The 72,089-nt window shown below is 44.3% G+C and overlaps 2 protein-coding genes across 8 annotated transcripts in view; both read left to right on the top strand.

Moving 5' to 3' along the window:
- Positions 1 to 13,195, top strand: part of irak1 (interleukin-1 receptor-associated kinase 1) — a 39,919-nt gene extending 26,724 nt beyond the window's left edge. Inside the window, exons 9-13 of one of the 2 annotated variants that reach the window (XM_064956183.1) lie at positions 1 to 157; positions 2,898 to 2,969; positions 3,146 to 3,451; positions 3,656 to 3,917; positions 12,712 to 13,195. The exon at positions 1 to 157 is cut by the window's left edge and continues 54 nt beyond it. In XM_064956183.1, coding sequence (XP_064812255.1) covers positions 1 to 157; positions 2,898 to 2,969; positions 3,146 to 3,451; positions 3,656 to 3,917; positions 12,712 to 12,830 — 916 coding nt within the window. In that variant the 3' untranslated portion in view covers positions 12,831 to 13,195. Of the gene's footprint in view, positions 158 to 2,897; positions 2,970 to 3,145; positions 3,452 to 3,655; positions 4,074 to 12,711 lie in introns of both variants that reach the window. The other variant, XM_064956182.1, reaches the window with a different exon arrangement.
- A 2,231-nt stretch (positions 13,196 to 15,426) lies between these two features.
- On the top strand, positions 15,427 to 61,863 carry LOC135527684 (host cell factor 1-like). Of its 6 annotated transcripts, none has more exons than XM_064956179.1 (30): positions 15,427 to 15,589; positions 17,140 to 17,330; positions 18,780 to 18,928; positions 19,158 to 19,318; positions 22,775 to 22,971; positions 24,543 to 24,627; positions 25,197 to 25,303; positions 26,215 to 26,394; positions 26,704 to 27,000; positions 27,275 to 27,390; positions 27,949 to 28,125; positions 28,983 to 29,207; positions 29,517 to 29,576; positions 30,461 to 30,571; positions 31,643 to 31,850; positions 33,487 to 33,620; positions 34,438 to 34,576; positions 36,857 to 36,993; positions 39,006 to 40,089; positions 46,237 to 46,388; positions 50,462 to 50,647; positions 50,752 to 50,947; positions 52,162 to 52,319; positions 53,106 to 53,132; positions 53,275 to 53,490; positions 55,243 to 55,380; positions 59,013 to 59,198; positions 59,675 to 59,984; positions 61,414 to 61,477; positions 61,774 to 61,863. In XM_064956179.1, the coding sequence occupies exons 2-30, from the start codon at positions 17,162 to 17,164 to the stop codon at positions 61,811 to 61,813; spliced, it is 5,409 nt and encodes a 1,802-aa protein (XP_064812251.1). In that variant the 5' UTR covers positions 15,427 to 15,589; positions 17,140 to 17,161; the 3' UTR covers positions 61,814 to 61,863. The 6 variants fall into 6 exon arrangements, with proteins under 6 accessions (XP_064812251.1, XP_064812248.1, XP_064812252.1 ...); XM_064956176.1 differs by having other exon boundaries at positions 27,239 to 27,390; XM_064956177.1 differs by lacking the exon at positions 15,427 to 15,589 and adding an exon at positions 16,516 to 16,761 and having other exon boundaries at positions 27,239 to 27,390.
- Positions 61,864 to 72,089: the final 10,226 nt, after the last annotated feature.

Raw genomic sequence — 72,089 nt, 5'->3', positions numbered from 1 at the left:
GGCCCGGTTCTGCTGTAGCCCCAGCAGTAGGTCCGCTGGCAGAACCACCACGGTAGCCTATACCAAGACAGTGAGGGGAACACAGGCGTACTTACCTGACGAATACCTCAAAACAGGCGCGTTGGGAGTAGCCATTGACATCTTCAGCTTTGGAGTGGTAGGAGGAAAGCACACACTGTACTACACTATTATACAGTAGCCTAGTAGTGTATAATATACTATACTACTGTACTGGGCTACATTACTCTATTATATTAATGTACTATTGTACTATACTGCTCTACTGTACTAATTTATTTAACATTTATTTAACTAGGCAAGTCCGTTAAGAACTAATTCTTATTTTCAATGACGGCCCAGGAACAGTGGGTTAACTGCCTGTTCAGGGGCAGAACGACAGATTTGTACCTTGTCAACTCTGGGATTTGATCTTGCAACAAGTCCAACGCTCTAACCACTAGGCTACCAGCCACCCTTTGTACTACTAATGTACTACTTTTCTAGTATAGAACTACTATACTACTATACTAATGTACTATACTACTCTACTATATTACTGTTCTATACTACACTACTATTTTACTGTACTATACTAATGTACTACTGTACAATACTACTGTACTATATTACTATACTGCTCTACTATACTAATGTACTATACTACTCTACTATATTACTGTTCTATACTACACTACTATTTTACTGTATTATACGAATGTACTACTGTACAATACTACTGTACTGCTCTACTATACTAATGTACTATACTACTGTACAATACTACTATACTAATGTACTATACTACTGTACTATATTACTGTATTGCTCTACTATACTAATGTACTATACTACTGTACAATACTACTATACTAATGTACTATACTACTGTACAATACTACTATACTGCTCTACTATACTAATGTACTATACTACTGTACTATATTATTGTACTGCTCTACTATACTAATGTACTATACTACTCTACTATATTACTGTTCTATACTACACTACTATTTTACTGTATTATACTAATGTACTACTTTACAATACTACTATACTGCTCTACTATACTAATGTACTATAGTAATATACTACTGTACTATACTACTCTACTATACTAATGTACTACTGTACTGTGCTAATCTACTATACTAATGTACTATACTACTCTACTATAACACTCTACTATACTACTCTATATTACTGTACTATACTTATGTACTACTCTACTATATTACTGTACTGTACTATACTACTATACTATACCAATGTACTATACTGTTCTATATTACAGTACTATACTGCACTATACTAATGTACTACTGTACTGTACTAATGTACTACTGTACTATACTACGCTACTATTACTGTTCTATACTACTCTACTAGTGTACTACTGTACTATACTATATGAACATATTACTCTATATTACTGTACTGTACTAATGTAATACTGTGCTATACTACACTAATGTACTTCTGTACTATACTACTATATTACTGTACTATACTACTCGATCTTACTGTACTATACTATTATACTGATTTACTACTGTACTATACCACTCTACTATACTATTCTAATGTACTGCTATACTACTCTATTACTGCACTATACTACTATATTTTACTGATGTACTACTGTACTACACTGCTCTACTATACTACTATATTACTGTGCTATACTACTCTATCTTACTGTACTATACTACTATACTAATTTACTGCTGTACTATACTACTCTATTACTGTACTATACTAATGTACTACTGTACTACACTGCTCTACTATACTACTATATTACTGTGCTATACTACTCTATCTTACTGTACTATACTACTATACTAATTTACTGCTGTACTATACTACTCTATTACTGTACTATACTAATGTACTACTGTACTATACTACTCTACTCTATTACTGTACTATACTAATGTACTACTGTACTATACTACTCTACTACTCTACTCTATTACTGTACTATACTACTGTGCTACTGTACTATGTTACTCCATTACTGTACTATACTACTTTAATGTACTATACTACTCTACTTTATTACTGTACTATACTACTACTATACTACTATACTAATGTACTACTGTACTATACTACTATACTAATCTACTATTACTGCACTATACTACTCTACTATACTAATGTACTACTGTACTATACTACTATATTACTGTACTATACTACTCCACGATGCTAATGTACTACTGTATTATACTACTATATTACTGTACTATACTACTCCACGATGCTAATGTACTGTGCTACTCTACTGTATTACTGTACTATACTACTCTACTATATTACTGTACTATACTACTCCACTATACTAATGCACTACTGTACTATACTACTATACTATACTACTCCACTATACTAATGCACTATTGGACTATACTACTATATTACTGTACTATACTAATGTACTACTGTGCTATACTACTCTACTATATTACTGTACTATACTACTCTAATACACTAATGTACTACTCTACTATACTAATGTACTACTGTACTATGCTACTGTACTATACTAATGCACTACTGTACTATACTACCCTATTACTGTACTTTAATACTCTACTATACTAATGTATTACTATGCTAATGTACTACTCTACTATATTACTGTACTGTACTACTATAATATACTAATGTACTACTCTACTATACTACTATAATATACTAATGTACTACTCTGCTATATTACTGTACTATACTACTATACTAATGTACTACTCTACTCTACTATTGTACTACTGTACTATACGATGCTCACAGACCTACAGATACACACAACATAGATGCCCACCAAAACTACTGTTTCAATGACCTGGTAGATGTGATGTCACACAATCACCTTGTCTTCTCTTCCTCAGGTGCTGCTGGAGGCTCTGACTGGCCGTAGAGCTTTAGAAGCAGACCACGGCCAATCCAAAGCTGTCTACCTGGTGAGGGTGACGCAGTTGATACTCTAATCTCTGTTCCTTGCGAGATAAATAAAAGTCCCCGTGAACCACTAGTTACACTGACACGCCGGTCAGATGTTCTGTAACCTGTATAATGTTATAATGTCTGGCAGTTTAACAAAAAAAAAATTAACATCTTGTATAATTTTCCTCTTCAGAAAGACCTGGTGAAGGAGGCTGAAGACGACGGAGGTCATCAGGTCAGAGGGAGGTCAAAGAGGACTCCAGAGAAAGTGACTCAGGAACAGTCTAGTATTCCTCCAGCCGCTACACATATCTGGCAGAAGCACCTGGACCCCAGACTGATGGTGACAGGGATGGGAGGCTCTCTTTCTAGCTCATCCAGGGTTTGTACGGCAGGTCCAGGCCCCTCTTCTCCAGCCCCACACGGCTCCCTGGATCTGACGACTCTGGCCTGTCGCTGTCTGGAAGCCCGAGGGAAGAAAAGGCCCCCCATGACCGAGGTAATACTTGTCACCGTGTGAATTTAAACTAGTGTGGAACGTATTGTGACCAGGCTCAATTAAATTTAAATTCCAGTCAATTCAGAAAGTAAATCCGAATTCCAATTTCCCTCGTTGAAAAGCATTGAAGAAAATCGTAATTTCAGTGTACTTCCTGAGTTGAAATGGACTTGACTCCACCCCTAATTGTGACGTGACTCCTAGGTGTTCCAGGCGCTTCAAGACATCCATACCCGTTTGAAGGCCTCAGAAAAGGCTGTGTCCTCCTCTTCTTCTCCTTCTCACCAGTCCTTCCCCAAACCTCCTCAATCATCCATAGACTCATGTATAGACTGCCTGACAGACGTTCTGTCAAAAGTGGGTCCACTGGAAGACACGTACCACTGCCCTCCACACCCCTACTCAACCTCGCCTCACCTGTCCTCGGTCCTCCCTCCTTCCTCCTCCTCCTCCTTCCTTGGTCCATGTGAGTCAGATGAGAGCCAAGGTTATTCCCAGTACTGTGCTCCTCCCTCTCAGCTCCCCCATAGTGACCACCGATCAGACCCCCAGACCTCCATGCCGTGTGGTTGGTCTTCACCAGCCAGACAGTTACGCTCCAGGTCCCCGTGCTCAGCGTCAGGTAAGAGGAGCCCAGGGGTAGGGTGCACAGCTCAACTCCATGAGGGCTGCAGTCATTGGGGATGTTAGTTTTACTCCGTCAGTGCCCATTAAAACACACCTTTTGGGTCCTGTTCATCAGCAGGGATGGAAAGAGTTCTCAAATGGCCTTCTTCAGTAACAGTCCTGTTCATCAAGATTTTATTTGTTATTTCAGCGATAGTTTATTTCAGTCCTGTTATTTCAGTGATAGTTTACTCTAGTAACAGTACTGTTATTTCAGTGATAGTTTACTTCAGTCCTGTTATTTCAGCGATAGTTTATTTCAGTCCTGTTATTTCAGCGATAGTTTACTTCAGTCCTGTTATTTCAGTGATAGTTTACTTCAGTCCTGTTATTTCAGTGATAGTTTACTCTAGTAACAGTCCTGTTATTTCAGTGATAGTTTACTTCAGTCCTGTTATTTCAGTGATAGTTTACTCTAGTAACAGTCCTGTTATTTCAGTGATAGTTTACTCTAGTAACAGTACTGTTATTTCAGCGATAGTTTACTTCAGTCCTGTTATTTCAGTGATAGTTTACTCTAGTAACAGTACTGTTATTTCAGTGATAGTTTACTTCAGTCCTGTTATTTCAGTGATAGTTTATTTCAGTCCTGTTATTTCAGTGATAGTTTACTCTAGTAACAGTACTGTTATTTCAGTGATAGTTTACTTCAGTCCTGTTATTTCAGTGATAGTTTACTTCAGTCCTGTTATTTCAGTGATAGTTTACTTCAGTCCTGTTATTTCAGTGATAGTTTACTTCAGTACTGTTATTTCAGTGATAGTTTACTCTAGTAACAGTCCTGTTATTTCAGTGATAGTTTACTCTAGTAACAGTCCTGTTATTTCAGTGATAGTTTACTTCAGTCCTGTTATTTCAGTGATAGTTTACTCTAGTAACAGTCCTGTTATTTCAGCGATAGTTTACTTCAGTCCTGTTATTTCAGTGATAGTTTACTCTAGTAACAGTACTGTTATTTCAGTGATAGTTTACTTCAGTACTGTTATTTCAGTGATAGTTTACTCTAGTAACAGTCCTGTTATTTCAGTGATAGTTTACTTCAGTCCTGTTATTTCAGTGATAGTTTACTCTAGTAACAGTACTGTTATTTCAGCGATAGTTTACTTCAGTCCTGTTATTTCAGTGATAGTTTACTCTAGTAACAGTACTGTTATTTCAGTGATAGTTTACTTCAGTACTGTTATTTCAGTGATAGTTTACTCTAGTAACAGTACTGTTATTTCAGTGATAGTTTACTTCAGTACTGTTATTTCAGTGATAGTTTACTCTAGTAACAGTCCTGTTATTTCAGTGATAGTTTACTTCAGTCCTGTTATTTCAGTGATAGTTTACTTCAGTCCTGTTATTTCAGTGATAGTTTACTTCAGTCCTGTTATTTCAGTGATAGTTTACTTCAGTCCTGTTATTTCAGTGATAGTTTACTCTAGTAACAGTCCTGTTATTTCAGTGATAGTTTACTTCAGTACTGTTATTTCAGTGATAGTTTACTCTAGTAACAGTCCTGTTATTTCAGTGATAGTTTACTTCAGTCCTGTTATTTCAGTGATAGTTTACTTCAGTCCTGTTATTTCAGTGATAGTTTACTCTAGTAACAGTACTGTTATTTCAGTGATAGTTTACTTCAGTCCTGTTATTTCAGTGATAGTTTACTTCAGTCCTGTTATTTCAGCGATAGTTTACTTCAGTCCTGTTATTTCAGTGATAGTTTACTCTAGTAACAGTACTGTTATTTCAGTGATAGTTTACTTCAGTCCTGTTATTTCAGTGATAGTTTACTCTAGTAACAGTACTGTTATTTCAGTGATAGTTTACTTCAGTCCTGTTATTTCAGTGATAGTTTACTTCAGTCCTGTTATTTCAGTGATAGTTTACTTCAGTCCTGTTATTTCAGTGATAGTTTACTTCAGTCCTGTTATTTCAGTGATAGTTTACTTCAGTCCTGTTATTTCAGTGATAGTTTACTCTAGTAACAGTCCTGTTATTTCAGTGATAGTTTACTTCAGTACTGTTATTTCAGTGATAGTTTACTCTAGTAACAGTCCTGTTATTTCAGTGATAGTTTACTTCAGTCCTGTTATTTCAGTGATAGTTTACTTCAGTCCTGTTATTTCAGTGATAGTTTACTCTAGTAACAGTACTGTTATTTCAGTGATAGTTTACTTCAGTCCTGTTATTTCAGTGATAGTTTACTTCAGTCCTGTTATTTCAGCGATAGTTTACTTCAGTCCTGTTATTTCAGTGATAGTTTACTCTAGTAACAGTACTGTTATTTCAGTGATAGTTTACTTCAGTCCTGTTATTTCAGTGATAGTTTACTCTAGTAACAGTACTGTTATTTCAGTGATAGTTTACTTCAGTCCTGTTATTTCAGTGATAGTTTACTTCAGTCCTGTTATTTCAGTGATAGTTTACTTCAGTCCTGTTATTTCAGTGATAGTTTACTTCAGTCCTGTTATTTCAGTGATAGTTTACTTCAGTCCTGTTATTTCAGTGATAGTTTACTCTAGTAACAGTCCTGTTATTTCAGTGATAGTTTACTCTAGTAACAGTACTGTTATTTCAGTGATAGTTTACTTCAGTCCTGTTATTTCAGTGATAGTTTACTTCAGTCCTGTTATTTCAGTGATAGTTTACTTCAGTCCTGTTATTTCAGTGATAGTTTACTCTAGTAACAGTACTGTTATTTCAGTGATAGTTTACTTCAGTCCTGTTATTTCAGTGATAGTTTACTTCAGTCCTGTTATTTCAGTGATAGTTTACTCTAGTAACAGTACTGTTATTTCAGTGATAGTTTACTTCAGTCCTGTTATTTCAGTGATAGTTTACTCTAGTAACAGTACTGTTATTTCAGTGATAGTTTACTTCAGTCCTGTTATTTCAGTGATAGTTTACTTCAGTCCTGTTATTTCAGTGATAGTTTACTCTAGTAACAGTCCTGTTATTTCAGTGATAGTTTATTTCAGTCCTGTTATTTCAGTGATAGTTTATTTCAGTCCTGTTATTTCAGTGATAGTTTACTCTAGTAACAGTACTGTTATTTCAGTGATAGTTTACTCTAGTAACAGTACTGTTATTTCAGTGATAGTTTACTCTAGTAACAGTACTGTTATTTCAGTGATAGTTTACTTCAGTCCTGTTATTTCAGTGATAGTTTACTCTAGTAACAGTACTGTTATTTCAGTGATAGTTTACTTCAGTTCTGTTATTTCAGTGATAGTTTACTCTAGTAACAGTACTGTTATTTCAGTGATAGTTTACTTCAGTCCTGTTATTTCAGTGATAGTTTACTCTAGTAACAGTACTGTTATTTCAGTGATAGTTTACTTCAGTCCTGTTATTTCAGTGATAGTTTACTCTAGTAACAGTACTGTTATTTCAGTGATAGTTTACTTCAGTACTGTTATTTCAGTGATAGTTTACTTCAGTACTGTTATTTCAGTGATAGTTTACTCTAGTAACAGTCCTGTTATTTCAGTGATAGTTTACTCTAGTAACAGTCCTGTTATTTCAGTGATAGTTTACTCTAGTAACAGTCCTGTTATTTCAGTGATAGTTTACTTCAGTCCTGTTATTTCAGTGATAGTTTACTCTAGTAACAGTACTGTTATTTCAGTGATAGTTTACCTCAGTAGCAGTACTGTTATTTCAGTGATAGTTTACTCTAGTAACAGTACTGTTATTTCAGTGATAGTTTACTTCAGTCCTGTTATTTTAGTGATAGTTTACTCTAGTAACAGTACTGTTATTTCAGTGATAGTTTACTTCAGTCCTGTTATTTCAGTGATAGTTTACTCTAGTAACAGTACTGTTATTTCAGTGATAGTTTACTTCAGTCCTGTTATTTCAGTGATAGTTTACTTCAGTACTGTTATTTCAGTGATGGTTTATTTCAGTCCTGTTATTTCAGTGATAGTTTATTTCAGTACTGTTATTTCAGTGATAGTTTACTCTAGTAACAGTCCTGTTATTTCAGTGATAGTTTACTTCAGTAGCAGTACTGTTATTTCAGTGATAGTTTACTTCAGTAGCAGTACTGTTATTTCAGTGATAGTTTACTTCAGTACTGTTATTTCAGTGATAGTTTACTTCAGTACTGTTATTTCAGTGATAGTTTACTCTAGTAACAGTACTGTTATTTCAGTGATAGTTTACTCTAGTAACAGTACTGTTATTTCAGTGATAGTTTACTCTAGTAACAGTCCTGTTATTTCAGTGATAGTTTACTCTAGTAACAGTCCTGTTATTTCAGTGATAGTTTACTTCAGTCCTGTTATTTCAGTGATAGTTTACTCTAGTAACAGTACTGTTATTTCAGTGATAGTTTACCTCAGTAGCAGTACTGTTATTTCAGTGATAGTTTACTCTAGTAGCAGTACTGTTATTTCAGTGATAGTTTACTCTAGTAACAGTACTGTTATTTCAGTGATAGTTTACTTCAGTCCTGTTATTTCAGTGATAGTTTACTCTAGTAACAGTACTGTTATTTCAGTGATAGTTTACTTCAGTCCTGTTATTTCAGTGATAGTTTACTTCAGTACTGTTATTTCAGTGATGGTTTATTTCAGTCCTGTTATTTCAGTGATAGTTTATTTCAGTACTGTTATTTCAGTGATAGTTTACTCTAGTAACAGTCCTGTTATTTCAGTGATAGTTTACTTCAGTAGCAGTACTGTTATTTCAGTGATAGTTTACTTCAGTAGCAGTACTGTTATTTCAGTGATAGTTTACTTCAGTACTGTTATTTCAGTGATAGTTTACTTCAGTACTGTTATTTCAGTGATAGTTTACTCTAGTAACAGTACTGTTATTTCAGTGATAGTTTACTCTAGTAACAGTACTGTTATTTCAGTGATAGTTTACTCTAGTAACAGTACTGTTATTTCAGTGATAGTTTACCTCAGTAGCAGTACTGTTATTTCAGTGATAGTTTACTCTAGTAACAGTCCTGTTATTTCAGTGATAGTTTACTTCAGTCCTGTTATTTCAGTGATAGTTTACTCTAGTAACAGTACTGTTATTTCAGTGATAGTTTACCTCAGTAGCAGTACTGTTATTTCAGTGATAGTTTACTCTAGTAACAGTCCTGTTATTTCAGTGATAGTTTACTTCAGTCCTGTTATTTCAGTGATAGTTTACTCTAGTAACAGTACTGTTATTTCAGTGATAGTTTACCTCAGTAGCAGTACTGTTATTTCAGTGATAGTTTACCTCAGTAGCAGTACTGTTATTTCAGTGATAGTTTACTTCAGTCCTGTTATTTCAGTGATAGTTTACTCTAGTAACAGTACTGTTATTTCAGTGATAGTTTACCTCAGTAGCAGTACTGTTATTTCAGTGATAGTTTACTCTAGTAACAGTACTGTTATTTCAGTTATAGTTTACTTCAGTCCTGTTATTTCAGTGATAGTTTACTCTAGTAGCAGTACTGTTATTTCAGTGATAGTTTACTTCAGTACTGTTATTTCAGTGATAGTTTACTCTAGTAACAGTACTGTTATTTCAGTGATAGTTTACTCTAGTAACAGTACTGTTATTTCAGTGATAGTTTACTCTAGTAACAGTCCTGTTATTTCAGTGATAGTTTACCTCAGTAGCAGTACTGTTATTTCAGTGATAGTTTACCTCAGTAGCAGTACTGTTATTTCAGTGATAGTTTACTTCAGTCCTGTTATTTCAGTGATAGTTTACTCTAGTAACAGTACTGTTATTTCAGTGATAGTTTACTTCAGTCCTGTTATTTCAGTGATAGTTTACTCTAGTAACAGTACTGTTATTTCAGTGATAGTTTACTTCAGTCCTGTTATTTCAGTGATAGTTTACTCTAGTAACAGTCCTGTTATTTCAGTGATAGTTTACTCTAGTAACAGTCCTGTTATTTCAGTGATAGTTTACTCTAGTAACAGTCCTGTTATTTCAGTGATAGTTTACTCTAGTAACAGTCCTGTTATTTCAGTGATAGTTTACTCTAGTAACAGTCCTGTTATTTCAGTGATAGTTTACTCTAGTAACAGTCCTGTTATTTCAGTGATAGTTTACTCTAGTAACAGTACTGTTATTTCAGTGATAGTTTACCTCAGTCCTGTTATTTCAGTGATAGTTTACTCTAGTAACAGTACTGTTATTTCAGTGATAGTTTATTTCAGTCCTGTTATTTCAGTGATAGTTTACTTCAGTACTGTTATTTCAGTGATAGTTTACTTCAGTACTGTTATTTCAGTGATAGTTTACTCTAGTAACAGTACTGTTATTTCAGTGATAGTTTACTCTAGTAACAGTACTGTTATTTCAGTGATAGTTTACTCTAGTAACAGTACTGTTATTTCAGTGATAGTTTACCTCAGTAGCAGTACTGTTATTTCAGTGATAGTTTACTCTAGTAACAGTACTGTTATTTCAGTGATAGTTTACTCTAGTAACAGTACTGTTATTTCAGTGATAGTTTACCTCAGTAGCAGTACTGTTATTTCAGTGATAGTTTACTCTAGTAACAGTCCTGTTATTTCAGTGATAGTTTACCTCAGTAGCAGTACTGTTATTTCAGTGATAGTTTACTCTAGTAACAGTCCTGTTATTTCAGTGATAGTTTACTTCAGTAGCAGTACTGTTATTTCAGTGATAGTTTACTTCAGTACTGTTATTTCAGTGATAGTTTACTTCAGTACTGTTATTTCAGTGATAGTTTACTCTAGTAACAGTACTGTTATTTCAGTGATAGTTTACTCTAGTAACAGTACTGTTATTTCAGTGATAGTTTACTCTAGTAACAGTCCTGTTATTTCAGTGATAGTTTACTTCAGTAGCAGTACTGTTATTTCAGTGATAGTTTACTTCAGTACTGTTATTTCAGTGATAGTTTACTTCAGTACTGTTATTTCAGTGATAGTTTACTCTAGTAACAGTACTGTTATTTCAGTGATAGTTTACTCTAGTAACAGTACTGTTATTTCAGTGATAGTTTACTCTAGTAACAGTACTGTTATTTCAGTGATAGTTTACTCTAGTAGCAGTACTGTTATTTCAGTGATAGTTTACTCTAGTAACAGTCCTGTTATTTCAGTGATAGTTTACCTCAGTAGCAGTCCTGTTATTTCAGTGATAGTTTACTCTAGTAACAGTACTGTTATTTCAGTGATAGTTTACTTCAGTCCTGTTATTTCAGTGATAGTTTACTTCAGTCCTGTTATTTCAGTGATAGTTTACTCTAGTAACAGTCCTGTTATTTCAGTGATAGTTTACTTCAGTCCTGTTATTTCAGTGATAGTTTACTTCAGTCCTGTTATTTCAGTGATAGTTTACTTCAGTCCTGTTATTTCAGTGATAGTTTACTCTAGTAACAGTACTGTTATTTCAGTGATAGTTTACCTCAGTCCTGTTATTTCAGTGATAGTTTACTCTAGTAACAGTCCTGTTATTTCAGTGATAGTTTACTTCAGTCCTGTTATTTCAGTGATAGTTTACTCTAGTAACAGTACTGTTATTTCAGTGATAGTTTACTTCAGTCCTGTTATTTCAGTGATAGTTTACTCTAGTAACAGTCCTGTTATTTCAGTGATAGTTTACTTCAGTCCTGTTATTTCAGTGATAGTTTACTCTAGTAACAGTCCTGTTATTTCAGTGATAGTTTACTTCAGTCCTGTTATTTCAGTGATAGTTTACTCTAGTAACAGTACTGTTATTTCAGTGATAGTTTACTTCAGTCCTGTTATTTCAGTGATAGTTTATTTCAGTCCTGTTATTTCAGTGATAGTTTACTCTAGTAACAGTCCTGTTATTTCAGTGATAGTTTACTCTAGTAACAGTCCTGTTATTTCAGTGATAGTTTACTCTAGTAGCAAAACTGTTACATTAATAACATTTTACCTAAAGTAAAATTACTCACTTAGAAAAAAATACCCAGTAACAGTAAGGACAGTGTAATTTGTAATAGCTTATTAGGCACAAAAGGGAAGAAAGTGGAATGAAACAGGGAGAGACTACCTAGACTTGTCCATTTATTTTCTTTTGCAAACCGATGTGTCCTTCTGAAGTAGCACATCCCTGGTTTCCCAGGTCTAAACTAGTCACTGATTTTAAATGGGGCAGCAACTAAAAAACAACACTGACTGCATCCCTCGTGGCCTGGAGTTGTGGACCTCTGCCCTTACCCACCACTGTCTATCTGACCTGTTAGGAAACAGTCTCTCTCTCTCTGCCAGACTAGTTGTAAATACGTGCAAAGAGCGTTTCCTTCACAAGATGGCGCTCTATAACGAAGGCAGAATACAGGCCTTCGTCCTCAGATATTTGTAAGCTGCTCTTTCTTTCCATGATCTAACCCTTTCCTTTACATTTAACTCCCTAACTGTGCTTGTCATGGTGCAAATAGCTTATTTTACTACAAGTCAAAGTATGTATTATTGTCAGTATGCTCACCAGCTGTTGTTTTTCTCTGGTTTATGTGACGACAAAATCACTTTATAAAAAATAAATAAAATACAAATATATATATTTATATATATTGTTTTAATATAAATATTAATAAATACAAATGTTTTTTTATTTTTTATAAATAAAGGTATGTGTGTATATAATATATATATATATTGATCTTTCAGATGCTGAGATGAACCCACAATGCCGAGGACCAGAAGAGAGTGATGAGCTTGATTATCTTTCCAGTGAGGCCCGTGAGAGTCAAGCCAACATGCCCAGACAGACCAACGCTCACAACTAACAACCCAGCCTACCATTACACACTGCAGTACCTAGACAAACAAAGCCATGTGGGTGCCATCTGCGTATCATACATTGGCCAACAGTCAATATTGGCTGTTATGCAAGTTCAGTTTGGGAAGAGCAAAGCAAATGTTAACTTACTCCAATCCTGCTTTTTTTGTATGTTCCATTTTTATTTAAAAAAAACTGAAGCATTGCTGTTTGATATCGTGAAATGTAATCAAATCATTTCTTTCACACATCACTAGTTATGGTTACAATTTGTACAATGTATCTTTTAGATAATTCAGACCAACTGTATGATTTGTATTTGTACAATATGAATGTCAAGGTTTTCATTAAATAAACTTGAACTGGACTGACCACCTGCTCTGATTCTTCGCACCTTAGTACACATGCACTCACCCATACACACTCACCCATACACATACACACACACACACATATATATATACTAATGCCATGTACACATCACAACTGTTGCTTCCAGACTCTTACTCTACTTAGTGTATACACTGCCCTCATCCCGACCTTCCCCAAAAACCTGTAAATATTGGACTAAATTGTGCCTTCCTGTTATACTTCTGCTCAAATGTATTCTTCTATTCTACTGACATTTCCTTTAAGTTTCTATTATTGTATGTGTTATTGTTGCATTGTCAGGAAGGAAACCGCAAACTAAGCATCTCATTGGACGATACATACATTGTGTATCCCGTACATACGACTTATAACTTGAAATATTCCAGTTACAAATAAAATATTTTTACACAATTAGGCCTATCAATCATGATTTAGAAGTCTGCTGAACATGTATTGTCTACTCTCGTAAAGAAAGTAGAATTATTTTGATATTAATGATTTAAGTTTTGGTAGTCGTATGTATGAGAGACACACAGTACACATCATCCAATGACAGGCTTACGTGGAGGTTCCTTCTCGACAATGCAACAACAATGTGAATTATTTAATTATGTGAACAATATGAATTTATATAATTGTCTGGTGTGTTGAGTTTGTTATCAAGAGATGTAATTGGGACATTGTATTTTAATCCAATGTATACAACATGTTCCACAATGTACTTGGGTCATTTCATCAATTCGGTGCCTTTTGAAAAGTGTAACTTGGTCCAATTTTGTATTTTATTTCAGCTCATTTTAACATTGTCATAAAGAATACATGTTGAACTTCATAAAAACATGTTTTTCCATTTCAAGAGGTTAAATAATAAAAATGACAATAGTAAATAACTATCAAACGAAAACACCACCCGTAAACTATATTTTGGTGTTTGTTTCATTAGTCGATTGTTGACATAGTCCCAAAATGTTTTGCTTGTTAGCACTCAAGGTGTCAAGATATGCAACTTTCAAAATACATAAATCAACCCTGTATGATGCAAAACGCAGCATCATATGGGATTAATCTGTGAAGAGCACACTTCGCCAGTGTCCATTGAAGGTGAGTATTTGCCCACTGAAGTCGGTTACGACACTGAACTGCAGTCAAGTCAAGACCCTGGTGAGGATGACGAGCACGCAGATGTGCTTCTGACCGTTTGTGCAGACCCACAGTTCCATCAGCTGTCCAGGTGGCTGGTCTCAAGATGATCCGCAGGTGAAGAAGCCGGATGTGGAGGTCCTGGGTTGTCATGGTCTGGGGTTGGGAGGCCAGTTGGGCGTACTGCCAAATTCTCTAAAACGACAGAGGTGGCTTATGGTAGAGAAATGAACATTAAATTATCTGGCAACAGCTCTGGTGGACATTCCTGCAGTCAGCATGCCAATTGCACACCCCCTAAAAACTTGAGACATCTGTGGCATTGTGTTGTGATGAAACTGCACATTTTAGATTGGCCTTTTAATGTTCCTAGCACAAGGTGCACCTGTGTAATGATCTTGCTGTTCAATCAGCTTCTTGATATGCCACACCTGTCAGGTGGATGGATTATATTGGCAAAGGAGAAATGCTCACTAACAGGGATGTAAACACATGTGCACAACATTTGAGAGGAATAAGCTTTTTGTTCTTATGTACCATTTTGGGATCTTTTATTTCAGCTCATGAAACCAACAGTTTACATTTTTGTTCAGTGTAGATGTTCCTTTAGATTTTTGTTTTTAAAGGAATAGTTTCATATTAAACTTACAGTTCAGTTCACGTAACAGGATTGACCTTAAAATGAGGGACAGATGTAAATGAATCACTAATTACATTAAATAACGATCTTCAGAAATTACTTCTGAAATCAAAGCAACAAAATAACTAGGACTCTACAATGATGGTGAAACTTGGAGAAATGTTTGGATGTCACTGCGCTATGATAAACTGCGTTCATATAGATGATTTCGCTATAGTCTTGGACCGATATTTAGTCAACATTCATAATCTGCTTTCTACTACACTGAAAAAATACAGTGAGTTCTATCAGTGAAGTTCTTTTTTGAACCATTTACATGCAGCCTGGTCTAGGCCAATTGATGCCATGCTGTGCCCTGCAAACCTTTGCCCTGTTGTTGGAGTGGTGAGACAGCCTTCACTGGTTTCAGCAAGCCACTTTGCTCGCCATCTCCACTATGGGCTTCTGGATACTGGTGTTTGTTTGATGCAGATGAGAAAATGGCGGCTTCCTGGGCGGCATGAGAAGTAGCCAAAGACAGTACTAGCTTCTCATTTTAACTGATATTATTATCTGGGTGCAATTTCTTAAATTGAGTCCCGCTCTCGAGACTTTTGATTAGTTACAATTAACGTGTAAGTATAATGTGGTATTGATAATTTCAACTTTTCTTTTTTTTTCTCGTTGCTTTTTGTTGTGACGGTATCTCCGCCATTTTTCTTGAGGGAAGTTGGCTAACTTGCTAGCAAGGCTAATAAGGAAAAGTAAATTATAACTGTTAATGCTTCAATGAAAGATACGTTAATAAAAGAAGTTCAACTTAAAATTTCCCCCCAAATTATTCTACCATGTTAGGTTTGTACTAAGGTTGCTCGTCATTCATAATTAGCTGTACTTGGTCAAGAAGGATATTAACTTTAGCTTCTAAGCCGGAAGCTAACGTTAACGAGAGAGCTAGCTAAGAAGCTAAATAGCTATATGCTAAATGCTATCTGGGTTGTTCTGTTGAAATGCTATGTATAATCTGTCAGTAATGTTATGTTGAATGAATCTTGATTTGCAGTATTAGCTAGCTAGCGGACTATCAAAGATGCTTCACTAGTGTTGGCTAGCTAGCTGTTAGCTAAACCAGCGCCTTTTTGACAGCTAACTAGCTAGCTTTTGTCAGGTACCATCACAGTACAACAAAACAACACAAATGAACATTGCCTGCCTGGAACTTTAGCAACAATTACTAGAGATGACAATTGGAGTGGTACTGTTGGAAACAAGTTACAATTAAATCAACATATCTGAATCTAAATAAAATAAAAAATGTCCTGAATAACGTTAAATATGCATTTCTGCTCATGATAAAAGCATGAAAAAATAAACAGCTGGTGTGGCTACCTTCCCGGGACAATAATATCCAAATATACATTTGGATTGTAAATTATATACGTGGAAGGAAGCTAATTCGTAAATATATATATATAATTATAATAAAAAAATAATTCAGTCGTAACTCGCAAACTGGGTTCAGCGCCTAATTTGTGTCGGCCATTTTGGGTGGTTAGTTTGCGCCAAGATGGCGGCACCCATTGAATCGCACCGTTTTGCTTATGTGGAACTATTAACTGCAAAACACAACAACAAAAAATGTATTGTGTGAATTTTGAAGAGATGCACAAAGTTGACTGCGAGTAACACCATTTTATTTTACATAATTTTTTTTATAAATGGCTGTGCATTGATGGTGTTACGGATTTATGTTGTTTTGACCTGCCGGCTTTTTTTTCTACACATTTTCTGCAAAGCGTCGAGCAAGGTAAAATGGCGGCTCCCATAGATTTTTTTATTTAGCTTCTTCTTGGCTAAATAAGCTTGCTTGCTACTGTTAGCAATTAAGATAGAATCACAGCCGCCTGGACATATTCTCAATACAACTATATACAATTGGACTTGAACTGGGATCAAAACAAACACATCTTGATTTTATATATATATATTTTTTTGTGTGCAGTATTTTAGCAGGACGCGGTTATTAATCCTGTTAGCTTAGCGTTAGCCAACTAGCTGGCTATTCCTGACAGGAGCTAACTAGCGAGCTAGTTCATTTAGCATTGTTATACTTGTAGCTATTTATCTCAATGTTCAACTAATATTGAAAAGCTTTTCAATTTGGATTTTTTTTTTTCACTCAAAGAGGAACTTCATCTCCCGGCACAATGGCATCTGGCTCAGTCCTGCAGCCACGGTGGAAGCGGGTTTTGGGTTGGTCCGGTCCTGTCCCCCGGCCCCGACATGGGCACCGTGCGGTTGCAATCAAAGAATTGATGGTCGTTTTCGGGGGGGGCAATGAAGGAATTGTGGATGAGTTGCATGTTTATAACACAGGTAAGATTTAACGTCCAGTGGTTCATGCATACATTTAGTAGATATGTTTAAATCCTATCGTTAACATTTTTTAGCAATCGGATTCTAACTAGCGCTTCCGCAAAATTGTGCTAGTCAGTTATTATATAGAAATAGAATGTATGGTTGGCTAGCAAACTACCTATACATATTATTTTAACCAAGTACTTAATCCGTTTATGCATTGTCGTTCAACATAGTGAATTAGCAATGCACCCCTGTGTTTGACAGTTTGGTACATGGTTAAAATGTGACTTCTGTATTGCTCATCATTTTGCAAGGTAAGCAAGCGCCAGTGTTGACGTGCTGTGAAATGTAATGGGATCAGTAGTTAGTTATGTGGGTAATGGTTCGCCTTGGGTGCTGATTGGAGAGAAAATCCAGAGAGAAATGGCGGGTTAATAGAAAACAGCAACGTCATAATATCAACAAAGATCAATCATTATTAAACACTAATCCACAATTTATTTTTTTATTTTTTTTATTTTATTTAAGCTTTATTTAACCAGGTAGGCTAGTTGAGAACAAGTTCTCATTTGCAACTGCGATCTGGCCAAGATAAAGCATAGCAGTGTAAACAGACAGCACAGAGTTACACATGGAGTAAACAATTAACAAGTCAATAACACAGTAGAAAAAAGGTGAGTCTATATACATTGTGTGCAAAAGGCATGAGGAGGTAGGCAAATAATTAAAATTTTGCAGATTAACACTGGAGTGATACATGATCAGATGGTCATGTAGAGATATTGGTGTGCAAAAGAGCAGAAAAGTAAATACATAAAAACAGTATGGGGATGAGGTTGGTAAAATTGGGTGGGCTATTTACCGATAGACTATGTACAGCTGCAGTGATTGGTTAGCTGCTCAGATGTTTGAAGTTGGTGAGGGAGATAAAAGTCTCCAACTTCAGCAATTTTTGCAATTCGTTCCAGTCACAGGCAGCAGAGAACTGGAACGAAAGGCGTCCAAATGAGGTGTTGGCTTTAGGGATGATCAGTGAGATACACCTGCTGGAGCGTGTGCTACGGGTGGGTGTTGCCATCGTGACCAATGAGCCGAGATAAGGCGGAGCTAGTTCATTTAGCATTCTACGTTGTGCTATTTTTTTAAGCGTACCTGAGCACTGTCAAAATGGCATGTCAAATAGTTGGCCGCTAAACAAAAATGCCAAAAAAAAACAAACTGCGATGATAAACACAACACATACCATTTACATGCAATAGCACTGTATTTCTATGGTCTGTCAGTGGTGCAGCACCAAGAATGACTTTCCATATTGGCATATTTGTTAGACTATATTTTTAATTGAAATCACTGGAATCCTCAGACTATGGCTTTTGACATTTTGTAGTTAAACAGGTTATTACAACAGTAACATTTGTTGAATAGCAGGGGTTGTCATTAATCTAAGAGTTAATTGTGTTTCAGCGACCAACCAGTGGTTCATTCCTGCAGTCCGTGGTGATATCCCGCCTGGCTGTGCTGCGTATGGGTTCGTGTGCGACGGCACCAGGCTGCTGGTGTTCGGAGGGATGGTGGAGTATGGCAAATACAGCAACGATCTGTATGAACTGCAGGTACACGCTCAGCCCACATAATACACTGATAGTTATTTCGTGAGACATTGGGGCGTAAAACACTAAACAGCACAAACAAAATCTGTATATCAGATGTCTGTCAATTTAAACCAATTTCTCTGTTTTTGCATCAGATGTCAGCATTGGCGAGTTTGAGATCGTAGGGCCACACCCAAGCTTGTTAGTGAGTTATCATCTGCATGATGTTATTTTCTCCGGCTGTCCACAGGCCAGTCGCTGGGAGTGGAAGCGTCTGAAGCCCAAGTCTCCTAAGAACGGCCCTCCTCCCTGTCCCCGCCTGGGACACAGCTTCTCCCTGGTAGGGAACAAATGCTTTCTGTTCGGAGGACTGGCTAACGACAGCGAGGACCCCAAGAACAACATCCCCAGGTATACATCATCCATATATACTGAACAAAATACAATAAGTTACAGTTCATATAAGGAAATCAGTCAATTTAAATGTTCATTAGGCACTCGTCTATGGATTTCACATGACTGGGCATACAGATATGCATCCGTTGGTCACAGATACCTTAAAAAAAAACAGGATTGTGGATCACAAAACCAGTCAGTATCTGTTGTAACCACCATTTGCCTCATGTAGCGTGACACATCTTCACATAGACTTCATCAGGCTGTTGATTGTGGCCTGTGGAATGTTGTCCCACTCCACTTCAATGGCTCTGCGTTGTTGCTGTATATTGGTGGGAACTGGAACACGCTGTCGATCCAGAGCATCCCAAACATGAACAATGGGTGACATGTCTGGTGAGTATGCATATCGTGTTGATACATGAGGTGATGGCGGTGGATGAATGGAACGACAAAGGGACTCGGTACTGTCTGCCATCCCCCTGGTAACAGTTGAAACCGGATTCATCTGTGAAGCGTGCCAGTGGCTGTCGAAGGTGAGCATTTGCACACTGAAGTCGGTGACGATGCTGAAATGCAGTGAGGTCAAGACCCTGGTGAGGACGACGAGCATCGCAGATGAGCTTCACCTGACACCATTTCTGACAGTTTGTGCAGAAAGTCTCCCGTTGTGCAAACCCACAGTTTCTGTCTGTGTGTCTGGTTTCAGACCATCCCTCATTTGAAGAAGCCGGGTGTGGAGGTCCTGGGCTGGCGTGGTTGCTCGTGGTCTGCGGTTGTGAGGCAGGATGTGGAGGTCCTGGGCTGGCGTGGTTGCTCGTGGTCTGCGGTTGTGAGGCCGGGTGTGGAGGTCCTGGGCTGGCGTGGTTGCTCGTGGTCTGCGGTTGTGAGACAGGATGTGGAGGTCCTGGGCTGGCGTGGTTGCTCGTGGTCTGCGGTTGTGAGGCAGGATGTGGAGGTCCTGGGCTGGCGTGGTTGCTCGTGGTCTGCGGTTGTGAGGCAGGATGTGGAGGTCCTGGGCTGGCGTGGTTGCTCGTGGTCTGCGGTTGTGAGACAGGATGTGGAGGTCCTGGGCTGGCGTGGTTGCTCGTGGTCTGCGGTTGTGAGGCCGGGTGCGGAGGTCCTGGGCTGGCGTGGTTGCTCGTGGTCTGCGGTTGTGAGGCAGGATGTGGAGGTCCTGGGCTGGCGTGGTTGCTCGTGGTCTGCGGTTGTGAGGCCGGGTGTGGAGGTCCTGGGCTGGCGTGGTTGCTCGTGGTCTGCGGTTGTGAGGCAGGATGTGGAGGTCCTGGGCTGGCGTGGTTGCTCGTGGTCTGCGGTTGTGAGGCAGGATGTGGAGGTCCTGGGCTGGCGTGGTTGCTCGTGGTCTGCGGTTGTGAGGCCGGGTGTGGAGGTCCTGGGCTGGCGTGGTTGCTTGTGGTCTGCGGTTGTGAGGCCGGGTGTGGAGGTCCTGGGCTGGCGTGGTTGCTCGTGGTCTGCGGTTGTGAGGCCGGGTGTGGAGGTCCTGGGCTGGCGTGGTTGCTCGTGGTCTGCGTTTGTGAGGCCGGTTGGACGAGTTGCCAAATTCTTTAAAACCATATTTATAACTGTTTCGCAACACAAAGGGGGGGAGCATGTTCCCAGTGACGTACTGGGTTGTCTTCACCACCCACTGGGGGGGGGGAGCATGTTCCCAGTGACGTACTGGGTTGTCTTCACCACCCGCCGGGGGGCGCCTTGCAATTCTTCATACAATTGCGGGAAAACTATTGAATAAAGTTTGGGCCTTTGTTAAAAAATAAATAAATAAGAGGAATCTATCGCTACCACATTTACTTTGCCACTCGCACAATTGTGCGAGTGGCATTGTTTTACACATGCAGTTACAGCTGGAGTATCAAGCGTGTTCGGCGCAGCCATAGAACTCTTAAAGGGCCATGTTCATGACATAGGTCTACTTTGTCATAGAAACAAACAAAATATTTTGAGTGAATCATTATTTTATATACAGTTGCATTTGGAAAGTATTCAGACCCCTTGACTTTCTACACATTTTGTTACGTTACAGCCTTATTCTAAAATGTATTAAATAGATTTATTTCCTCATCAACCTACACACAATACCCCATAATGACATCACAATACCCCATAATGACATCACAATACCCCATCATGAAAGTGACAACGGGATTTTATTTACACAAGTATTCACACCCTTTGCTTTGAGCTCAGGTGCATCCTGTTTCCATTTAAATTCAAATGATTGGACATGATTTGGAAAGGCACACACCTGTCTATATAAAGGTCCAACAGTTGACCGTGCATGTCAGAGAAAAAACCAAGACATGAGGTAGAAAGAATCCGAGACAAGATTGGTACGGGATTTCTTTAGTCATGTCGTAGCACAGGGGGGATTTCTTACATTGTGTCGTAGCACAGGGGGGGGATTTCTTACATTGTGTCGTAGCACAGGGGGGGATTTCTTACGTCGTGTCGTAGCACAGGGGGCTATTTCTTAAGTCATGTCGTAGCACAGTGGGGATTTCTTACGTCGTGTCGTAGCACAGGGTGGATTTCTTTAGTCATGTCGTAGCACAGGTGGGATTTCTTTAGTCGTCGTAGCACAGGAGGGGATTTCTTTAGTCGTGTCGTAGCACAGGGGGGATTTCTTACATCGTGTCGTAGCACGGGGGATTTCTTACGTCGTGTCGTAGCACAGGGTGGATTTCTTTAGTCGTGTCGTAGCACAGGGGGATTTCTTACATCGTGTCGTAGCACAGGGGGCTATTTCTTAAGTCGTGTCGTAGCACAGGGGGGATTTCTTACATCGTGTCGTAGCACAGGGGGGATTTCTTACATCGTGTCGTAGCACAGGGGGGATTTCTTACATCGTGTCGTAGCACAGGGGGGATTTCTTAAGTCAGCTTTCTTCTTTTGTTTTCTAATGCTCCTCTGTTCCTCAAGAAGGGGGGAGGCCGTTGACATCACGACTTCCCATCAAACCAACTCCTTGAATGCCCTTCTTGAAGTTTGCAGTTGTGTGTATTAAAAAAAACAACACTCAAAATATTTTTTGTACCCTTTATTGTGTTTTATACCTGGGATATCACATTTCAACAGGAAACAGGTAAACTCACTGGAGAACGTTGTCCACGTTTCAGTTAGTGGATTGGTTGATACTTTAACCTGTCCAACCCCTGTCCAATAGATTATTGACTCACAGTACACAGTGATCCCTGTTGGGATTGAACCCGTAACCTTGCCAAACACTATAGATATAACCAGATGAAGGGAGGCTGTAATCATCATGAGACAGAGGAACATCGTTGCCCGTAGCTAACTCTGGGGAGGGGGGGGTCTACCATCCAGTGTGGTGTTTGGATGGTGTTAATGTAGGCCTTGTCAAAACACAGCAACTTTTAACACAATCTGGTGTTTTTCTTACAGCTGATGGAACAGAATAAAATGTAATTGTGTTTCCTTTCCTCGACTCAGATACCTGAATGATCTGTACACGTTGGAGCTGCGTGCCGGCTCCAGTGTGGTGGGCTGGGACATCCCCATCACCTACGGGGTGTTGCCCCCGCCCAGAGAGAGCCACACTGCCGTCGTCGACACAGAGAAGTCCCGTCTGGTCATCTATGGAGGCATGAGTGGTTGTCGTCTGGGGGATCTGTGGATCTTAGACATAGGTGAGTGACGGCTCGAGTTTCCTGCCCGACTCGGAAATCAAATCAAGTTAATTTGTCTGGACAGAATACACATGGTGTTCACAGTACAGTGACACGCTGACTGGCAGGTTGCGTGGCATCAACCAATGGCTGGCTGCCTGTTACGTTATCGACTGTGCAGTTGGGCATCACGTCGTTATATCATGTTATGTGCTTGGCTGATATGTTAAACACCTACACAGGCTGTGTTTACACAGGTTATCCAATTATGGTCAAAAGATCTGATTGGTCAACAGACCAAATAGTGTAAAAAATTATCCAAATAGAGCTGTGTGTGTAAATGTAGCACGATCTAGGTTTATTATTATTATAACTTGTGGTATTATTATAATTAGTGTTATTATTATAATTAGTGTTATTATTATAATTGGTGTCATTATTATAATTAGTTATTATTGTAATTTGTGTTATTATTGTAATTTGTGTTATTATTGTAATTTGTGTTATTATTGTAATTAGTGTTATTGCAATTAGTGTTATTATTGCAATTAGTGTTATTATTGCAATTAGTGTTATTATTGCAATTAGTGTTATTATTGCAATTAGTGTTATTATTGCAATTTGTGTTATTATTGCAATTAGTGTTATTATTGTAATTAGTGTTATTATTGTAATTAGTGTTATTATTGTAATTAGTGTTATTATTGTAATTAGTGGTATTATTATAATTGGTGGTATTATTATAATTGGTGGTATTATTATAATTGGTGGTATTATTATAATTGGTGGTATTATTATAATTGGTGGTATTATTATAATTGGTGGTATTATTTTTTATAATTGTTATTATTAGTATGATTATTGGTGTTATTATAATTATTGATATTATAATTAGTATTATTATTGGTATTATAATTAGTATTATTATTTTAATTATTATAAATAGTATTATTATTTTAATTATTATAATTAGTATTATTATTTTAATTAGTATTATTATTAGTATTTTTATTATATTTAGTATTATTATTTTAATTATTATAATTAGTATTATTATTAGTATGTTTATTATATTTAGTATTATTATTTTAATTATTATAATTAGTATTTTTATTATATTTAGTATTATAATTAGTATTATTATTTTAATTATTATAATTAGTATTTTTATTATATTTAGTATTATTATTGGTATTATAATTTGTATTATTATTATTGGTATTATTATTATGTTAATTATTATATAATTATGATTACTATAATTATTATTATTCGTATTGTAATTAGTATTGATATTAAAATTTGTATTATAATGCTTTTTAAGACACCCAAAGTCACTTTACACAGCAGGATCAAAAGCACTAAAATCCCATGTTCAAACTATTACGGTTACGCTGAATCACAGGGGAAGAGCTACGACCGCAGACAATCCGGGATAATACACTATGAAGGGGTATAGTGTATTATGATCTTTCTAGCAGGTTTTCTGGGCCCAGAATAAGCCTACTTGCTGGGCTGAAATGATTTAAAATGGAGACATTTGTTGTTTTTTTAGTACAGTGGCTGGATGAGTTATTTGCTTTCCTCTGCAGACACCCTCACATGGAATAAGCCCTCGATCAACGGAACAGCTCCTCTCCCTCGCAGTCTCCACTCTGCCACAACTATCACCAACAAGTGAGTGAAATGTCATGTTTTAAAATGTGCATATGTGATCCCTGTGGGAATTGAACCCACCGAGTTGGCATTGCTGGCTCCTACCAACTGAGTCACAGGATCATACTCATGGCCATCTTTATTCCCCACAAACTCACCTGTCCCAACTCTCCCTGTCTCACTCTCCCTGTCTCACTCTCCCTGTCTCACTCTCCCTGTCTCACTCTCCCTATCTTACTCTCCCTGTCTCTCTCTCGCTCTCCTCACCTGTCTCTCTCTCGCTCTCCTCACCTGTCTCTCTCTCGCTCTCCTCACCTGTCTCTCTCTCTCTCTCTCCTCACCTGTCTCTCTCTCGCTCTACTCACCTGTCTCTCTCTCGCTCTCCTCACCTGTCTCTCTCTCGCTCTACTCACCTGTCTCTCTCTCGCTCTACTCACCTGTCTCTCTCTCGCTCTCCTCACCTGTCTCTCTCTCGCTCTCCTCACCTGTCTCCCTCCTCTCCTCGCCTGTCTCCCTCTACTCCTCACCTGCCTGTCTCCCTCTACTCCTCACCTGCCTGTCTCCCTCCTCACCTGCCTGTTCTGTAACAGGATGTTCGTGTTTGGAGGCTGGGTTCCCCTGGTGATGGATGACGTCAAAGTAGCGACACACGAGAAGGAGTGGAAGTGCACCAACACACTGGCCTGTCTCAACCTAGGTATGTCAGGCTGACCAACACACTGGCCTGTCTCAACCTAGGTATGTCAGGCTGACCAACACACTGGCCTGTCTCAACCTAGGTATGTCAGGCTGACCAACACACTGGCCTGTCTCAACCTAGGTATGTCAGGCTGACCAACACACTGGCCTGTCTCAACCTAGGTATGTCAGGCTGACCAACACACTGGCCTGTCTCAACCTAGGTATGTCAGGCTGACCAACACACTGGCCTGTCTCAACCTAGGTATGTCAGGCTGACCAACACACTGGCCTGTCTCAACCTAGGTATGTCAGGCTGACCAACACACTGGCCTGTCTCAACCTAGGTATGTCAGGCTGACCAACACACTGGTCTGTCTCAACCTAGGTATGTCAGGCTGACCAACACACTGGCCTGTCTCAACCTAGGTATGTCAGGTTGACCAACACACTGGCCTGTCTCAACCTAGGTATGTCAGGCTGACCAACACACTGGCCTGTCTCAACCTAGGTATGTCAGGCTGACCAACACACTGGCCTGTCTCAACCTAGGTATGTCAGGCTGACCAACACACTGGTATGTCAGGCTGACCAACACACTGGCCTGTCCCAACCTAGGTATGTCAGGCTGACCAACACACTGGCCTGTCTCAACCTAGGTATGTCAGGCTGACCCAACACACCACTCTCTTAGATAAAATGGCCTAAAAATTACCACATTTGATGCCCAGTTTTTATAAAACGTTGAGTACAAACACAGTCAGCATTGAAGCACAAAAATGCAACAACAAAAGAAATCCCCTAAAAAAAACTGAATTCTGACTGACGAACATTCCTCGGTTACAATGTACCTCTCAACTGATCCATGTCAAATGCTGCCCCTCTCGGTCCTCTACTGTTTCCATTGACAATAACATCATATTTTACCAGACTCGATGGTGTGGGAGTCAGTTCTACTGGACTCTCTAGAAGAAAATATCCCTCGGGCCCGAGCTGGTCACTGCTCCGTGGCCATCAACTCACGTCTGTACGTCTGGAGCGGACGGGACGGCTACCGCAAGGCCTGGAACAACCAGGTGTGCTGTAAGGACCTCTGGTACCTGGAGACAGGTGAGTGTGCTTCCACCCGTCACTTCATCAGGCAGCATGATGCTGGTTGTTCACCTGTCACTTCATCAGGCAGCATGATGCTGGTTATTCACTTCATCAGGCAGCATGATGCTGGTTGTTCACCTGTCACTTCATCATGATGCTGGTTATTCATCAGGCAGCATGATGCTGGTTATTCACAAAAATGCTTTTGTGTGTGTTAATTGAAAAAGTATTTTTAAAATATTTTACATAATTTAATGTAAATGATTTAATCAGGTTGTTATTTAAATCCTAACTGCTGCTCTGTTTTTATTCGTCTCCCCACAGAGAAGCCCCGCCCCCCGTCACGGGTGCAGCTGGTGAGAGCCAACACCAGTAGCCTGGAGGTGAGCTGGGGGGCGGTACCTACTGCAGACACCTACCTGTTACAGCTGCAGAAGTACGATATCCCCCCCGCCCCGGCCGCCACCACGCCCAGCGTCAGCCCCGCGACGCCACTGCCGGTCAATTCCTCCCCCAAAAGCCCTGTCTCAGCCTCGGCAGTGTCCGTCCCGGGCCACCCTCTCCAGGGCATTACCCTGGTCCCCTCCATGCCTGGGAGTCCAGTTCCTGCTCGCGGACCAGGTACTTACACAACAGTTTTTAGGCTGTTACTGTAATATTTTAAATGCTGTAGTTTCATTTCTCTGTAACTTTTCAAAACTAAGTAGATTGTAAAGGCTATGGCGAAGGAAAAGACATGCTGTCTAAACGATCTGTTTTTTTAATTATTATTATTATTAATTTTTTTACATCAAAATCAAATGTTTTCTTTCCAGATCAGCAACCTTCTAAACAGGGTTTTATTGTTTCTCCTCTTCAGCTATTCTTAAGGTGTCTGCTCCCCATTCCACCACAGGCGCCTCCATCGTCACGGTGAGACAGGCCAACCAGGGCGGGAAATCCCCTGTCATGGTTACATCACTTCCTGCTGGGGTCCGAATGGTGGTGCCGGCCCAGGTCGCACAGGGAACCGTATGAATAAATAAATACATTTATGGTCTGAGTTCTGGTCAAATGTAGTCCACTGTGGAGGGTTCCTTCTGGTTCCATCTGACAGGGTTCCTTCTGGTTCCATCTGACAGGGTTCCTTCTGGTTCCATCTGGTTCCATCTGTCAGGGTTCCTTCTGGGTCCATCTGACAGGGTTCCTTCTGGTTCCATCTGACAGGGTTCCTTCTGGTTCCATCTGACAGGGTTCCTTCTGGTTCCATCTGACAGGGTTCCTTCTGACAGGGTTCCTTCTGGTTCCATCTGACAGGGTTCCTTCTGGTTCCATCTGACAGGGTTCCTTCTGGTTCCATCTGACAGGGTTCCTTCTGGTTCCATCTGACAGGGTTCCTTCTGGTTGCATCTGACAGGGTTCCTTCTGGTTCCATCTGACATTTAACCCGTCAAATAATGGATTAAGCCTGAAGAATTTGCACAAAATTGGCTCGTTTTTGTATATATATATTTTTTTTAAAGGTTATTTCGGTGTCCTCACTCTATGTTGTCTCTGTGGGCCTATTCCTATCTGCTTCCTCCTTCTCAGCCAATGGGCGGCAGCCCTCAGATGAGTGGCATGGCTGCGTTGGCTGCAGCAGCTGCGGCCACCCAGAAGATCCCGCCCTCCACGGCCACCATGCAGTTGCCAGCAGGTGCCACCATAGTCAAGACAGTAGCCATGAGCCCTGGCGCACAGACTGTCAAAGTAGCTTCGCCTGTTATGGTAAGCGATCCTGCTTGGACTAATAGTAACACACACACTCTCCATGCAAACCTCAGCTGTCAATTATAACGCCTGCTGGCTAGCTCACTAGAGTGATTTTGTAGTAAGGATGTGGATATTTGATCAATATCCACACTACCTACCATACCACTTGGAATGAAGCAACCATTTTATTCTAAGTGCTGTAGGAATGTATTCTGAAGGAAATTATTAACACAACATGTGAAGTGTTGGTCATGTTTCATGAGCTGAAAGAAAAGAGCCCAGGAATGTTCCATTATGAACAAAAAAGCTTATTTCTCTCAAATTTTGTGCACAAATTTGTTTATATCCCTGTCGTGAGTATTTCTCCTTTGCTAAAATAATCCATCCACCTGACAGGTGTGGCATATCAAGAAGCTGATTGAACAGCTTGATCATTACACAGGTGCACCTTGTGCTGGGGACAATAGAAGGCCACTCTAAAATTATTGTGATGTCATTGTGGGGTATTGTGATGTCATTGTGGGGTATTGTGATGTCATTGTGGGGTATTGTGATGTCATTGTGGAGTATTGTGATGTCATTGTGGGGTATTATGTGTTGATTGATGAGAAGAAAAAATATATTTATCCATTTTAGAAAGTTTAGGGGTCTGAATACTTTCCGAATACACTGATATACGAACTGTGTTGTGAGAATAATATTAGAGTACTTTGGGAAAAAATATTAATCATATATATATATATATTCAGTATTTGAAACAGGTGTCTAGCCCATATGGGCTTTAAAGGCACTACTTACATTAAAAAACAAAAAGAACAGTAGATATTTGAAACCTGACTCTCACCCCCTCCATGTCTCGTTCCTCCTCTCAGATTAGTAACCCAGCTACTCGCATGCTGAAGACTGCTGCAGCTCAGGTGGGCACGTCAGGTGTCGCCACACCCGGAACGCCCAATCGGCCAATCATCACTGTGCACAAGTCTGGCACGGTGACAGTTGCCCAGCAACACCAGGTGGTTACCACGGTAGTGGGTGGAGTCACCAAGACCATCACTCTGGTTAAGAGTCCCCTCACTCTGGGGGGAGGTGGCACGCTGGTAAGATCACACCTGACAGAGGCTGTTTAGTGGCCTTAGCAGGATCGCTAAGTTAGCCAGTGAACTCTGATAAATATGAATAACATAATATTTTTTTATTATTCAGTAGAAACTTAAGATTTTCTGGTTCGGTTTCTGTAATTGTTCGTTCGACTCTTATTGAAATAATCCGTGCCAATTTTTCAAGTAAACATCATAAAAATGTATTTAAAACAAAACAATAACGTTTTAAGCCAGTCAGCTGACCAGCTTATTGACCCCTGGGTTTAGCAGTGACTCTCTGCGTCTGTTTTGTGCCCCCGTTCTAAGCTGACCGCGGCCAACCAGGGTCAAAACAAAGTGATGTCTGGGAAGGACGTGCAGCATTGGGTTAGTTAGGATGTCTTCTGTTGTCTTTTACATGAACAGTCCATTATCCCCATGGGGGGGTCACATATTAAACATGTACAGTAGAACAGTCCATTCTCCCCATGGGGGGGTCACATATTAAACATGTACAGTAGAACAGTCCATTCTCCCCATGGGGGGGGTCACATATTAAACATGTACAGTGGAACAGTCCATTCCCTCCATGGGGGGGTCACATATTAAACATGTACAGTGGAACAGTCCATTCTCCCCATGGGGGGGTCACATATTAAACATGTACAGTAGAACAGTCCATTCTCCCCATGGGGGGGGTCACATATTAAACATGTACAGTAGAACAGTCCATTCTCCCCATGGGGGGGTCACATATTAAACATGTACAGTGGAACAGTCCATTCTCCCCATGGGGGGGTCACATATTAAACATGTACAGTAGAACAGTCCATTCTCCCCATGGGGGGGTCACATATTAAACATGTACAGTGGAACAGTCCATTCTCCCCATGGGGGGGTCACATATTAAACATGTACAGTGGAACAGTCCATTCCCTCCATGGGGGGGATCACATATTAAACATGTACAGTGGATCAGTCCATTCCCTCCATGGGGGGATCACATATTAAACATGTACAGTGGATCAGTCCATTCTCCCCATGGGGGGCTCACATATTAAATACAGTGGATCAGTCCATTCCCTCCATGGGGGGCTCACATATTAAATACAGTAGAACAGTCCTATCTGAATAAGTCACGTGGAAGCGTCATAGTGTCATGCTGCATTCCATTAAATAGAAATAGACCTATGTTCATAGTAAAAGTCATGTGGCGTTCGACCAGTCTTTCCTCTGTGATCTGACGGTCTCTCCTACTTCCTGTCCTCCAGCTGTCTAACCTGTCCAACCTGGGGAAGGTGATGTCCGTGGTCCAGACCAAGCCTGGTCAGACAGGAGCGGTGACGGGACAGGCTGGCTCCAGCCTCCAGCATATCCTACAGGTCAGTAATACATTTAGTTATGTAATACGGGCCTGTAATACATTTAGTTATGTAATACAGGTCTGTAATACATTTAGTTATGTAATACATTTAGTTATGTAATACAGGTCTGTAATACATTTAGTTATGTAATACATTTAGTTATGTAATACAGGTCTGTAATACATTTAGTTATGTAATACATTTAGTTATGTAATACAGGTCTGTAATACATTTAGTTATGTAATACATTTAGTTATGTAATACAGGTCTGTAATACATTTAGTTATGTAATACGGGCCAGTAATACATTTAGTTATGTAATACAGGTCTGTAATACATTTAGTTATGTAATACAGGTCTGTAATACATTTCGTTATGTAATACGGGCCAGTAATACATTTAGTTATGTAATGCGGGTTAGTACCTGTCGTTGTGTAACGCGGGACAGTGGTGCCTGTCGTTGTGTAACGCGGGACAGTGGTACCTGTCGTTGTGTAACGCGGGACAGTGGTACCTGTCGTTGTGTAACGCGGGACAGTGGTACCTGTCGTTGTGTAGCGCGGGACAGTGGTACCTGTCGTTGTGTAACGCGGGACAGTGGTACCTGTCGTTGTGTAACGCGGGACAGTGGTACCTGTCGTTGTGTAACGCGGGACAGTGGTACCTGTCGTTGTGTAACGCGGGACAGTGGTACCTGTCGTTGTGTAGCGCGGGACAGTGGTACCTGTCGTTGTGTAACGCGGGACAGTACACAACAATCAACTTATTGGTGAATTCACATCGTCAGCCGATTCTCAACCATAGTTCCTGTGAGATCCCGTGGAAACAGATATCGAATATGTTCTGACGTATAGAGAACGAGTCTCCAACTGTCTACCAAGCTGAAATGGACCGTGCTGGTTGTTTTTATGCATAAACCAACAGGTGGTATAATCCATCTCGACGGATATTACACCAACCTCAAGGTGGGGCTCTATTTCACAAAAGTGTAGCATGATATATGTTAGCCTCCACCTCTCGTCTTCACTTCTGACCCCTCTCTCTCTCTCTCTCTCTCTCTCTCTCTCTCTCCTCTTCCTGTCCCGCCAGACGAAGGGTCCTCTTCCGGCGGGTACTATCCTGAAGCTGGTGACGTCAGCCGACGGCACGCCCACCACCATCATCACCACTTCCAAGGCCGGGGCCACCGTAGGGGGCAAGCCCACCATCTTGTCCTACAGCAGCATGCCTACCTCCACCTCCAAGCCGGGCACCCACATCATCAAGACCATACCCATGTCCTCCATCGGACAAACAGGTTCGTCTGTTTCCTATCGATCGTTTCAATCAGTCAATTGCAGGTCTGGAGCCCTTTTTTTTGGTGTATTTTTGTCCGGCGCTGGTGAGTATTTCAGGACGGTCTCTGGGAAAAGTCTCTTGCCGGTACACCAGTACATGGATTTGACAGTCAAACTATCACTTAAATAGCAGCCAACCGTTGTCACTGCTGATATGCTATGCCACGTCGTGATTGGTTTAAGTTAACTAACAGGAACAAGTGGTCTCTCTCCCCTTTTCTGTGATGGCGGTCTCCCGACATCAACATTCGACCTTCCAGAATATACATATTTGACTTGAATCAAAATGCAACACTTCAAAATTAACCTTATAGAAAGCAGTCTTCTACAAATAGTCTTCTAACCAAGCAGTCTTCTACAAATAGTCTTCTAACCAAGCAGTCTTCTACAAATAGTCTTCTAACCAAGCAGTCTTCTACAAATAGTCTTCTAACCAAGCACACAAAGTAGGTCTATAGACTACCTGATTTCACATAGAAGTAGGTCTATAGACTACCTGATTACACATAGGAATAGGTCTATAGACTACCTGATTACACATAGAAGTAGGTCTATAGACTACCTGGCCTGATTACACATAGAAGTAGGTCTATAGACTACCTGATTTCACATAGAAGTAGGTCTGTAGACTACCTGATTATACACAGAAGTAGGCCTATAGACTACCTGGCCTGATTACACACAGAAGTAGGCCTATAGACTACCTGGCCTGATTACACATAGAGGTAGGTCTATAGACTACCTGATTACACACAGAAGTAGGTCTATAGACTACCTGGCCTGATTACACATAGAAGTAGGTCTATAGACTACCTGATTACACATAGAAGTAGGTCTGTAGACTACCTGATTACACACGGAAGTAGGTCTATAGACTACCTGGCCTGATTACACATAGTAGGTCTATAGACTACCTGATTACACACAGAAGTAGGTCTATCGGCTACCTGGCCTGATATTTATTTTTATACAGATATCGTCTATTTGCAGGCTGCACTGTTTTTATTTGTTGGCTTTATGTAGGCCTTTTTCTTTTATATGGCAATATAAGTTACTTTTTGAGGTTTTTATCATTTATTTAGAATTTTGATTAACTACATGACAATGATTTTGAGATATGAAGCCATTTTATTTTTTAAATTAAATTTAAACTGTTCCATGAAAAGGTGGATATGAAAACCGTAACTGGCACAGATTGGTAGAAATTAAGACACATTTGCAAAGCAAGTACATTTCTGTAGGCTTCGGTGCACACCGCTCGCATGTGCACAGGGAGTGGAGGGGAACAAACTTAAACGAGAGACGCGTAACGGAGGGGAAAAGGAGAACTTTTCCAACCGGATTCTTCAGGTTTACATATCGTCGGGCTCCTTGTTCCGTCTCCTTGTTCTAGCTATGGCATAATTTTCAATTTAATTTCCGGGAATATAAATTAAATTTTCAACATTAATTTCCAATGATATGTACTTTATCGGGTAACTACTAAATGAGTCCAAAAGTGTGCTGGGATTTATTTTATTGATATACCAGAAATGGGTTCCCCTTTGCCTAATACATATAACTGTACTAATGTGTTTTAATCTGTTGTCTGGTCAGGAGTGACAGGAAGTGGTATGAAGTCCCCCATTACCATTATCACCACTAAGATGATGACTCCAGGCACCGGGACACCAGGCAAGATCATCAGCGCAATGCCCAGAGCTGGGGCTGGTCAGCAGGGACTCACACAGGTACCCCAACCCCCCCCCCCCCCCCACCTATCCCCTCTCTAACCTTTAACCCTGGTGCAGTGACACCAGGCAAGATCATCAGCGCAATGCCCAGAGCTGGGGCTGGTCAACAGGGACTCACACAGGTACCCCAACCCCCCCACCTATCCCCTCTCTAACCTTTAACCCTGGTGCAGTGACACCAGGCATGATCATCAGCACTATGCCCAGAACTGGGGCTGGTCAACAGGGACTCGCACAGGTAAAGAGGATGGACAAGTCATTAATAAACCCCTTTATGATAAAACAAATTCTTATCTACAATGACGGCCTAGGAACAGTGGGTTAACTGCCTTGTTCAGGGGCAGAGCGACAGATTTTTATACCTTGTCAACTCTGGGATTTGATCTAGGAACCTTTCGGTTACAAGTCCAACACTCTTAACCACTGCTGTGTAAGCAGAGAAAGATGACACTAAAAACCAATAAGAAACCAGGACAAAAACATTCAATACAATGTGAAGCAGATTAGTGATGGGTGCAGTTATTCAAATATCCAAACGGACTGGTAGTTCCTGCCAAGGCAGCAGCTACTCTTCCTGGGGTTTATTATGGATCCCCATTAGTTCCTGTCAAGGCAGCAGCTACTCTTCCTGGGGTTTATTATGGATCCCCATTAGTTCCTGTCAAGACAGCAGCTACTCTTCCTGGGGTCCAGCAACATTAAGTTATTTGAAAAATAATATAATATTTTAAATTGTATAGCAGTTACGAGCCTTGCTCATGGGAATAACTGTATATTTCCTATATTGCACATGTATACATTATGTTTCTACCAGGTGGTGCTGAAGGGTGCCCCTGGACAGCCCGGAACTATTTTACGGACCGTCCCCATGGGAGGTGTACGTCTCGTCTCCCCGGTAACGGTTTCCGGTGTCAAACCTAACGTCACCACCCTGGTCGTCAAGGGAACCACAGGTGCTCAGTGATAATCTCATCACAGCTTTGCTAATCATGTCTACTTATGCTACTAAATATGATTTTAGTTCGTGATTTAATGTGATTTTAGTTTGTGATTTAATGTGATTTTAGTTTGTGATTTAATGTGATTTTAGTTAGTGATTTAACGTGATTTTAGTTAGTGATTTAACGTGATTTTAGTTAGTGATTTAACGTGATTTTAGTTGGCGACACATTAAATCATCAACAGGTCACCGCCAGGCTTTAGCTTGTGCTGTTTTGTAGCATCAGTCTCATTACACGAGCCTGGGAACCAGTCTGTTAGCGCTACTGGGGACCAGTCTGTTAGCGCTACTGGGGACCAGTCTGTTAGCGCTACTGGGAACCAGTCTGTCAGCGCTACTGGGAACCAGTCTGTTAGCGCTACTGGGGACCAGTCTGTTAGCGCTACTGGGAACCAGTCTGTTAGCGCTACTGGGGACCAGTCTGTTAGCGCTACTGGGAACCAGTCTGTCAGCGCTACTGGGGACTAGTCTGTTAGCGCTACTGGGAACCAGTCTGTTAGCGCTACTGGGAACCAGTCTGTTAGCGCTACTGGGGACCAGTCTGTTAGCGCTACTGGGAACCAGTCTGTCAGCGCTACTGGGGACCAGTCTGTTAGCGCTACTGGGGACCAGTCTGTCAGCGCTACTGGGGACCAGTCTGTTAGCGCTACTGGGGACCAGTCTGTCAGCGCTACCGGGGACCAGTCTGTTAGCGCTACTGGGGACCAGTCTGTTAGCGCTACTGGGGACCAGTCTGTCAGCGCTACTGGGAACCAGTCTGTTAGCGCTACTGGGGACCAGTCTGTCAGCGCTACTGGGAACCAGTCTGTTAGCGCTACTGGGGACCAGTCTGTTAGCGCTACTGGGGACCAGTCTGTCAGCGCTACTGGGGACCAGTCTGTCAGCGCTACCGGGGACCAGTCTGTTAGCGCTACTGGGGACCAGTCTGTTAGCGCTACTGGGGACCAGTCTGTTAGCGCTACTGGGGACCAGTCTGTTAGCGCTACTGGGGACCAGTCTGTTAGCGCTACTGGGGACCAGTCTGTTAGCGCTACTGGGAACCAGTCTGTTAGCGCTACTGGGGACCAGTCTGTTAGCGCTACTGGGAACCAGTCTGTTAGCGCTACTGGGGACCAGTCTGTTAGCGCTACTGGGGACCAGTCTGTTAGCGCTACTGGGGACCAGTCTGTTAGCGCTACTGGGAACCAGTCTGTTAGCGCTACTGGGGACCAGTCTGTTAGCGCTACTGGGAACCAGTCTGTCAGCGCTACTGGGGACCAGTCTGTTAGCGCTACTGGGGACCAGTCTGTCAGCGCTACTGGGGACCAGTCTGTTAGCGCTACTGGGGACCAGTCTGTTAGCGCTACTGGGGACCAGTCTGTTAGCGCTACTGGGAACCAGTCTGTTAGCGCTACTGGGGACCAGTCTGTTAGCGCTACCGGGGACCAGTCTGTTAGCGCTACCGGGGACCAGTCTGTTAGCGCTACTGGGAACCAGTCTGTTAGCGCTACTGGGGACCAGTCTGTTAGCGCTACTGGGGACCAGTCTGTTAGCGCTACTGGGGACCAGTCTGTTAGCGCTACTGGGAACCAGTCTGTTAGCGCTACTGGGAACCAGTCTGTTAGCGCTACTGGGAACCAGTCTGTTAGCGCTACTGGGAACCAGTCTGTTAGCGCTACTGGGAACCAGTCTGTTAGCGCTACTGGGAACCAGTCTGTTAGCGCTACTGGGAACCAGTCTGTTAGCGCTACTGGGAACCAGTCTGTTAGCGCTACTGGGAACCAGTCTGTTAGCGCTACTGGGGACCAGTCTGTTAGCGCTACTGGGGACCAGTCTGTTAGCGCTACTGGGGACCAGTCTGTTAGCGCTACTGGGGACCAGTCTGTTAGCGCTACTGGGGACCAGTCTGTTAGCGCTACTGGGGACCAGTCTGTTAGCGCTACTGGGGACCAGTCTGTTAGCGCTACTGGGGACCAGTCTGTTAGCGCTACTGGGGACCAGTCTGTTAGCGCTACTGGGAACCAGTCTGTTAGCGCTACTGGGGACCAGTCTGTTAGCGCTACCGGGGACCAGTCTGTTAGCGCTACCGGGAACCAGTCTGTTAGCGCTACTGGGAACCAGTCTGTTAGCGCTACTGGGAACCAGTCTGTTAGCGCTACTGGGGACCAGTCTGTTAGCGCTACCGGGGACCAGTCTGTTAGCTCTACCAATGGCCGTCAATCAAGTCATAATTCAATGTTCTCCCTCTGAACAGGTGTGACTACGTTGGGTACGGTGACTGGCACAGTGTCGACCAGCCTGGCAGGAGGAAGTGTTGCCACCGTTGCTCCTATCACCACCTTGGGCACCATGACGACCCTGCCTGGGCAGGTCACTGTCTCCGCAGCACAGGTACAGTTTATGTAGATAACGTAGGATGTGTTTACACAGGTAGCCCAATTCTGATCTTTTGCCCAATTATGGGCAAAAGAGCTAATCTTATTGGTCAATAGTCCAATTAGTGAATAAAAAAGATCAGAATTGCAGCCTTAGTGTTTTATCTTCCACATTTGCTATGTCAGTCCAGTTTAGTACAGGTACGTACTGACCTCATTAATACTTGGAATGGATTGACTTCCATTTAAATTTGCTGCTAAGCTTGTCCTGGTGGCATACACCCGGGAGACACCAAGCTGACTATGATACACCAGGGAGACACCAAGCTGACTATGATACACCCGGGAGACACCAAGCTGACTATGATACACCAGGGAGACACCAAGCTGACTATGATACACCCGGGAGACACCAAGCTGACTATGATACACCCGGGAGACACCAAGCTGACTATGATACACCTGGGAGACACCAAGCTGACTATGATACACCTGGGAGACACCAAGCTGACTATGATACACCAGGGAGACACCAAGCTGACTATGATACACCTGGGAGACACCAAGCTGACTATGATACACCTGGGAGACACCAAGCTGACTATGATACACCCGGGAGACACCAAGCTGACTATGATACACCAGGGAGACACCAAGCTGACTGATACACCAGGGAGACACCAAGCTGACTATGATATGTCCGGGAGACACCAAGCTGACTGATACACCAGGGAGACACCAAGCTGACTATGATACACCAGGGAGACACCAAGCTGACTATGATACACCCGGGAGACACCAAGCTGACTATGATACACCAGGGAGACACCAAGCTGACTGATACACCAGGGAGACACCAAGCTGACTATGATACACCAGGGAGACACCAAGCTGACTATGATATGTCCGGGAGACACCAAGCTGACTATGATATGTCCGGGAGACACCAAGCTGACTATGATATGTCCGGGAGACACCAAGCTGACTATGATATGTCCGGGAGACACCAAGCTGACTTATACACCAGGGAGACACCAAGCTGACTTATACACCAGGGAGACACCAAGCTGGCTATGATACACCCGGGAGACACCAAGCTGACTACGATATGTCCGGGAGACTCCAAGCTGACTATGATACACCAGGGAGACACCAAGCTGGCTATGATTCGTCCGGGAGACACCAAGCTGACTACGATACGTCCGGGAGACACCAAGCTGACTATGATACACCAGGGAGACACCAAGCTGACTGATACACCCGGGAGACACCAAGCTGACTGATACACCAGGGAGACACCAAGCTGACTGATACACCAGGGAGACACCAAGCTGACTATGATACACCAGGGAGACACCAAGCTGACTGATACACCAGGGAGACACCAAGCTGACTATGATACACCAGGGAGACACCAAGCTGACTATGATACACCAGGGAGACACCAAGCTGACTGATACACCAGGGAGACACCAAGCTGACTATGATACACCAGGGAGACACCAAGCTGACTGATACACCCGAGAGACACCAAGCTGACTATGATACACCCGGGAGACACCAAGCTGACTATGATACACCAGGGAGACACCAAGCTGTCTATGATTAGTCCGGGAGACACCAAGCTGGCTATGATTAGTCCGGGAGACACCAAGCTGGCTATGATTCGTCCGGGAGACACCAAGCTGACTATGATACACCAGTGAGACACCAAGCTGGCTATGATACACCCGGGAGACACCAAGCTGACTATGATACGTCCGGGAGACACCAAGCTGACAATGATACACCAGGGAGACACCAAGCTGACTATGATATCGTCTGGGAGACACCAAACTGACTGATACACCCGGGTGCAGTGCTTCTTGTATGATCTGTGGAAATTATTTTTCTGTTCAAACATGCCACCATGAAAACATAACACTCGGCGTGTTTGAATTCCATTTTATATACATCTTTCTTAATTATAATGGCTAGATGGCATTGTATTAAGTTGTTTAATTGACCTCTTGCATCTCTGTCCTCCAGGCAGGAGGCCAGGCCACCCAGGTGACCTTAATCACTTCCCCTAGCGGTGTGGAGGCTCAGCCTGTCCATGACCTTCCTGTCTCCATCCTGTCGTCTCCCACCTCCGCCGACCCCTCCTCCACCCAGCCCGAGGCTGGTGACCCAGGCACCGTGACCCTGGTCTGCTCAAACCCCCCCTGCGAGACCCACGAGACCGGCACTACCAATACAGCTACCACGGCCTCCGCTAACATGACTGGTAATGGTGGGGTGGAGAGGGTGTGTTCAAACCCGCCGTGCGAAACCCACGAGACCGGCACCACCAACACTCAAACGACAGCGTCCTCCAACATGGGCCAGGTACAGCAGGTGTGCACCAACCCGCCGTCAGAGACCCACGAGACCGGCACCACCAACACTCAAACGACAGCGTCCTCCAACATGGGCCAGGTACAGCAGGTGTGCACCAACCCGCCGTCAGAGACCCACGATACAGGTACCACCAACACCCAGACCACCGCCAGCTGTAACATGGGATCCAACCAGCAACAACAGGGCTCCTGTGTAACCAACAACACCAGCGGGTCTGATCCCCCGTCCTCTCCGCCCCCCCCCTCCTCCGGAGACCTTTCCCCGTCGTCTGTTTCTGGTACCAGCTCTGTGCCCGGGGTGCTGCGACCGGAGACTCTGAGAACAGGGACCACCTACACCTCGACCACCGCACGCTCTAACATGGGCTCTGACCAGATGGGCATGACGCTCAGCTCCTCGTCCTCAGATAACCAGAGCAAGTCATCCAGCGGAGGAGGAGGAGGAGGACCCCCCCTTACATCTCCTGTCTGCTCCAATCCACCTTGTGAAACACACGAGACTGGCACTACCACTACGTCGACGCAGGCCAACTCCAGTATGGGCATCGGGCAGACTACAGGGACGGTCCAGAGGGTGTGTTCCAATCCGCCGTGTGAGACACACGAAACGGGCACCACCAACACCCCGTCTCAGACAACGTCCAACCTGACCGGGACGGGCACGGTCCAGAGGGTGTGTTCCAATCCGCCGTGTGAGACGCACGAAACGGGAACCACCAACACGGCGACTACAGGTAGGACCTACTGTTGTCTATCCACTGAGCATGACTGTAACACAGCTACCACAGGTAGGACCTACTGTTGTCTATCCACTGAGCATGACTGTAACACAGCTACCACAGGTAGGACCTACTGTTGTCTATCCACTGAGCATGACTGTAACACAGCTACCACAGGTAGGACCTACTGTTGTCTATCCACTGAGCATGACTGTAACACAGCTACCACAGGTAGGACCTACTGTTGTCTATCCACTGAGCATGACTGTAACACAGCTACCACAGGTAGGACCTACTGTTGTCTATCCACTGAGCATGACTGTAACACAGCTACCACAGGTAGGACCTACTGTTGTCTATCCACTGAGCATGACTGTAACACAGCTACCACAGGTAGGACCTACTGTTGTCTATCCACTGAGCATGACTGTAACACAGCTACCACAGGTAGGACCTACTGTTGTCTATCCACTGAGCATGACTGTAACACAGCTACCACAGGTAGGACCTACTGTTGTCTATCCACTGAGCATGACTGTAACACAGCTACCACAGGTAGGACCTACTGTTGTCTATCCACTGAGCATGACTGTAACACAGCTACCACAGGTAGGACCTACTGTTGTCTATCCACTGAGCATGACTGTAACACAGCTACCACAGGTAGGACCTACTGTTGTCTATCCACTGAGCATGACTGTAACACAGCTACCACAGGTAGGACCTACTGTTGTCTATCCACTGAGCATGACTGTAACACAGCTACCACAGGTAGGACCTACTGTTGTCTATCCACTGAGCATGACTGTAACCCATCCCTTTCTTCAAGTTGACAGATTTGGGTTCGTACAGTCATGAAAATCCTGGAAAAGTCATTGTATTTGAAAATTGTTTTTTTTTCTTCCCAGGCCTGGAAAAGTTTGGGGAAATGTTCAAATCGGAAAAGTCATGTAAATTAATTTAATGTCATTTAGGTTAATGCACAGTTTTTAAATATTTTATTAATCAAATAAAAATCAACATACTTTTGGTCATGTAGTGTACGTGGACAGCTGCTTGTCCAACTTCTCATTCCAAAATCATGGGCTTTAATATGGAGTTGGTCCCCCCCTTTGCTGCTATAACAGCCTCCAGTCTTCTGGGAAGGATTTCCACTAGATGTTGGAACATTGCTGCTATAACAGCCTCCACTCTTCTGGGAAGGCTTTCCACTAGATGTAGGAACATTGCTGCTATAACAGCCTCCACTCTTCTGGGAAGGCTTTCCACTAGATGTTGGAACATTGCTGCGGGGACTTGTTTCCATTCATCCACAAGTGATTAGGCCTCCCGGCTCGCAGTCGGCGTTACAATTCATCCCAAAAGGTGTTCGATGGAGCTGAAGTCAGGGCTCTGTGCAGCTCAGTCAAGTTCTTCCACACCGATCTCAACAACCCATTTCTGTATGGACCTCGCTTTGTGCACGGGGGCATTGTCATGCTGAAACAGGAAAGGGCCTTCTCCAAACTGTTGCCACAAAGTTGGAACCACGGAATTGTCTAGAATGTCATTGTATGCTGTAGTGTTACGATTTCCCTTCACTGGAGTGAAGGTGCCCGAACCATGAAAAACAGCCCCAGAACATTATTCCTTGTCCACCAAACTTTACAGTTGGCACTATGCATTGGGGCAGGTAGCCTTTTCCTGGCAGCCGTCAAACCAAGATTCGTCCGTCGGACTGCCAGATGGTGAAGCGTGATTCATCACTCCAGAGAACGTGTTTCTACTGATCCAGAGTCCAATGGCCGCAATCTTTACACCACTCCAGCCGACACTTGACATTGCACATGGTGATCTTAGGCTAGTGTGCGGCTGCTCGCCCATGGAAACCCATTTCATGAAGCTACCAACCCAACAGTTATTGTGCTGATGTTGGTTCCAGAGGGACTCAGTAGGGAGTGTTGCAACCGACGGATTTACACGCTTCAGAACTCCACGGTCCAGTTCTGTGACCTTGTGTGGACTACCACTTCGCAGTATAAATGAGCAGTTGTTGCTCCTAGACTTTTCCACTTCACAATAACAGGGCTGACCCCAATTAGTTGATTGTTTGGTCGTTAGGCTGTTGATCGACCGATATTGTGTTACTGCTCCACTAAACCAAACGTACAGTACCAGTCCTTTTTGGGAACACCTCAACTCATTCAAGTGTGTTTTGTTTTCTTATTTTCTTTTTACTATTATCTACATTATAGAATAATAATGAAGACATCAAAACTATGAAATAACACACATGGAATCATGTAGTAACCAAGTGTTAGACAAAAAATGTAAATGTTTTATTTGAGAATCTTCAAAGTGGCTAGCCTTACAGCGTTGCACACTCTTGGCATTTTGGGTGCTGGTACTGTTTATATTTGGATTACTGTACCATCTATGTTGGTGCTGATTACAGCATTGCACCGTCTTGGCATTCTGGGTGCTGTTTATATTTGGGTGCAGGAGCGCCACAAAACTTTTCAACAAATATTCTATAAGAGGAACAGGAACAGCTCTAGAACATTTTGAGGTGGCGGGAATCCTTCCAGCGAGTTCCTGCCCTAGTTGAGCACTGTTACTTATCCCGATCTCACTGGCATGGGAAACTTTGAGGACCCAGAATATTTTATACAATGTTGCAAGTTTGCTCGTGCAAGCTTTGGGCCTGACCCAAGTTAATAGTTGATACAATGTTTGAAGTTTGTTGCAGACAGGCCAAAGTTGATTTATAGGATATTTATTTTTATTCTGGATATTTTCTACCTGCAGGCTGCAATGTTTTTGTTGTCAAATATAGCCTACATAAAGCCATGTTTTGCAACGGCAATAGAAGTAACTTTTTAGGTTCAATTCATTTTCATTTAGATATAATTTTGATTAACCAAAATATGCGTCAGCCAGTAGGAGCGGGAGGTTAAAGTTTTTTTTAATTCTGGTTATCTAGATCTCTGGAACCCTCTTGAGGCATAAAATCGTAAGCTTAAATCATCAGACAAGCTCAATGCACGAAAGTTGATATTATACACATAGGGTCTGTCCATATTTGGGGAAAATTGATTGGACGAAAGAACGGACGACTTTCAGCACATCGTTGTACGGATCTAGCAGGGAAGAAATTTGATGAGCTGACTTGTTGAAAAGATGGCCTCACTTGACAGTGCCACATTGGGAAGTCACTAATCTCTTCAGTAAGGCCATTCTACTGCCAATGTTTGTCTATGGAGATTGCATGGCTGTGTGTTTGATTTTATACACCTGTCAGCAACAGGTGTGGCTGAAATAGCTGAATCCACTAAATTTAAGGGGTGTCCACATACTTTTGTGTATGTGTGTGTGTATATATATATATATATATATATATCTCTCTCAGCCAGGATGTAAATGACACATTAGTGCAGGAGTGTCAAACTCAATCACCACACGGGCCATATTGAAAACGCTACGAATTTGCTGGCCAGACATAGACGATTATGTTTGAACAAAACAACGTGCATACAACTGATCCAAACTGGCCTCTGTTTTATTAGAAAAAATGTGGCCCTTTTATAATGTCCACAGGATGCTATAAATAAAGTTTTAACATGTTAAAACAAGAGATCAGTTATATTTGTCCAGCCTCTGCTGCTATGCTTGCAGATGTGCATAACTCCAAATAACCAAACATAGCTAGGTTGTTGTAACGTTTTGAAATGTAAAACATGCATTTTTTTTTGTGTGTGGATCACTGGTGCAGTTGAATGAAGCATTGCTTTATGGTGCACTCAATGTGTTGTTGGCCTCGTTGAGTAGCCAGCCTCGACTACTGTTCAAAATGTTGCTGTGATAGGCCTAGATGGGGTGGGGGTTGCAGCTTTTTTTATAGGGGCTATTTATTGTCAAGCATTAGAAACCGAAGCCAGACTGCAGCATGTTTGTAGCCCAGCTAGAACTATGGCATGTGTCTTTACCAGTGGAGGCTCCTCAGAGGAGGAAGGGGAGGATCATCCTCAGTGACTTTCATAAAAATGTAAGTTGTAAAACATTCAAGTTATAATTTTTCGATAAAACTATCCTAAATATAATAACATCACCAAATAATTGATTAAAACACACTATTTTGCAAAGAAGGTCTACAGTAGCTTCAACAGCACTCTGTATAGTAGCACCATAGTATAGCTGGAGGACAGCTAGCTTCCATCCTGTCATTACCCACATGGGATCAGAGAACAGCCTCCCGGTGTCGATACCCACATGGGATCAGAGTACAGCCTCCCGGTGGCGATACCCACATGGGATCAGAGAACAGGCTCCCGGTGGCGATACCCACATGGGATCAGAGAACAGCCTCCCGGTGGCGATACCCACATGGGATCAGAGAACAGCCTCCCGGTGTCGATACCCACATGGGATCAGAGAACAGCCTCCCGGTGGCGATACCCACATGGGATCAGAGAACAGCCTCCCGGTGGCGATACCCACATGGGATCAGAGAACAGCCTCCCGGTGTCGATACCCACATGGGATCAGAGAACAGCCTCCCGGTGGCGATACCCACATGGGATCAGAGAACAGCCTCCCGGTGGCGATACCCACATGGGATCAGAGAACAGCCTCCCGGTGGCGATACCCACATGGGATCAGAGAACAGCCTCCCGGTGGCGATACCCACGTGGGATCAGAGAACAGCCTCCCGGTGTCGATACCCACATGGGATCAGAGAACAGCCTCCCGGTGGCGATACCCACGTGGGATCAGAGAACAGCCTCCCGGTGGCGATACCCACGTGGGATCAGAGAACAGCCTCCCGGTGTCGATACCCACATGGGATCAGAGAACAGGCTCCCGGTGTCGATACCCACATGGGATCAGAGAACAGCCTCCCGGTGGCGATACCCACATGGGATCAGAGAACAGCCTCCCGGTGTCGATACCCACGTGGGATCAGAGAACAGCCTCCCGGTGGCGATACCCACATGGGATCAGAGAACAGCTTCCCGGTGGCGATACCCACATGGGATCACAGAACAGCCTCCCGGTGGCGATACCCACGTGGGATCAGAGAGCAGCCTCCCGGTGGCGATACCCACATGGGATCAGAGAACAGCCTCCCGGTGGCGATACCCACATGGGATCAGAGAACAGCCTCCCGGTGTCGATACCCACATGGGATCAGAGAACAGCCTCCCGGTGGCGATACCCACATGGGATCAGAGAACAGCCTCCCGGTGTCGATACCCACATGGGATCAGAGAACAGCCTCCCGGTGGCGATACCCACATGGGATCAGAGAACAGCCTCCCGGTGGCGATACCCACATGGGATCAGAGAACAGCCTCCCGGTGGCGATACCCACATGGGATCAGAGAACAGCCTCCCGGTGGCGATACCCACGTGGGATCAGAGAACAGCCTCCCGGTGGCGATACCCACATGGGATCAGAGAACAGCCTCCCGGTGTCGATACCCACATGGGATCAGAGGACAGCCTCCCGGTGGCGATACCCACGTGGGATCAGAGAACAGCCTCCCGGTGGCGATACCCACATGGGATCAGAGAACAGGCTCCCGGTGGCGATACCCACAGGGGATCAGAGAACAGCCTCCCGGTGGCGATACCCACATGGGATCAGAGAACAGCCTCCCGGTGTCGATACCCACATGGGATCAGAGAACAGCCTCCCGGTGGCGATACCCACATGGGATCAGAGAACAGGCTCCCGGTGGCGATACCCACATGGGATCAGAGAACAGCCTCCCGGTGGCGATACCCACATGGGATCAGAGAACAGCCTCCCGGTGGCGATACCAAACTCCTTATTTTTTGTATACGTACTTCGATATGCTGCCAATTGCTGCTAATGGAAAAGTAATGAAATTCCATCTTTGAAAATGTGTATGTAACCTTACATGTATAATAGGACAGATCTTTCCGGACACAGATAGAGTCTGGTCCTAGACTGCGAAGATGAATCTCCGTAAGGAATCGGTTTTAATTTGGGTCCGGGAAGTTGTCCCTTATGCTGCGTTTTACACAGGCAGCCCAATTTTATTTACTTTTTTGCCCAATTATTGTCAACATATCTGATTGGTCAACACCTGTGTGTTAGTCCTGGTGTTGGGGGAACCGTTTTTATTCATACTGTTGGGATGTCTCTCCTCCCTTCAGCCCAGCCTGGTGACTCGACACAAGGAGACAACGGAACTCAAGAGGCTCCCTCGTCGTCCTCGGCAACCACCGAGTCCAGCGCATCGACAACATCTGGCAGAGCCGTCACCACGGTTACTCAGTCCACACCCACACCTGGGCCCTGTGTACCTGTAAGGACATTATTACACCTGGCTTTCGTACGGTCAACTCTTTTTGGGGTTGTGGTTAGTGTATTTGTCCTTGGGGGTTAGGCAACCCTGGTTTGAGCCCCACAGCCGTTCTCTGCACTGTAGACTGTTAAAGATATTTATTTTGGACATCATGGATGGGTAGCACCAACATGGATTAACTATTAAACTGGTTAAATCAAGGTTTTATCTATTAATCAAACTTTAAACCAAGCTTTTAATTAATCCTAGTATTAATTTAACCTTAATCTAAAATTAATTTCAACAATATTGGTGCGAAACCACCCAGTAAGTTTTTTGAGAATTTGACAATTCATCCCTTTCTTTTTTTTACTTCATCACTGACTCTTTTCGCTCTCTCTCATTCTCCTCTCTCTCATTCTCCTCTCTCTCTCATTCTCCTCTCTCTCTCATTCTCCTCTCTCTCTCATTCTCCTCTCTCTCTCTCATTCTCCTCTCTCTCTCTCATTCTCCTCTCTCTCTCTCATTCTCCTCTCTCTCTCTCTCATTCTCCTCTCTCTCTCTCATTCTCCTCTCTCTCTCTCATTCTCCTCTCTCTCTCTCATTCTCTCTCTCTCTCTCATTCTCCTCTCTCTCTCTCTCATTCTCCTCTCTCTCTCTCTCATTCTCCTCTCTCTCTCCTCGCTCTCGTTCTCTCTCTCGCTCTCCTATCTCTCGTTCTCTCTCTCGCTCTCCTCGCTCTCCTTCTCTCTCTCGCTCTCCTTCTCTCTCTCGCTCTCATTCTCTCTCTCGCTCTCCTATCTCTCGCTCTCATTCTCTTCTCTCTCGCTCTCCTATCTCTCGCTCTCATTCTCTTCTCTCTCGCTCTCCTATCTCTCGCTCTCATTCTCTTCTCTCTCGCTCTCCTATCTCTCGCTCTCATTCTCTTCTCTCTCGCTCTCCTATCTCTCGCTCTCATTCTCTTCTCTCTCGCTCTCCTATCTCTCGCTCTCATTCTCTTCTCTCTCGCTCTCCTATCTCTCGCTCTCATTCTCTTCTCTCTCGCTCTCCTATCTCTCGCTCTCATTCTCCCCCTCTCATTCTCCTCTCTCTCGCTCTCCTATCTCTCGCTCTCTCTTTCATTCTCTTCTCTCTCGCTCTCCTTCTCTCTCTCGCCCACCTTCTCTCGCTCTCGCTCCTTCTCTCGCTCGCTCTCCTTCTCTCGCTCGCTCTCCTTCTCTCGCTCGCTCTCCTGCTCTCGCTCGCTCTCCTTCTCTCGCTCGCTCTCCTTCTCTCGCTCGCTCTCCTTCTCTCGCTCGCTCTCCTTCTCTCGCTCGCTCTCCTTCTCTCGCTCGCTCTCCTTCTCTCGCTCGCTCTCCTTCTCTCGCTCGCTCTCCTTCTCTCGCTCGCTCTCCTTCTCTCGCTCGCTCTCCTTCTCTCGCTCGCTCTCCTTCTCGCTCTCCTCGCTCTCGCTCTCCTTCTCGCTCTCCTCTCTCTCGCTCTCCTTCTCTCTATCGCTCTCTCTCTCTCTCTCGCTCTCTCTCTCGCTCTCCTTCTCGCTCTCGCTCTCCTTCTCGCCCTCGCTCTCCTTCTCGCTCTCGCTCTCCTTCTCGCTCTCGCTCTCCTTCTCGCTCTCGCTCTCCTTCTCGCTCTCGCTCTCCTTCTCGCTCTCGCTCTCCTTCTCGCTCTCGCTCTCCTTCTCGCTCTCGCTCTCCTTCTCGCTCTCGCTCTCCTTCTCTCTCTCATTCTCCTCTCTCTCTCTCATTCTCCTCTCTCTCTCTCATTCTCCTCTCTCTCTCTCATTCTCCTCTCTCTCTCTCATTCTCCTCTCTCTCTCTCATTCTCCACTCTCTAATTCTCCTATTTCTCTCTCGTTCTCTCTCTCGCTCTCCTTCTCTCTCTCGCTCTCATTCTCTCATTCTCTCTCTCGCTCTCCTATCTCTCGCTCTCATTCTCCCCCTCTCATTCTCCTCTCTCTCGCTCTCCTATCTCTCGCTCTCTCTTTCATTCTCTTCTCTCTCACTCTCCTTCTCTCTCTCGCCCACCTTCTCTCGCTCTCCTTCTCTCTCTTGCTCTCTCTCTCGCTCTCTCTCGCTCTCGCTCTCGCTCTCTCTCTCGCTCCTTCTCTCTCTCGCTCCTTCTCTCTCTCGCTCCTTCTCTCTCTCGCTCCTTCTCTCTCTCGCTCCTTCTCTCGCTCGCTCTCCTTCTCTCGCTCGCTCTCCTTCTCTCGCTCGCTCTCCTTCTCTCGCTCGCTCTCCTTCTCTCGCTCGCTCTCCTTCTCTCGCTCGCTCTCCTTCTCTCGCTCGCTCTCCTTCTCTCGCTCGCTCTCCTTCTCTCGCTCGCTCTCCTTCTCTCGCTCGCTCTCCTTCTCTCGCTCGCTCTCCTTCTCTCGCTCTCGCTCTCCTTCTCTCGCTCGCTCTCCTTCTCTCGCTCTCGCTCTCCTTCTCGCTCTCCTCTCTCTCGCTCTCCCTCTCGCTCTCCTTCTCTCTCTCGCTCTCCTTCTCGCTCTCCTTCTCGCTCTCCTTCTCGCTCTCCTTCTCGCTCTCCTTCTCGCTCTCCTTCTCGCTCTCCTTCTCTCTCTCGCTCGCTCTCCTTCTCTCTCTCGCTCGCTCTCCTTCTCTCTCTCGCTCGCTCTCCTTCTCTCTCTCGCTCGCTCTCCTTCTCTCTCTCGCTCGCTCTCCTTCTCTCTCTCGCTCTCATCTCTCTCCCTCTCCTTCTCTCTCTCTCGCTCTCATCTCTCTCCCTCTCCCTCCTTCTCTCTCTCGCTCTCCTTCTCTCTCTCGCTCTCCTTCTCTCTCTCGCTCTCCTTCTCTCTCTCGCTCTCCTTCTCTCTCTCGCTCTCCTTCTCTCTCTCGCTCTCCTTCTCTCCTCTCTCGCTCTCCTTCTCTCCTCTCTCGCTCTCCTTCTCTCCTCTCTCGCTCTCCTTCTCTCCTCTCTCGCTCTCCTTCTCTCTCTCGCTCTCCTTCTCTCTCTCGCTCTCCTTCTCTCCTCTCTCCCTCTCCTTCTCTCTCCCTCTCTCTCTCGCTCTCCTTCTCTCTCTCGCTCTCCTTCTCTCTCTCGCTCTCCTTCTCTCTCTCGCTCTTCTTCTCTCTGTCGCTCTCCTTCTCTCTCTCGCTCTCCTTCTCTCTCTCGCTCTCCTTCTCTCTCTCGCTCTCCTTCTCTCTCTCGCTCTCCTTCTCTCTCTCGCTCTCCTTCTCTCTCTCGCTCTCCTTCTCTCTCTCGCTCTCCTTCTCTCTCTCGCTCTCCTTCTCTCTCTCGCTCTCCTTCTCTCTCTCGCTCTCATTCTCATCTCTCTCGCTCTCATTCTCATCTCTCTCGCTCTCATTCTCATCTCTCTCGCTCTCATTCTCATCTCTCTCGCTCTCATTCTCATCTCTCTCGCTCTCATTCTCATCTCTCTCGCTCTCCTTCTCGCTCTCGCTCTCCTTCTCGCTCTCGCTCTCCTTCTCGCTCTCGCTCTCCTTCTCGCTCTCGCTTGCTCGCTCTCCTCGCTCGCTCTCCTTCTCTCTCGCTCTCCTTCTCTCTCGCTCTCCTCTCTCGCTCTCCTCTCTCGCTCTCCTCTCTCGCTCTCCTTCTCTCTCGCTCTCCTTCTCTCTCGCTCTCCTCTCTCGCTCTCCTTCTCTCTCTCGCTCTCCCTCGCTCTCCTTCTCTCTCTCGCTCTCCTTCTCTCTCTCGCTCTCCCTCTCTCTCCTTCTCTCTCTCGCTCTCCTTCTCTCTCTCGCTCTCCCTCTCGCTCTCCTCTCTCTCGCTCTCCTTCTCGCTCTCCTCTCTCTCGCTCTCCTTCTCGCTCTCCTTCTCGCTCTCCTTCTCGCTCTCCTTCTCGCTCTCCTTCTCGCTCTCCTTCTCGCTCTCGCTCTCCTTCTCGCTCTCGCTCTCCTTCTCGCTCTCGCTCTCCTTCTCTCTCTCGCTTGCTCGCTCTCCTCTCTCGCTCTCCTCTCTCGCTCTCTCGCTCTCCTCTCTCTCGCTCTCCTTCTCTCGCTCTCCTCTCTCGCTCTCCTTCTCTCGCTCTCCTTCTCTCTCTCTCTCCTGCTCTCTCTCGCTCTCTCGCTCTCCTTCTCTCTCTCACTCTCTCGCTCTGCTTCTCTCCTTGACTCTTTCTCTTCTATATTCTCCAGGAGATCTCATCAATGTCTGGGTCGTCCGAGGCGGTGGCATCGAGGGCTGATGAGGAAGAGGAGGCCATGCAGACCGACTGTCTCCCAGAGGGCACAGTGAGGGTAGTGACCCTGGAAGAGGCTGCTGCAGCTGGGATACATGTCCATGTGGAGGACATGGAGGAACAGAACCAGGGGGAGCAGGAGGTACACTTAATTTCTGAGCAAGCTTGTTGTTTAGTTGTCAAGATGTGTGAATGTATTACATTGTCCTCAACATTTTCCCCCTTTCTCTGCATCCTGTTGTCTAGGGCCTTCCTGCGGAGCTGATGTCTGAAGGTGGCTCGGGGGGCCAGCAGACCCTGATGGTGACGGGTTTAACCCCCGAGGAGCTGGCTGTTACCGCTGCAGCCGAGCAGGCAGCACAACACGCTGCTACTGAGGAGGCTAACGCCCAGGCCAAGGCCATACAGGCTGTCCTGCAGGCCGCACAGCACGCTGTCATGAGTGAGTACACAGATGGGTGGGTGTGCAGAGAGCCAGCCAGAGAGAGCCAGCCAGCCTGCCTGACCCTGGCCATACAGGCTGTCATGAGGAAGTAGAGAAAGACAGACTGGGGACTAGGGCCTACTGCTCCACTAGGGTCTATTGTTACACTAGGTCCTACTGGGCCTACTGCTCCACTAGGTCCTACTTGGCTTACTGCTCCACTGGGTCTACTGCTCCACTACGGTCTCCTGCCTCACTAGGGTCTCCTGCTCCACTAGGGCCTACTGCTCCACTAGGTTCTACTTGGCCTACTGCTCCACTAGGGCCTACTGCTCCACTAGGGCCTACTGCTCCACTAGGGCCTACTGCTCCACTAGGTCTACTGCTCCACTAGGTCCTACTGGTCTACTGCTCCACTAGGTCCTACTGGTCTACTGCTCCACTAGGGCCTACTGCTCCACTAGGTCTACTGTTCCACTAGGGTCTACTGCTCCACTAGGTTCTACTGCTCCACTAGGTCCTACTGGTCTACTGCTCCACTAGGGCCTACTGCTCCACTAGGGTCTACTGCTCCACTAGGGCCTACTGCTCCACTAGGGTCTACTGCTCCACTAGGTCCTACTGGTCTACTGCTCCACTAGGGCCTACTGCTCCACTAGGGCCTACTGCTCCACTAGGTCTACTGTTCCACTAGGGTCTACTGCTCCACTAGGTTCTACTGCTCCACTAGGTCCTACTGGTCTACTGCTCCACTAGGGCCTACTGCTCCACTAGGGTCTACTGCTCCACTAGGGCCTACTGCTCCACTAGGGCCTACTGCTCCACTAGGGCCTACTGCTCCACTAAGGTCTACTGCTCCACTAGGTCTACTGCTCCACTAGGGCCTACTGCTCCACTAGGGCCTACTGCTCCACCTGGGCCTACTGCTCCAGCACCAGGGCCTGTTTACACAAAGCATCTGAGTAGGAGTGCTGATCTAGGATCATTTGAACCTTTTTTAAATAAAAATTAATGAGATGACTTGGACAAGGGGGACCTGATCCTAGATCAGCACTCCTACTCTGAGACACTATGAATACGGGCCCTGATGCAGAACCAGCAGGGACTTGTTAAATCCCAACGCTGGCACATCTTATGAAGACTAGCAGGTTGGCTGTTTTAACCAGACGTGTGGTAGGGCTGGAGAGAGAATCGTTGGTGTTAGCAGTCTCGTCTCTCCTGTCCCCCTCCAGATGAAGGAGACGGTGGCCATCACACCACCACCATCCCCATTGTGTTGACTCAGGCTGAGCTGGCAGCCCTTGTACAACAACAGCAGCAGCTGCAGGAGGCTCAGGCCCAAGCCCAGGCTCTTGCTCAGGCCCAGGCCCAGGCAGCACAACACAACCAGGTCGGTCAGCCCAACCACTATTTTACTGCCTGTCGTTAACCGTTTGTCTGCCTGTCTGTCGCTAACTCTCTGCCTGTCTGTCTGTCGCTAACTCTCTCCCTGTCTGTTGCTAACTGCCTGTCTGTTGCTAACTGCCTGTCTGTTGCTGTCTGCCTGTCTGTTGCTGTCTGCCTGTCTGCCCGCCTGCCTGTCTGTCGCTAACTGCCCGCCTGCCTGTCTGTCGCTAACTGCCCGCCTGCCTGTCTGTCGCTAACTGCCCGCCTGCCTGTCTGTCGCTAACTGCCCGCCCGCCTGCCTGTCTGTCGCTAACTGCCCGCCTGCCTGCCTGTCTGTCGCTAACTGCCCGCCAGCCTGCCTGTCTGTCGCTAACTGCCCGCCCCGCCTGCCTGTCTGTCGCTATCTGCCCGCCCGCCTGCCTGTCTGTCGCTAACTGCCCGCCCGCCTGCCTGTCTGTCGCTAACTGCCCGCCCGCCTGCCTGTCTGTCGCTAACTGCCCGCCCGCCTGCCTGTCTGTCGCTAACTGCCCGCCCGCCTGCCCGTCTGTCGCTAACTGCCCGCCCGCCTGCCCGTCTGTCGCTAACTGCCCGCCCGTCTGTCGCTAACTGCCCGCCCGCCTGCCCGTCTGTCGCTAACTGCCCGCCCGCCTGCCCGTCTGTCGCTAACTGCCCGCCCGCCTGCCCGTCTGTCGCTAACTGCCCGCCCGCCTGCCCGTCTGTCGCTAACTGCCCGCCTGCCCGTCTGCCCGCCTGTCGCTAACTGCCCGTCTGCCTGTCTCCTACTGCCCAGGCAGCAGCAGCAGCACAACACAACCAGGTCAGTCGGCTCAACCACTGTTTTCTGTCTGTCTTTTAGGCGGTCTGAATGTATTGTTTTGCATTTGTTAAGTTAGCACTTTGAACTGCATTTTTAATTATTACGAAATGCTTTTATAAGTAAAGTTTATGATTTGACCCAGCCCACCGAGGGCCTGGCCCCAGCAGACAGCCTGAACGACCCAGCGTCAGAGAGTAACGCCGATGAGCTGGCTGCTGCAGTGACCCAGGCTGTGGCCCGATTAGCTCCGTCTTGCACCTTAACCCCCACTCAGACAATGATGGTGACCAGCCCGGCTAAGATACAGGCAGCTACAACCATGGCAGAGGTGGTCAATGGAATAGAGTCTGCCGCTGGGGTGAGTGGATTGGACTAGACTGGCTTTCTGGCTGACTCGGGGCTCTATTGTCCCTCCATCAGGTCCTAATGGCCTGGTACTCAGGGCTCTATTGTCCCTCCATCAGGTCCTAATGGCCTGGTACTCAGGGCTCTATTGTCCCTCCATCAGATCCTAATGGCCTGGTACTCGGGGCTCTGTTGTCCCTCCATCAGGTCTTAATGGCCTGGTACTCAGGGCTCTATTGTCCCTCCATCAGATCCTAATGGCCTGGTACTCAGGGCTCTATTGTCCCTCCATCAGATCCTAATGGCCTGGTACTCGGGGCTCTGTTGTCCCTCCATCAGGTCTTAATGGCCTGGTACTCAGGGCTCTATTGTCCCTCCATCAGGTCCTAACGGCCTGGTACTCAGGGCTCTATTGTCCCTCCATCAGGTCCTAATGGCCTGGTACTCAGGGCTCTATTGTCCCTCCATCAGGTCCTAACGGCCTGGTACTCAGGGCTCTATTGTCCCTCCATCAGGTCCTAATGGCCTGGTACTCAGGGCTCTATTGTCCCTCCATCAGGTCTTAATGGCCTGGTACTCAGGGCTCTATTGTTAACCTGATTTTTTTAAATTATTGAAGTAACTCAAAATGGCTGTTATTTAGTCAGGTGTGAGATGGTTTTATAAGACATATAAAAGGGGTCACACATGCTCATGACAAGTCTTATAATGCGTTATAACTGCAGGTTTCAGGTAAAGTGTTACCAAACAGGGTTTTTTTCTGGATAAAAATGGGGTTTAGGTGGTGGGCTTGGTGAATTTTCTGCAAAAATGTGCGATGCCCGATTTTAATATACAGTGGGGCAAAAAAGTATTTAGTCAGTCACCAATTGTGCAAGTTCTCCCACTTAAAAGGACGAGAGATGCCTTTAATTTTCATCGAAGGTACACTTCAACTATGACAGACAAAATGAGAAGAAAAAATTCAGAAAATCACATTGTAGGATTTTTTATGAATTTATTTGCAAATTATGGTGGAAATTAAGTTTTTGTTCACCTACAAACAAGCAAGATTTCTGGCTCTCACAGACCTGTAAACTTCTTCTTTAAGAGGCTCCTCTGTCCTCCACTCGTTACCTGTATTAATGGCACCTGTTTGAACTTGTTATCAGTATAAAAGACACCTGTCCACAACCTCAAACAGTGACACTCCAAACTCCACTATGGCCAAGACTAAAGAGCTGTCAAAGGACACCAGAAACAAAATTGTAGACCTGCACCAGGCTGGGAAGACTGAATCTGCAATAGGTAAGCAGCTTGGTTTGAAGCAATCAACTGTGGGAGTAATTATTAGGAAATGGAAGACCGCTGATAATCTCCCTCGATCTGTGGCTCCACGCAAGATCGTAACGTGTAATAAAATATATATTTTTCCGCCCTGAAAATTATTATTAAAATAATCTGTTTGAACATACGCGGCCCGCCCAATACTTTTTTTTAAACAGAAAAAACCCTGCCAAAGAATGATGCGTGTTTCCTAACCATCATGTTTCTTCCAGAGTCCTGATTTATTTTCTCCTCTTTGACAAACCACCTCATTATTGTATAATATCTTCTTTTCTTATTTTTTTTTGACCAATCTGGCTGAATAAACATATTAATTAATTATTATTATTAATTCGTTCATTTTAATCATTCCATATTTTTCTGTCTTGTCTATTCCTCTAATGAATAAATGTGACGTCTGTTCTTCTTCTTTGTGTTTTGTTCTAACCGCCTTCTCCAGAGGCCAGCGCCGCCTCCTGCTGTGGCCAAAGCCCCGCTGAAGAAAGACAACCAGTGGTTCGACGTTGGCATCGTCAAGGTTACCAACACGGTGGTCACGCACTACTACCTACCCGACGAAGACGCGGCTGCCGTTGATGTAAGACATTAACGCAACGATCAACACCGCTGCCGTGACTACTGGTTAGGGTTAGGGTTAGGGTCTTCTGAAGTCACTAATGTTATCGGTGATAATGCATTGGGTTTTTATATAGAGCTTTTCTAAGTGCTTTCACAAAATTCTGACTTTGTTTTCCTCAATTCCTCATACGCTCGCTCATAGTCTCATTCTCAAAATGTGTTGGGAGGAGAACCTCCCACGGTTCCTCCCTCAACTTCTCCTCCTGAGGAGGAGGAGGAGGTAAGGAGAGACTTGTGATCTACGGCGGTTGACCGTACTACCGGCCGCAGTAAAAATTCCACACGACCGTTGAGTCACGGTGATCTCCTTTTTATGCATTATAAACATGCTTTGGTTGTACCCAACTTGTACTTGACCATCAGGTCCTAATGGCCTGGTACTCAGGGCTCTATTGTCCCTCCATCAGGTCCTAATGGCCTGGTACTCAGGGCTCTATTGTCCCTCCATCAGGTCCTAATGACCTGGTACTCAGGGCTCTGTTGTCCCTCCATCAGGTCCTAATGGCCTGGTACTCAGGGCTCTGTTGTCCCTCCATCAGGTCTTAATGGCCTGGTACTCAGGGCTCTGTTGTCCCTCCATCAGGTCCTAATGGCCTGGTACTCAGGGCTCTGTTGTCCCTCCATCAGGTCCTAATGGCCTGGTACTCAGGGCTCTATTGTCCCTCCATCAGGTCCTAATGACCTGGTACTCAGGGCTCTGTTGTCCCTCCATCAGGTCCTAATGGCCTGGTACTCAGGGCTCTATTGTCCCTCCATCAGGTCCTAATGACCTGGTACTCAGGGCTCTGTTGTCCCTCCATCAGGTCCTAATGGCCTGGTACTCAGGGCTCTGTTGTCCCTCCATCAGGTCTTAATGGCCTGGTACTCAGGGCTCTGTTGTCCCTCCATCAGGTCCTAATGGCCTGGAACTCAGGGCTCTGTTGTCCCTCTATCAGGTCCTAATGGCCTGGTACTCAGGGCTCTGTTGTCCCTCCATCAGGTCTTAATGGCCTGGTACTCAGGGCTCTGTTGTCCCTCCATCAGGTCCTAATGGCCTGGTACTCAGGGCTCTGTTGTCCCTCTATCAGGTCCTAACGGCCTGGTACTCAGGGCTCTATTGTCCCTCCATCAGGTCCTAATGACCTGGTACTCAGGGCTCTGTTGTCCCTCTATCAGGTCCTAACGGCCTGGTACTCAGGGCTCTGTTGTCCCTCCATCAGGTCCTAATGACCTGGTACTCAGGGCTCTGTTGTCCCTCCATCAGGTCCTAATGGTCTGGTACTCAGGGCTCTGTTGTCCCTCCATCAGGTCGTAACGGCCTGGTACTCAGGGCTCTGTTGTCCCTCCATCAGGTCCTAACGGCCTGGTACTCAGGGCTCTATTGTCGCTCTAACCCCTCTGACCAACAATGCAAATGTTATCTAAAATCACATCCAACACTTATCATCAAAACAGTACGCAGCTTTTAAAACCCCCCTCGCTGTGATGATCAATATTGAAGAAACAAGTTCAACAGCAGGTCGAAACAGTGGAAAACATGGTTGTTTTTGATGTTGTTTTAAAGCCTAAAACAACAACATGGACAATGCTTTCCGAGGTGATAGTTATTTCACAACACCCATAATTATATTAGAGCCTATGAGCCCAAGCTTGGAAAAATGAATGGGCCTTTTGAGTGTGAACTGTTATTATGCTTACTGAATGGACTGGTTACCTAATGCTACGCTCAAATGGTTTTTTCTTGATTGTGGGAGAGAACCTTTAACACTTGGCGACGCTGTTGGTCCAATGATTGTGGGAGAGAACCTAAAACCCTTGGCGTTGCTGTTGGTCCAATGATTGTGGGAGAGAACCTTTAACACTTGGCGATGCTGTTGGTCCAATGATTGTGGGAGAGAACCTTTAACACTTGGCGATGCTGTTGGTCCAATGATTGTTGGAGAGAACCTAAAACCCTTGGCGATGCTGTTGGTCCAATGATTGTGGGAGAGAACCTAAAACCCTTGGCGATGCTGTTGGTCCAATGATTGTGGGAGAGAACCTAAAACCCTTGGCGATGCTGTTGGTCCAATGATTGTGGGAGAGAACCTAAAACCCTTGGCGATGCTGTTGGTCCAATGATTTTTGGAGAGAACCTTTAACACTGGGCGATGCTGTTGGTCCAATGATTGTGGGAGAGAACCTTTAACACTTGGCGATGCTGTTGGTCCAATGATTGTGGGAGAGAACCTAAAACCCTTGGCGATGCTGTTGGTCCAATGATTGTGGGAGAGAACCTTTAAAAATTGGCAATGCTGTTGGTCCAATGATTGTGCAGGGCGGCTTATAGTTAGCCTTCGATTATAGTGAATTTTATATTTTGATTTTGAATAGCCTAGTAAAAGGGAATTTTAATATATTTTCATAATTAATTGGTGACATTCACTTTTTAGCTATAGAGAAAATCTCACCACCAGTCTCCTCTCTCACTTTTTAGTCCTTTCTAGAGTGCACAGTAAGGCTGTCAACAGTTTAGTGACTCTATCTCTATCTAATTTTAGAATAAGGCTGTAACGTAACGAAGAAGGTGAAAGGGTCTGAATACTTTCTGAACTGAATGTTTTGATATCTAAGGTTTGTATCATTCACAACTAATGTCGCCAAATAACTCTAAATCATATAGGACCTGTTTCACGGAATCGCTATTACCTCAATATAGCCACATCATTGACCACATTTACTCCGTAATGGGGAAAAATATACTTTAAGAAATATTTTCAGCTAAGTTAAATTGTTCTTACTATAAAATAATGGCATGGGACTTATAAACATATCTTCAGCTAAATGAACAAGCCTAAATCAAAAATCAAATGTATTTGTCACATACACATGGTTAGCAGATGTTAATGCGAGTGTAGTGAAATGCTTGTGCTTCCAGTTCCGACAATGCAGTAATAACCAACGAGTAATCTAACTAACAATTCCACAACAACTACCTTATACACACAAGTGTAAAGGGATAAAGAATATGTACATGAAGATATATGAATGAGTGATGGTACAGAACGGCATAGGCAAGATGCAGTAGATGGTATCGAGTACAGTATATACATATGAGATGAGTAATGTAGGGTATGTAAACATATTCAGTGCCATTGTTTAAAGTGGCTAGTGATACATGTATTACATCAATTCCCATTATTAAAGTGGCTGGAGTTGAGTCAGTGTCAGTGTGTAGGCAGCAGCCACTCAATGTTAGTGGTGGCTGTTTAACAGTGATGGCCTTGAGATAGAAGCTGTTTTTCAGTCTCTCGGTCCCTGCTTTGATCCACCTGTACTGACCTCGCCTTCTTGATGATAGCGGGGTGAACAGGCAGTGGCTCGGGTGGGTGTTGTCCTTGACGATCTTTATGGCCTTCCTGTGACATCGGGTGGTGTCCTGGAGGGCAGGTAGTTTGCCCCCGTGTAGGTGCTTCACGATGCTGTCTGTGTGGGTGGATCAATTCAGTTTGTCCGTGATGTGTACGCAGAGGAACTTAACTTACTACCCTCTTCACTACTGTCCCGTCAGCCTATGTCACGGAGCCTGATAAGATATCAAGGAAAACATGTCGGTTTTTCTGTGTGTTGTAGGATGACTCTGGAACGATCCCGGACTACAGTCAGATGAGGAAGATGGATCTCCAGCCTGGGACGGCCTATAAATTCAGAGTGGCTGGGATCAACACCTGTGGCCGGGGGAACTTCTCAGAGGTCTCGGCCTTCAAGACGTGTCTACCAGGCTTCCCCGGAGCTCCCTGTGCTATCAAGATCAGCAAGGTTAACATTTGATTTGATTCAATTACTTTTGTAGTATTTAACCAGTTAAGTCAATAAAGAACAAATTCTTAAACATATTTTTACCCAGGAAGTGTAATTTTATCAAACATATTTGACCCAGGAAGTGTAATTTTATCAAACATATTTGACCCAGGAAGTGTTATTTTATCAAACGTATTTGACCCAGGAAGTGTTATTTTATCAAACGTATTTGACCCAGGAAGTGTTATTTTATCAAACGTATTTGACCCAGGAAGTGTTGTTTTATCAAACGTATTTGACCCAGGAAGTGTTGTTTTATCAAACGTATTTGACCCAGGAAGTGTTGTTTTATCAAACGTATTTGACCCAGGAAGTGTTATTTTACCAACCGTATTTGACCCAGGAAGTGTTATTTTATCACGCATGTTTTATTTCACCTTGTTTATATGATTCTGTGTTTTGAAGCTCACGCTTTCTTCCTCCTCTCCCCTCAGAGCCCAGACGGGGCCCACCTGACCTGGGAGCCTCCGTCGGTCACATCTGGTAAGATCATTGAGTACTCGGTGTACTTGGCCATCCAGAGCGCCCAGAGCGGGGAGCAGGCCAAGCCCACCACCACCACCACCCCAGCCCAGCTGGCTTTCATGCGAGTGTTCTGTGGGCCCAACCCTTCCTGCCTGGTGCAGTCGTCCAGCCTCTCCAACGCACACATAGACTACACCACCAAGCCTGCCATCATCTTCCGTATCGCAGCCCGCAACGAGAAAGGTTACGGCCCTGCCACGCAGGTCAGGTGGCTCCAAGGTACGGAACGTTATGTTAAACTCGATTCACTTGTCAATATTACGCTGAACAAAATTATAAACTCAACATGTAAAGTGTTGGTCCCATGTTTCATGAGCTGAAATTAAAGATCCCAGAAATGTTCCATTATGCACAAGAAGCTTATTTCTCTAAAATGTTTTGCACAAATTTGTTTACATCCCTGTTAGTGAGCATTTCTCTTTTGCCAAGATAATCCACCTGACATGTGGCATATCAAGAAGCTGAGTGAACAAAATATTCATTACACAGGTGCGCCTTGTGCTGGGGACAATAAAAGGCCTCTAAAATGTTCCGTTTTGTCACACAACACAATGCCATAGATGTCTCAAGTTTTTAGGGAGTGTGTAATTGACTGCAGGAATGTCCACCAGAGATGTTGCCAGAGAATTTGAATGTTCATTTCTCTACCATAAGCCGCCTCTAACGTAATTTTAGAGAATTTGGCAGTAAGTCCAACCGGCCTGACAACCTTCAGGCCACGTGTAACCACGGCCAGCCCAGGACCTCCACATCTGGCTTCTTCACCTGCAGGATCATCTGAGACCAGCCACCTGGACAGCTGATGGAACTGTGGGTTTGCACAACCGAAGAATATCTGCACAAACTGTCAGAAACCGTCTTAAGGAAGTTGACCTGCGTGCTCATCGTCCTCACCAGGGTCTTGAACTGACTGCAGTTCGGCGTCGTAACCGACTTCAGTGGGCAACATGCTTTGATGGCCACTGGACAACTGTGGTCTTCACGGATGAATCCTGGTTTCAACTGTACCGGGCAGATAGCAGACAGTGTGTATGGCGTTGTGAGTGGTTTGCTGATGTCAACGTTGTGAACAGAGTTCCCCATGGTGGCAGTGGGGTTATGGTATGGGGCAGGCATAAGCTACGGACAACATACACAATTGCAATTTGAATGCACAGAGATACTATGACGAGATCCTGGTATATGATCCGAGGCTCATTGTGGTGCCATTCATCCGCTGCCATCACCTCATGTTTCAGCATTATAATGCACGGTCACAAGGATCTGTACACAATTCCTGGAGGCTGAGAATTTCCCAGTTCCCCCTCCCCCCCATGGTCTGCATCATCACCAGACGCCACCACACCCGTTGAGCATGTTTGGGATGCTCTGGATCGACGTGTATGACGGTGTGTTCCAGTTCTCGACGATATCCGGTATCGTCACACAACCATTGAAGAGGAGCGGGACAACTCTATGTGAAGATGTCACGCTGCAATAAGGCAAATGGTGGTCACACCCAGACACCGACTGGTTTTCTGATCTACGCCATAAATTAGGGCCGAAATCGAATTTTTCAGTTGACTGATTTCCTCATATGAACTTGTAACTACAGTAAAATCTTTGACGACATGTTGTTCAATCCAATCCGTTTCCCCTCTCCCTGTAGAGATTAGTAAAGATGGCCTTGTAGGTAAACCTACCGTTAAGAGACCAGGTTCCTCACCTGACATGTGAGTACGAGGATTCATCCTCCTCTCTCTCTTTTTATTTTTAGTATCCACAGAACGATTTTAAATAAGAAGTTAGAATTTGTGAATTCGGGTGTGTTAAACTGTACATTCCTATAAAAAAAAAATACTATGAATTTATTTATTTATTTGGAAATGCAGAAGTGTTTGAAGAAGTTTTTCAGTTGTCGGTTGTGGTCACCCCTCGGTCATAACTCTTAACCTTCAACTTAACTCTCTGTTCTAACTCTGCAGCCTTATCCATGTTCGTCTGTTGATTCATGTTTTGTCTCTTGTAGGAAACCTGCTGGTCCGAAGAAGGCCAGATCAGACCAGTGAGCGGTTACCTTCCTCTCCCCTTGTTGACTGACTGAATACAACACCTTCCTACTGAATACAATACCGCAGGCTCCACCTAGACCCGGACTCCAATCTCTACTAGAACCCCATCTAACCCTACAACAGCACATCCTGAACCCAGACCAGGCCCCCATCCCGAACCCAGACCAGGCCCCTGTCCCGAACCCAGACCAGGCCCCCATCCCGAACCCAGACCAGGCCCCCCCCATCCTGAACCCAGACCAGGCCCCCCCCATCCTGAACCCAGACCAGGCCCCCATCCTGAACCCAGACCAGGCCCCGTCCCGAACCCAGACCAGGCCCCCATCCCGAACCCAGACCAGGCCCCCCATCCTGAACCCAGACCAGGCCCCCATCCCGAACCCAGACCAGGCCCCCATCCCGAACCCAGACCAGGCCCCCATCCTGAACCCAGACCAGGCCCCCCATCCTGAACCCAGACCAGGCCCCCCCCATCCTGAACCCAGACCAGGCCCCCGTCCCGAACCCAGACCAGGCCCCCGTCCCGAACCCAGACCAGGCCCCCATCCCGAACCCAGACCAGGCCCCCATCCCGAACCCAGACCAGGCCCCCATCCCGAACCCAGACCAGGCCCCCATCCCGAACCCAGACCAGGCCCCCATCCCGAACCCAGACCAGGCCCCCATCCCGAACCCAGACCAGGCCCCCATCCCGAACCCAGACCAGGCCCCCATCCTGAACCCAGACCAGGCCCCCAACCCGAACACAGACCAGGCCCCCATCCTGAACCCAGACCAGGCCCCCAACCCGAACCCAGACCAGGCCCCCATCCCGAACCCAGACCAGGCCCCCATCCTGAACCCAGACCAGGCCTGACCACCCATCAGTCACAAAATGGCTGCAAAATAGATAAAGCTGAGAAACACCAGATCCCCTGCCCTCATCACTGGACGGTGCCATGGACGCCTTATTTCATTCTTCATTTATTTTATTATTGATATTTACTTGTTTAAACCATGGAAAGCACATAATTAACTTTTTTTTTTTTTTTTTCTATGATATGATTTTCTTTGGAATCAAAATACAAAAAAAACTGTTCGGTCTGGTTTAACTGTTGTTGCTAGATAGTTCTCTAATCTCTTTCATGCGTTTCCTCTCCCCTGTTAATCTACACAAGCAATAGACAACACAAATAACTGCTCATAATATAATCTAGTGTATCTCATTATTGGAGGGGGGGGGGGGAGTGTGTGGGCATCAGTAGGTTGCATTCAGAAGAATCAGACGGTTGCTATAGGAGACGGTTGGAACATAAGAAGATGACGTCATTGTCACATCGTCATAGAGATTTAATAAATACACCAAACGAGGACAAGTGTTCCCCATTCCAAGGGAATCCTCATCAACCAATCAATTCTCTGTATCTGTCCTGGCTGTCATCTTGCTTTGTGACATCACTGTGTTTTTAATGTGTAGCTATGTCAGAGAGGAGACTGAGTTAAAGGATTAGCTTCAGAAAAAAATACCTGTGGTTCATGTAGGTTTAGGAGACTGCTTTATTCTCCCTCTAGTTGACAATCTACTCCGGTAGTTTCTCTGCTTTCATTGGAGGAGTTTGTTGACAGTGATTTGGCTGACTGCCAGGGTGACAGTGATTTGGCTGACTGCCAGGGTGACAGTGATTTGGCTGACTGCCAGGGTGACAGTGATTTGGCTGACTGTCAGGGTGAAACAACCCAATACATATTTTATAACCTTATTTGACCGTTTCAGAATTGGTGGTGTAAGGAACGATTTACGTGACAAGGACTTTTTGTACTTGTTCTGCTGCAGAACATAAGATTTGTCAGAAAAAGAGGAGTGGATTGTTTTATTTTTGTTTACTTAATTTTTTTTTATTAAAGAAATTAATTTGCTGGGAAAAAAATATTTATTTTTACCCCCCCTTTCAATCTGTCGATATTCCGTAGTAGAATTAATTTGTTGGACTATGAAATTCAAAAGGTTATTTTTATTTTCCCAAGGCTGGTTTGCTTTTCTGTTTTTTAGATAAATCCCAGTTTATTCCGCCCCCAAGTTGCGGAGGAAGTTTTCGTATTGATAACCATTGACATTTTGTTTTTGGTGTATTATGTGTTAAGGTATGCAATTGTGTAATGTGACGAGTGTTTTCCACGTAGTCTTTTTGAGCGGAACGGTTTTTAGTTACCTAGTGGATATGATGGCAGGAAGAGTGATTGATTGGCGCAGCTAGTATCGGCTCAGTTGTAAATAAGTTCCTTCACGTAGCAAGAAGTAAAAAAAAAAAAAAAACTTTTAAAAAAAATGGCTTTTTATATAATTATCTGTAACAAAAATGGTTTTTACATGTTTGTCATCTCGGTTGCTTTGTCTAGATATACAAAAAATAATAATAATTAAAAAGGAAATGTCTTCCTGCTCTGTCTTGTTCTCGCTTCTGTTTTTCCTCATTGACTATAATGCAGAACCCTTCTTCTTGATATCGTTGTTATGGTTATAATGCCCAAGTTGCGTTGGCAGGCAGGGAGGTCAGGAGGTTGTATTAAGAACAAAACATAGAAATAGAATCTAGAATAGATTGTTGAATAGATTATATTTCTATGGAAGCAACAGCTAGCTGATGGAGATTTGAGCTTTGTTCAATCTGATCTGACAGATGTTTGGGTATTAAACTGTTTGTGAATATTACTATGGAAAATAAAACTTTTTAGTGCATCTTTTTCTTACAATTTCTGGAGATGTGACTTATTTTGTGTGAATGTTGTGTTGCTAATGAGGGGAGAGACATCTTTTACTCAACTTGGACACTGGTTGAGTTCACCACCACCTCTACTTATGTGTAATTGTTCATCCTTGTGTAAATGTAAAATATAAAGTACATACTGTTCGGTTATATAATACAACTTTTATGGGTAGTTGGAATGTAATTGTTAGTTTAGAACATTTACATGCTTGTAAGGACGATTTCCCTAATAATCCTTTTTACATGGGTTTGACAACTACCTCTCTAAAAGAGTGCCGAACATCTGCTGTCTCAGCCTCTGCCTGTCACCAAGGGAGTACCCCAAGGCTCGATCCTAGGCCCCACGCTCTTCTCAATTTACATCAACAACATAGCTCAGGCAGTAGGATGCCCTTCTCACCCATTTATATGTAGATTATAGTCTTATACTCAGCTGGCCCCTCCCCGGATTTTGTGTTAAACGCTATGAAACAAAGCTTTCTCTGCCCTTAACCTTGTTCCGAACGCCTCCAAAACAAAGGTCATGTGGTTTGGTCAGAAGAATGCCCCTCTCCCCACAGGTGTTATTACTACCTCTGAGGGTTTAGAGCTTGAGGTAATCACCTCATACAAGTACTTGGGAGAATGGCTAGACGGTAGACTGTCCTTCTCTCAGCACATATCAAAGCTGCAGTCTAAGGTTAAATCCTCTATCATACTTGCTCTTTCGCCCCAGCTGCCAAACTAACCCTGATTCAGATGACCATCCTACGCATGCTAGATTACGGAGACGTAATTTATAGATCGGCAGGTAAGGGTGCTCTCGAGCGGCTAGATGTTCTTTACCATTCAGCCATCAGATTTGCCACCAATGCTCCTTACAGGACACATCACTGCACTCTATACTCTGTAAACTGGTCATCTCTGTATACCCGTCGCAAGACCCACTGGTTGATGCTTATTTATAAAACCCTCTTTGGCCTCACTCCCCCCTATCTGAGATACCTACTGCAGCCCTCATCCTCCACATACAACAACTGTTCTGCCAGTCACATTCTGTTAAAGGTCCCCAAAGCACACACATCCCAGGGTCGCGCTTCTTTTCAGTTCGCTGCATCTAGTGACTGGGACGAGCTGCAACAAACACTTAAACTTGGATAGTTTTATTTCCATCTCTTCATTCAAAGTCTCAATCATGTCCACTCTTACTGACAGTTGTGTCTGCTTCGCGTGATGTATTGTTGTCTCTAACTTACTGACAGTTGTGGCTGCTTCGCGTGATGTATTGTTGTCTCTACCTCCTTGACCTTTGTGCTGTTGTCTGTCCAAAAATGTTTTACCATGTTTTTGTGCTGCTACCATGCTGTGTTGTCATGTTGTGCTGCTACCATGCTGTGTTGTCATGTTGTGCTGCTACCATGCTGTGTTGTTATGTTGTGTTGCTTCCATGTTGTTGCCATGTTGTGTTGCTACCATGCTGTGTTGTCATGTTGTGCTGTGTTGTTATGTTGTGCTGCTACCATGCTGTGTTGTCATGTTGTGCTGCTACCATGTTGTGTTGCTACCATGCTGCGTTGTCATGTTGTGTTGCTACCATGCTGTGTTGTTATGTTGTGCTGCTACCATGCTGTGTTGTCATGTTGTGCTGCTACCATGCTGTGTTGTCATGTTGTACTGCTACCATGCTGTGATGTCATGTTGTGCTGCTACCATGCTGTGATGTCATGTTGTGCTGCTACCATGTTGTGTTGTCATGTTGTGCTGCTACCATGCTGTGTTGTCATGTTGTGCTGCTACCATGCTGTGATGTCATGTTGTGCTGCTACCATGTTGTGTTGTCATGTTGTGCTGCTACCATGCTGTGTTGTCATGTTGTGTTGCTACCATGCTGTGTTGTCATGTTGTGCTGCTACCATGCTGTGATGTCATGTTGTGCTGCTACCATGTTGTGTTGTCATGTTGTGCTGCTACCATGCTGTGATGTCATGTTGTGCTGCTGTGATGTCATGTTGTGCTGCTTCCATGCTGTGTTGTCATGTTGTGCTGCTACCATGCTGTGATGTCATGTTGTGCTTCTACCATGCTGTGATGTCATGTTGTGCTGCTACCATGCTGTGTTGTCATGTTGTGCTGCTACCATGCTGTGTTGTCATGTTGTCTTGCTACCATGCTGTGTTGCTACCATGCTGTGTTGTCATGTTGTCTTGCTACCATGCTGTGTTGTCATGTTGTGCTGCTACCATGCTGTGTTGTCATGTTGTGCTGCTACCATGTTGTGTTGTCATGTTGTGCTGCTACCATGCTATGTTGTCTTGCTACCATGCTGTGTTGTCATGTTGTGCTGCTACCATGCTGTGTTGTCATGTTGTACTGCTACCATGTTGTGTTGTCATGTTGTGCTGCTACCATGCTGTGTTGTCATGTTGTCTTGCTACCATGCTGTGTTGTCATGTTGTGCTGCTACCATGCTGTGTTGTCATGTTGTGCTGCTACCATGCTGTGTTGTCATGTTGTGCTGCTACCATGCTGTGTTGTCATGTTGTGTTGCTGCCATGTTGTTGTCATGTTGTGCTGCTACCATGCTGTGTTGTCATGTTGTCTTGCTACCATGCTGTGTTGTCATGTTGTCCTGCTACCATGCTGTGTTGTCATGTTGTGCTGCTACCATGCTGTGTTGTCATGTTGTCTTGCTACCATGCTGTGTTGTCATGTTGTGCTGCTACCATGCTGTGTTGTCATGTTGTGTTGCTGCCATGTTGTTGTCATGTTGTGCTGCTACCATGCTGTGATGTCATGTTGTGCTGCTACCATGCTGTGTTGTCATGTTGTGTTGCTGCCATGTTGTTGTCATGTTGTGCTGCTACCATGCTGTGATGTCATGTTGTGCTGCTACCATGTTGTGTTGTCATGTTGTGTTGCTGCCATGTTGTTGTCATGTTGTGCTGCTACCATGCTGTGTTGTCATGTTGTGCTGCTACCATGTTGTGTTGTCATGTTGTCCTGCTACCATGCTGTGTTGTCATGTTGTGCTGCTACCATGCTGTGGTGTCATGTTGTGCTGCTACCATGCTGTGGTGTCATGTTGTGCTGCTACCATGCTGTGGTGTCATATTGTGCTGCTACCATGCTGTGGTGTCTTAGGTCTCTCTTTATGTTGTGTCTCTGTCGTGATGTGTTTTTATCATATTTTTTATTTAATCCCAGCAGGAAACCTTTTGCCTTTTGATAGTCCATCATTGTAAATAAGAATTTGTTTGTTAACTGACTTAGTTAAATAAAATAAATAAACATGGCCATCAGGTTACTGAAACCTTCGTTGCCATGAGGTGGAGTTTAGTCCGCTAGCTAGTGAAGGGACTTTGGATTACATGCAACAACAACAAAATCGGCATTCAAAATAAACGTTCTACCACAGTGACCATGTTATTTCTATGAGACATTTTTGATCCTGAGTTTCGACCCGTATAAGGCATGAAAACTATTTCTAAAATGCATACTTTGTGTTCCTGAACTCAGAGGGAGGCTTCATGCTGGATGAAAGATCAGACACCTCTGGAAGGCCGATTTAAACTGTTTTACATATCTTAATATTTTAATTTTAATATTATTATTATTAAAATATCTTAATATTTACACAGATTGCCAGAGGTCAATATATAATGACGTGCTTGCTCATGACTCTGCGTAAAGTGGTAGTCCTCCCAAAGGCGGGAAGGCAGGCGACACATTTTAGTTCCAAAATAAACCCATAGAAACGCTTTGGGTTTATTTTTGGTGAGAGTGAAACCTCTCGCTTCGCCTCTTCCTCTGTGAGATTGAAACCCAGGTGTTTTAATCGGTTGACCTGACCTTTTCACCTTATTCTGATTAAGATCCACAGTGTGTGTGTGTATGTGTATATATATATATATATATATATATATATATTTTACCTCTTGGGGATGTCATTCGAAAACATAATGTTAACTTTCACTGCTATGCAGATGACACACAGCTGTACATTTCAATGAAACATGGTGAAGCCCCAAAATTGCCCCTCGCTAGAAGCCTGTGTTTCAGACATAAGGAAGTAGATGGCTGCAAACGTTCTACTTTTAAACTCGGACAAAACAGAGATGCTTGTTCTCGGTCCCAAGAAACAAAGAGATCTTCTGTTGAATCTGACAATTAATCTTAATGGTTGTACAGTCGTCTCAAGTAAAACTGTGAAGGACCTCGGCGTTACTCTGGACCCTGATCTCTCTTTTGAAGAACATATCAAGACTGTTTCAAGGACAGCTTTTTTCCATCTACGTAACATTGCAAAAATCAGAAACTTTCTGTCCAAAAATGATGCAGAAAAATTAATCCATGCTTTTGTTATTTCTAGGTTAGACTACTGCAATGCTCTACTTCCCGGCTACCCGGATAAAGCACTAAATATACAGTATTCAGTTCGTGCTAAATACGGCTGCTAGAATCCTGACTAGAACCAAAAAACAAAAAATGTGATCATATTACTCCAGTGCTAGCCTCCCTACACTGGCTTCCTGTCAAGGCAAGGGCTGATTTCAAGGTTCTACTGCTAAACTACAAAGCATTACATGGGCTTGCTCCTACCTATCTCTCTGATTTGGTCCTGCCGTACATACCTACACGTACGCTACAGTCACAAGACGCAGGCCTCCTAATTGTCCCTAGAATTTCTAAGCAAACAGCTGGAGGCAGGGCTTTCTCCTATAGAGCTCCATTTTTATGGAATGGTCTGCCTACCCATGTAAGAGACGCAGACTCAGTCTCAACCTTTAAGTCTTTACTGAAGACTCATCTCTTCAGTAGGTCATATGATTGAGTGTAATCTGGCCCAGGAGTGGGAAGGTGAACGGAAAGGAACTGGAGAAAAGAACCGCCCTTGCTGTCTCTGCCTGGCCGGTTCCCCTCTTTCCACTGGGATTCTCTGCCTCTAACCCTATTACAGGGGCTGAGTCACTGGCTTACTGGGGCTCTTTCATACCGTCCCAAGGAGGGGTGTGTCACTTGAGTGGGTTGGGTCACTGACGTGATCTTCCTGTCCAGGTTGGCGCCCCACCGGGTTTGTGCTGTGGGGGAGATCTTCGTGGGCTATACTCAGCCTTGTCTCAGGGTAGTAAGTTGGTCCTTTGGCAAAGTGGGTGGGGTTATATCCTGCCTGGTTGGCCCTGTTCAGGGTATCGTCAGACAGGGCCACAGTGTCTCCCGACCCCTCCTGTCTCAGCCTACAGTATTTATGCTGCAGTAGTTTATGTGTCGGGGGGCTAGGGTCAGTCTGTTATATCTGGAGTATTTCTCCTGTCTTATCCGGTGTCCTGTGTGAATTTAGGTATGCTCTCTCTAATTCTCTCTCCCTCCCCTCCCGGAGGACCTGAGCCCTGGGACCATGCCTCAGGACGACCTGAGTCCTTGCTGTCTCCACGGCCACCTGGTCGTACTGCTGCTCCAGTTTCAACAGTTCTGCCTGCAGCTAGGGAACACTGACCTGTTCACCGGACGTGCTACCTTGTCCCAGACCTGCTGTTTTGGACTCTCTCTACGACACCTGCTGTCTCTAACTCTGAATGATCGGCTATGAAAAGCTAACTGACATTTACTCCTGAGGTGCTGGTCTGTTGCACCCTCTACAACCACTGTGATTATTAAGACAGCAGCATACCACCCTGCATACCACTGCTGGCTTGCTTCTGAAGCTAAGCAGGGTTGGTCCTGATCAGTCCCTGGATGGGAGACCAGGTGCTGCTGGAAGTGGTGTTGGAGGGCCGGTAGGAAGCACTCTTTCCTCTGGTCTAAAGAAATATCCCAATGCTGCCCTGTGTAGGGTGCTGTCTTTCGGGTGGGACATTAAACGAGTGTCCTGACTCTCTGAGGTCATTAAAGATCCCATGGCACTTATCGTAAGAGTAGGGGTGTTAACGCCTGTGTCCTGGCTAAATTCCCAATCTGGCCCTCAAACCATCACGGTCACCTAATAATCCCCAGTTTACAATTGGCTCGTTCATCCCCCTCCTCTCCCCTGTAACTATTCCCCAGGTCGTTCCTGTAAATGAGAACGTGTTCTCAGTCAACTTACCTGGTAAAATAACAGATAATTAAAAATTATTATTTGACCCTGCTGGTCATCTATGAACATTTGTACGTCTTGTTCTGTTATAATCTCCACCCGGCACAGCCAGAAGAGGACTGGCCACCCCTCATAGCCTGGTTTCTTCCTAGGTTTTGGCCTTTCTAGGGAGTTTTTCCTAGCCACCGTGCTTCTACACCTGCATTGCTTGCTGTTTGGGGTTTCAGGCTGGGTTTCTGTACAGCACTTTGTGACATCAGCTGATGTAAGAAGGGCTTTATAAATACATTTGATTGATATCCAACCATTATACTAATTTAAAGCAATAGTTGTGTGTGGTCACTTACATTATACATGTTGGCACCGTTTTGACAAGTGGGGGGGACTTGTCTAGATAAATCAATCAATGGCACATCTTTGTTTTCATTGAATCTCTGTTTGAATATTTGTTAACAATTAATTGGGGAAATGATAGCTAAATTGAGGTGTGTGCTAATTATCATATTTTTCTTAGTTTGCTCATACATTAGCTGATCAGAACATTTTGTTAGCGTGTTATGCATTAGCTGATCAGAACATTTTGTTAGCGTGTTATGCATTAGCTGATCAGAACATTTTGTTAGCGTGTTATGCATTAGCTGATCAGAACATTTTGTTAGCGTGTTATACATTAGCTGATCAGAACATTTTGTTAGCGTGCTATACATTAGCTGATCAGAACATTTTGTTAGCGTGTTATACATTAGCTGATCAGAACATTTTGTTAGCGTGTTATACATTAGCTGATCAGAACATTTTGTTAGCGTGTTATACATTAGCTGATCAGAACATTTTGTTAGCGTGTTATACATTAGCTGATCAGAACATTTTGTTAGCGTGTTATACATTAGCTGATCAGAACATTTTGTTAGCGTGTTATACATTAGCTGATCAGAACATTTTGTTAGCGTGTTATACATTAGCTGATCAGAACATTTTGTTAGCGTGTTATACATTAGCTGATCAGAACATTTTGTTAGCGCGTTATGCATTAGCTGATCAGAACATTTTGTTAGCGTGCTATGCATTAGCTGATCAGAACATTTTGTTAGCGTGTTATGCATTAGCTGATCAGAACATTTTGTTAGCGTGTTATGCATTAGCTGATCAGAACATTTTGTTAGCGTGTTATGCATTAGCTGATCAGAACATTTTGTTAGCGTGTTATACATTAGCTGATCAGAACATTTTGTTAGCGTGTTATGCATTAGCTGATCAGAACATTTTGTTAGCGTGTTATACATTAGCTGATCAGAACATTTTGTTAGCGTATTATACATTAGCAGATCAGAACATTTTGTTAGCGTATTATACATTAGCTGATCAGAACATTTTGTTAGCGTGTTATACATTAGCTGATCAGAACATTTTGTTAGCGTGTTATGCATTAGCTGATCAGAACATTTTGTTAGCGTATTATACATTAGCAGATCAGAAC

This window comes from Oncorhynchus masou, chromosome 33 (assembly GCF_036934945.1).
Source record: "Oncorhynchus masou masou isolate Uvic2021 chromosome 33, UVic_Omas_1.1, whole genome shotgun sequence".
NCBI lineage: Eukaryota > Metazoa > Chordata > Actinopteri > Salmoniformes > Salmonidae > Oncorhynchus > Oncorhynchus masou.
The sequence above is the reverse complement of the archived record's forward strand: the minus strand, read 5'-3'. Positions and strand labels throughout refer to the sequence as shown.

Excerpts from the sequence above, each read along its gene's own strand:
- LOC135527684 (XM_064956176.1), top strand. The coding sequence starts at position 17,162 with ATGGCATCTGGCTCAGTCCTGCAGCCACGGTGGAAGCGGGTTTTGGGT. Across the intron at positions 17,331-18,779 it reads GTTGCATGTTTATAACACAG|CGACCAACCAGTGGTTCATT; the intron begins GTAAGATTTAAC and ends ATTGTGTTTCAG. Across the intron at positions 53,491-55,242 it reads GAATAGAGTCTGCCGCTGGG|AGGCCAGCGCCGCCTCCTGC; the intron begins GTGAGTGGATTG and ends CGCCTTCTCCAG.